Below are 72,089 nucleotides of genomic sequence, written 5' to 3'. Positions count from 1 at the left end.
ATACTAGTCTTTGCTGCACTTGCTTCCAAAACAAGCACCTTATCATTCTGTCTTATAAAGCTTCAAATGTATATAAATATGCCTGTCCAAATATAGTGTAGATTGTGGGTTTGACACATGCATTGGCATTTGAAGTTACAAGCTTTATCTTGGATCAAAGCCATGCAGAGGACACAGATTGGTATTTTGTTTGACAAAATTGTTCTGTGTAGAGCTTACATCTCAACAATCCAGAAGGCATAAATTAGAAATGAAACAATAGCATTTTAGTCTCATTTTATTTTGCCTGAATAGATCAGGACACATGTCTTGCCACAACAAAGATTTCATTGCCCTTTCATTTGCAGTGCTCAAGGAAAATGCCAGAAACGAATGTCAGGTGGGAGCACTAATTGTAATTGCTAGGCAACTAGGGATGAAGTGAATGAAAAGGATATGAACTAGAGAGAGAGAGACCTGCTATTCGGAAATGAATAAAAAAGGAACCGGGATGCAGTGCTCTCTCTCCCCTCAGACATTCTGTGATGTAGCAGTCAAATGATTTACTAAACCTGAGGATCAGAGTTTTCCCTTCTAAAAATGATGATCACTAATAATAAGCAGGCGAGTGAAGTATCTGAAATAAAACTTTAATTAAAAACCAAAGATTGCACTTTATGAACAATGTAGAGTAATGCCTCTCTCTCTCTAGACCAGTTCTAAACCAGCAGGCCAGGATCTTCAGAGTATTCAAAGGAGGGAACGCACATTTCTTTTACAGCAAGGACATTCTGGAGAGCAATACACGAGTAGTTGAAATGATTCAGGAATGGACTTACTCTCTGAATACGCGGTGTGGACAGCATGACTCCCATATGTCTTACAAAAGTGATAACACTGGATCTGTGAGCTTAAAGCCTAAGAGAAGCTATAAGAAGAATTGAATTTTTACCCGTACAGCCTTGGACATTGACCACAGAAATGAGCCATGCTTGCTGTTGGAGGCGCTCCTGAAAAGGACCATATGTCTCACATGCACTGCCATGAAAATGGAAATTTTTCCTGTTCCCAATTTCCTCTATTATTATTGATCTTTGACACTGAACATTTTCAGGTCTGCAACCAAAATATAGTATCAAATAAAGTGAACAAATAACACATTTTTAAAACCTCCTTAATGTTTGTAATGAACAAAGTTGTTCAACTGGTACTGTGTAAAACGTAATGACCCCCTTACACTTAACAACTGGTTGGACCACCTTTAGCTGCAATGACGGCAAACAGATGCCCCCTATGATTCAATTTTTCACATTGCTCTAGAGGAATTTTATTTCATTCTCCATTGGAGAAATGCTTTTTTCCCCCTTGTGATTTCCTATTAATCTGCATATACCACTTGTCCTTAAGGTCAAAAATGACCCATCTTCATAACATACCTTTTAGAAAAGCCCACTAATTTAATTTTAATGTTTAAATCAATTTCATATGAAAAATAAGATCAGCCATGCATTAAGACAATGCTGATAGGATTTTTGTTCCTAAGTACAGGGTAACTGTCCTATTACAGTGTACATTGCTCATTGGTACTACAGAACACAGAAATGTATTTTTTGCTGAAGTTTTGGTTTTGTGATTTTTCTTATTATTACTGAGATTTCTAAAGAAACCACAGGAGTAAAAATATAATTTGATCCCTTATGCAGAACATTGACGATTATGAACATCACACTGATGTTTATTGAAAGGAGATCCTTCAAGTTTATCATTTCCAGGATGAGTTTTTCAATGGATGGTGTAATGAAAAGGTAGAAGATTGAGGCAATGTACTTGGCATTGGAAATGGACAGTCTAGTCAGCCCTGGGGTCACCTTCATCACACTGTGTGCTGCCATCCTGCCCTGATTGTCAAGAGGGTAATGAGGACCATTCTGCTTTGTTTTTATATAAAAAATGTCTCTCTTCAGCTAGAAGGTCTTCACAGTTCCTTATTTTAAGTAGAACTTATTATCTGAGTTTTATTCTTCATCATTCTCTTCTTCAGAGATTCAGATTTTCCCCTTGTTCATCCTGTACATTTTCTGAAGAAAGCAGGTCAAGAATATTGTGCTGGCACTCATGCTTATAGCAAAGTGGGGTATAGGTATGTGCAGCAGCTTTTACAGCATTATGAACTCCATTACCCATAACCCATTCCATGCAAAAAGCAGTGCTCTTTTGTGAAAAATATTTGTAATTTGATACGCCATAAGAAAAAGTGTCTGTAACATTCTCCTTCTCTCTGTGTGCTATATGGGGGACATTATGAGTCTGAATGCACAGAAGGTGCATGCTTCACATGGAAAATCTAGGTCTTCCCACAAGATGCATGGTCAGGTTTGAGAGCTGAAGGATAGACAGCACTGTAGATTCATGAGAAAGCTGTTGAAACAAATACATATTCTCTCTTTCCCTGTTCCTATGTGTGTGTGTGATCAATAGAGAGAGTGTGGGAGACTAAAATACTGGAACTGTATATAAAGTTATGCTCATAAACTACAGTATATTTGCTCAGGTGGCGATCTGCGCCACCTCTACCTGATCAAGGCACCATGCAGCCCCCTGTGTTGATGGATTGAAGTTGGGGGTACCAGCTGTCCACTAGGCCAACATCATCAAATATTATCATGTGAATCCTGAAAACCAAGAGGACTGATTTACGACCATTTATGTTAGATGGGCTGCCCATTGGGGGCTGGGTGGCCCTTTTGGCCTTGGAACCCATGAAGATTTTTTTTTTCCTGGTCATCTGACCTTACCTTTTTCTTTTGTTACTTATTTTTTAATATTATTGCCTAATCTTTTTTTGTTTCATATAACTTTCTTTTTGTCATCTTGTAAAGCACTTTAACTCTTTGAGGGCTGAATATTTTTTCCAAAGAACTCAGTTTTCTGAAAAGCACACAAAGCAATGGTTTCACACATAAGTCAACATAAATTGTCAGTTGCTATGTCCTGTGGCTGCTGTTGGGCTCCTCTGGCGGTAGTGGCTTCATTGGGGGCACCTCGATGGTCAGCAGGAATGCCTGGTGGGCAGCTGCCTGTCTGTTTTCACACGGCAGGTGGGTGATGGTGGCGGCCACAGTCTGATGCACTCTGGTTTATATCTCTTGCCATCATAAGTGGTGGTCCTCACAGGCGAAAACTCCTGTAGGCACATCAGCTACAATAAAGTGTTCAGCACCACGATCACCTGGGGACTGATCAGATGATGCTGGTACCTTATTTTTGTTTTTGATCTCCATCTCCAGATAACTTGCATCAAACTCGGAGTCTGACAAGTCAGAGTCCTATTCAACAAAATTACGTAAAACGTCCACGGGATATTTTGCTTTGCACATTCGCTTTGGTCTCTCGCCAGATGTCGATGCCAGTTTAGAGGTTTTTTGCTCTTTGCTACTCATACACACGTAGGGAATCGAGGCTAAATCAATAAAGCTATGTAACTTTCCTTCTAGCAAAGAGAGTCGAACTAAATTGTAAGAGCGAGTTTGCGAGTTGCAGTTTACAGTCGATTACTGTCCTCTACTCCTGAATTTTGACAAAAGTTGACATCAGCTCTGAAAGTGTTAAGGTATATTGTATGTATAAGATGTGCTATATAAATAAACATTGTTGTATTATAAGTAGATGGGAGAGCATTGGGGTCAATAGGTCGCTGGAAAGGGGTGTGTGGTGCTCCCGATATCTATGCAAAAGGACAAAGATCCAAGTCTTTAGAGTTCTGGTGCTTCCTGTCTTACTATATGGTTTGCGAGACATGGACACTATCCAGTGACCTGAGACGAAGACTGGACTCCTTCAGTACTGTGTCTCTCCGGAGAATCCTTGGGTACCGTTGTGTGACTTTGTGTCGAATGAGAGGTTTCTCACAGAGTCCTGAATGAGGTACATTACCTGCATTGTGAGGGAGCATCAGTTACGGCACTACGGCCATGTGGCGCATTTCCCAGAGGGTGATCTGGCTCATAAGATCCTCATCGTTGAGGACCCAAGTGGCTGGGCCAGGCCAAGGGGTCGCCCATGTAACACCTGGCTGCGGCAGACAGAGGGTCATTTCCAGAGAGTGGGACTGGACTGCATGTCTGCCTGGTGGGTTGCTGTGTTGTTGTGTGGTGGGTGCGGCAACATGCTGTACCAGTGCATGCTCCTCAACCTGACCTGACCTGACCTGTTGTATTATCGGTGATTATCACCCCCCAATATCCAAATCTGTTTCAGTTTGCCCCTTACAATTTTGGTCTGGATCCGGGACTGTGGTCCACTATTTTCCTTTGGAAACTGCACTAAGGAGGTAAAAACTAAAAGTTCTTACACTAGGAACAATCACATAAAGCTTCTAGAAGAGCAGAGAGCAACCATTGAGCCACCTTAGTAGTTATAGGTGGGGATGTTCTGTCAAACTGTCAATCAAAATGATTAATGACCTTTAAGGCCTTTTGACTAGCTCAGACATGCCCGGGGGCTGCCTCGGCCCCGCCCTTCCTCTGGCACAAGCCCAGACAGGCCCGGGGCCTGTCCTGACCGGCTCAGACATGCCCCAAGTCACCCTGCACCAGTCCCAGCACGTTCACGAAATTAAAATCTCTATCTCATCTTGGCCTCTCTAAGTCAAGCTGCTTTTTTTGTCCCTCACACAGACAACAAACTGTCAGCTGGAAGACACGGTCTGAGTCAGTCCGCATTTAACCATAGGCACCCCACACTTCCCGGTCCCCCACACCTCCCAGTCCCCCACACTTTCCTGCCGAAAGCCTAAAAAGCTAAGCATTTTGTTCTCGGTTCTATCTATGATTTTAATATGAACACGCCATTAAAATATCTATCTCATCTTTGTTTTATCACTTACAGGTCCATCCTTTTCCATCTCACAGAAATTCCTCAACCAACATTGAATCAGGTTCCCAGTGACAGACTCTGCAGTAAAAAGATTCTTAGCAATGAAGCAGGTTTTCTCAGAAAGAAATCAAGCAGCCCAGCTTTTAGCCGACCCCCTTGCAAGCAGGCCTGTGTGCTCTGTCTCTCTCTCTACACACACACACACAAAGTAAAGTCAGGTATGGGAGGACTCTGTGAGTTCGCTGGCAAACAACTGAGCCCGCCCGCTTCGAGCACCCATCCCCCTTGAGACCAAAAAACTTCTCTTTTTTCAAGTGAAGTTTAGGTTCCGGCAGGGATGCTTGCATCCTTGAGCTGTGCAACTCATAGGATGACTCCCACGCCGCTGAGGAATTCTTTTGAGGTCCTTCTCGGGGACTAAAGAAAGGCCCTTTGAAAGCTGCTTATGTCATTTTTTCATCTCTTTTAAGGGAGTTTAGGATCATCCCTTATCTGGGCAACTCAAGGTCTGGCTGCAAAAATATTCGGATCTAAATAGAGAAAAGGACGCAGACCGGTGTGCTCTCGTCTCTCTCTCTCAGAGCGCAGACACAGGTTGAGACAGCCCCTGCTGCAGCGTGGAGCGCGATCGCCTTAGCAAAAATGTTCACCTATATACAGAGCTTAACCTTAGGGTTTATTTTTCCGGGGTCTGTCTAAAATCAGACAAAAGACACTTACTAAAAAAGAGCAAAACCCTAATTTCCTTAATTACATTGTCCTCCTGGCTGAGTAATGAACCATGTCCTGTACTTTCGAGAGGCCGGCCCATGCCTGTCATCCCTTACACTATATAGCATGTTTGGTTACTCTTTTGTAAGTATAATATAATGAAGTATCACTACACTGGTCAAGAGAGACGGATTCCACTTTTGTTTTTGCTTAGCTCATTTCTATCACCTAGGAGCCTTTTGACAAAAGAAACCTCTCTAAATACACTTGTGCATTTCAACGGATATTTATAAGAAAGCAGGTTTTCTACCTTATCCCAGTTTTGTACATGCATGTAAAAGCACAGAATTTTGATATTTTCTGTCTACTCAAAAAACTGAAAATATTTCTATTAACACAAATGATAATTAGAAATCATATTACTATTTTTAATTAAAAGTTAAAACAGAAAAGCCCAATTATGATTTTTGTTTTGTCATGGGAGGGCCCTAGGGTGACACTTTTCACCTTTATACTCTTACTTATGTAGACCTTAAAACATATTCTTACCAAAATAGTTCATCACTTCCCAATTCCTGTAACTTCAGGTAATTAGACAGAGCTCCATAACAGGCAAGAGATGATTATAGGTCAAATACACAGGGTCATAAAATAAAATAAAGTGTGAACACCGCGCAGACCTCTGCCCATGACGGATGGATCTTTTAAAGTTAAAGGATTTTAAAGATTAGCTTGTAAAGTTTGAGATAACTGCTAGTTCAGCCCTTTAAAAATCACACCTAGTTAAATAATAGGCAGTAGTTCCCTTTTAAATCACGTTTGAGACGTCTAACAAATCTAGCCTGGGCTGTATAATTTGTAATTATATTACTTAATATAATTTGTATAAAATCGATCTAAAACAAGCCCTTTTCTCTTCAAACTCACCCCACATTTTAAATACAGGTATCTTCAGCTGACCCTAAGGAAACATCTTGTGGAAGCAAGCGGCCCGCATGGCTCAGGGAGGGGCTGATGGTTCCAGCAGGGGCCGATTTCACACTTCAGCTAAATCAGGTTTCTCAGTGACAGACTCTGCAGTAAAAAACAGTTTTAGCAATGAAGCTGATTTCCCAGAGAGAAAGACCAAGCGGCAGACCCTGTCAGCTTTTAGCCGACCCCTGCAGCAGCCCCCGCTCTCTCTCTACACACAGAAACTAAAGTCAGGCTCTGCAAGCACCTCAATCGGAGGAAGGACTCTGTGAGTTCGCTTGCAAACAACTGAGCCCGCCCGTTTCGAGCACCCACCCCCCACTGGGTGACCCTCAGAGAGCTCACCGGCTGCTAGTCTCAGGAATTTGTTAGGATTATGTCATGTACAAACCTAAACTTTGATTTATCACCTTTAAAGACATGGAGCAGTCTCGTGCTACAAACGCCTTGTGTCTCTTTTTAACACTTCTGCCTGTAAAGCTCTCTATTCCTTCTGTGGCCTCAGGTTTAATAGGGGCTTGCACCCAGGCTAATGAACAAGGTCCTGTACATGTCGAGATGCCGGCCCATACCTGCCGTCCCTTACACTATATAACATGTTTGGTTATTCATTTTGTATGTATAATATAATGAAGTTATTTTTAAAAGTAACCCCACACCGCACAAGAGAGACAGATTCCACGTGTGTTTTAGGATTTGCTGCGATCAGTGATTTTTAGTGTTTTGCTGAGCTCGTTTCTATCACCTAGGAGCCTTTGGACAAAGGAAGACTCTGTAAATACACTTGTGAGTTTAAACGGAGATTTATAAGAATGCACAGGAGGCCGTAGTGAGGTGTGCTGGTTTAACTAGAGGCAGGGGATGTAAGTAGCCCTTTTTGCCCTCGAAGTTCATCGAACTAAAATCATGTTTTTAAAATCATCAGCTTTAGCTCATGCTAGTGACCTCGTAAATGGGAGCCAACCGCTCAGCACGCTTGTATAGCTCACAAAATAGCAGAGCTAATTACTCTTTCTTCTTAAACTAATGATCAGATATTCGGGTAATTCTTAATGAAACACTAAAGCATTAGTGAACAAAAATACATGTTCAGTAGCCAAGTAAAACGACCGGTTGCTTTAACATGAAAATTAAGCATCTTTAGAAAATAAAGGTCGATTGTAAAACGTTATAAGAAAAAGCCTTGTTTCCCAAAGAGTTCTTTGGAACCATCAGTGCCTTTCTGATCACATCCACCCCAAACATAGCATAGAACTTAATTTCTGTACTCCTTTTAAATGAGAATAGCCAGTATAAAGTCCCTAAAGGAACCGGAGACATCTGATATCTTTTACCCTATATGTTTTCTTGCCGCCCAAGTCATTCAGATTCTGCTTACAACACAAATGTACGATTATTTTTTCTCAAATGGCCAGTTCTTTGGCCTGCTAATCATGAAAAAAATCATATTTTATTCTCCTGACACTTTATTTGCATATTTTATTATACCTACTTGTATCGACATTTATCTATCTCTATATTTATTTTTCTGTATCAGAAGGTAGTTTAAGTCAATTTGTTTTGGGTTCAATAGATGTATTTTTCATATTTTCGATTCTTGTTTTCTTTTTTCACATCTTGAGTCCCCTTTTGTTACTTAGCCCTAGCGTGGTCAGCCCAGAGTTTGAGAGCCACTGTTGTAGGGTTTTATTGGTAAAACACTCTCGGCATTTCAAGCTAAGTTAGATTCCCTTGTTTATTCAGCCGTCCATCGGTGTTCCATTTTTGTTATAAATTGTATTTAGTCTCTCTTTATTTACTAAGCATTTTATATGATGATTAGAAAACAGTTATCTTGTTCAGGCTTTACTTTAAATCAGCATTTTCATCAACAGGTTATAAACACTTTGGTACTCAGGGGTCTTTGTATAATACAAAGTTTTAGAAATTCTGTGAAGGCTTGGTAATAGCCTTCCATTTTACAGCAGTTATGAGACCCTGAAAATAAGAACGGTTATAGGAGGTTATAGGAACCTGTACACTACAGGGCTGATGAGGATTAGGCTTTGGACACGTTAGGCCAATCAGGATGGAAAATGTTTTTAGTGAATAGTTACATCATATCTATTATAGGCGTTAGCACAAGGATTAAAATTTTACTAAAACTATGAGGATTTATTCTTTCTTTTAGGTAGTCCAGGTGACATAGGACGGCTGTTATGGAAAACTGCTTTTCCCTCTGTTTGTGAAAAAGCATCCTTGGTTTTACTAGCATTCAGGGTCAAGGGGCGTAAGTTTGAACTGTGATTCCAAGAGTCAACAAGTGTCTGCAATCTTCTTGAATACGAGTCACAGGACCTGGGTTTTGCAGGGATCATAGTCAGGGCAGAGTTACGCTAGACATTATTATTCCAAAATGAAACATTGACTGCCCCTATCACAAAGATAAGACAGTACAAACTAAAATGTACAAATACTAAGTGACAGAGGAGATTAAAAAACATCTTAAGACCGGATCACCCCAAGCTCACCACACTACAACAGAACCTACGTGTTCTGCGGTATATTATCAGCTAAATGGTCATCTATGTAGGCAGTTCCACGGGATGGCAAAGAGTTGGGAAAACATTATTGAACATGGCTAGTATGAGGCTGATTAACATGAGCCAGTTATTGTTAGAATCTTACCTGGCACTAAAAGTCAGGCTTGTGTTCCTCCTGATTCAGGAAGAACATTAAATATTGGAGTTTAGAATATGAACTAGACTGATAAGGACATGTGTGCCAAAATTAATAAATAAAGTAAATAACCACATGAAAAAGTGGAGTGATTACAATTTGAAAAACTGCCGTGATGTATCAAAACATTTGAAATAAATAATAAGCTTTTTTGACATGCGCAGTCGGAATAGTCTGAATGTGTCTTAAAGAGTTCATTTTTAAATAAAACTTAAAAAGGCAAATTAAAAATATTAAATCTGAATAAAACACAGAAGTATCATTTAATGATATCAATTAGGGTTAAGTATTATCAAGCACGGGATCTATTTATCAGGTTTATTTAATTTAGTTATAAACAAAATGATTGTTGGCATTTTGCTTTGAAATGAACAATAGTCTGATAGAGCTTTAAGAATTAGAATGTAAGACAAACCTCTACACTCTATAACAAAATGTTGCTGTTCCAATAGGAATATCTCGGATGTCTGTTTTATTTTAACCTTTTGACAAGAAACCCCTGGTCAGGGAAATATACCGCCTATGTTGAAAATGAACAGCGCCGACATGCTAACTAAATAGATATAATCTAAGATATTTTAGAATATGGCCCTGGGCGCTAACCCCATGATTCTGACCAACTAAAGGGTCTGCACTTCATTGTCCAACTTCCTGCGGGTGCTATGGATCTTGGACTGGAGACTGCAAAAGATTCTCTAATCTTTACTCTGTAATGGTCCACATGACGGAGATCTAGCGCCTGGGTCCGCAGGGTTAACCGGTCATAGGACATGATGTTCAAAATTCAACTCGGGTTTTCAAATGAGAGAGAACGAGTGCGGCGTGTGTTCTGTATTCTCTTTACTGTATTCACTATTCACAACGACCCACTATCCTCGAGACCTTAGGTTTTTTATACCGAAGTACCTTTCACTGACCCGAATAAGAGACATCCATCAAAAGACTCTTGACAGTTTCCTGAACCAATCAGACCGGTGGGGGAGTCGCTTTTCAAAGAGTATAAAAACGTTTTCAACGACCCACTATCCTCGCGATGAAAGAAATTAGGGTTTAAAAATCAACTGGTCCTTTATTGGTCATTTTCAAAAACAATCTAAAAATTCACAGAGGTTTTACCAACCACTTCAAAACATTACAACTAAACAGCGTGATTAAAAGCTGACAAAAAACATGTGATCTCACCGAAACATTCAGTTCAGACACTTCATCTGACTTTCCAGTTCGTATACCCCTAAGGTCCATCAAACCTATCAGGTCCAGAAAATGGCATTTAGAGAAAGCCTCGGCAATTTCACGTATTTTTGAATAAGAGTCGACGTCCGTGTGATAAAAGGCTTATACAATCGACTCCTGAATAGAATGTTCATTTTTCTGGTCAACAGCATTTTGTAAAAAGCTGGTGAAATGGCAGAAAGATGTGGAAACTGCCCAGAGTCTTGATGACCGGACTCCTGAGCCACGGTTTGTGGAAAACAGATAGTCGCTGTTGCTGCTGAGCCGAGCAGTCTCAAACAGACCCGTAGGCTGTGTCTGGCAGGGTCGGTCTGTACAACATCCCTGCCGGTACTTTTTAGGTTCCGCCATTCAACTCTTGCCCAGCTTCAGAGCCTTTCGAAATGTTTCACCCAGGGTCCTTCAGTTTGTTCAAGGGCCATGCCCGCATAATCCCATCCTTGGGTGATAGGTTCCAAACGGCCGGAGCCTCTGCCGGGTCGTCCACGACCTCTTCTTGTTGCAGGGCCTGAATGGCTATCTCCTCAGACCCTGCTAGGAACCCCGGAACATCATGAGCAGGTACAAAAATGTCAGGTACTTCGCGGTTCTCCAGGAAACTATCCGACCAATATAGATCACCAGAGGCAGATACCTGAGGCTCAGGCCCCTAGATCTGGGCAGTTGAAGGCATAAGATGGTCCGGCCGAAGGCTGGTCTGCAGGCTAGCTGTTAGGCGCAGAGTACTCGGAGTCGGGCACGATAGCCTCAGGTCAAAACAGGCCGTTGTAGGAGGCCGTCTGGTCCGTAGACCGTCGTGGCTGATCAGGAACATAGCCGGAGAGAGGCTGATTGTTAACCGTTCAATACACGTCGTTGAAAACGTTTTTTATACTCTTTGAAAAGCGACTCCCGCCCCACCGGTCTGATTGGTTCAGGAAACTGTCAAGAGTCTTTTGATGGATGTCTCTTATTCGGGTCAGTGAAAGGTACTTCGGTATAAAAAACCTAAGGTCTCGGGGTTATGGTCGTTGTGAATAGTGAATACAGTAAAGAGAATACAGAACACACGCCGCACTCGTCCTCTCTCATTTGAAAAACCCGAGTTGAATTTTGAACATCATGTCCGTGGACGACCCGGCAGAGGCTCCGGCCGTTTGGAACCTATCACCCAAGGATGGGATTATGCGGGCATGGCCCTTGAACAAACTGAAGGACCCTGGGTGAAACATTTCGAAAGGCTCTGAAGCTGGGCAAGAGTTGAATGGCGGAACCTAAAAAGTACCGGCAGGGATGTTGTACAGACCGACCCTGCCAGACACAGCCTACGGGTCTGTTTGAGACTGCTCGGCTCAGCAGCAACAGCGACTATCTGTTTTCCACAAACCGTGGCTCAGGAGTCCGGTCATCAAGACTCTGGGCAGTTTCCACATCTTTCTGCCATTTCACCAGCTTTTTACAAAATGCTGTTGACCAGAAAAATGAACATTCTATTCAGGAGTCGATTGTATAAGCCTTTTATCACACGGACGTCAACTATTATTCAAAAATACGTGAAATTGCCGAGGCTTTCTCTAAATGCCATTTTCTGGACCTGATAGGTTTGATGGACCTTAGGGGTGTACGAACTGGAAAGTCAGATGAAGTGTCTAAACTGAATGTTTCGGTGAGATCACATGTTTTTTGTCAGCTTTTAATCACGCTGTTTAGTTGTAATGTTTTGAAGTGGTTGGTAAAACCTCTGTGAATTTTTAGATTGTTTTTGAAAATGACCAATAAAGGACCAGTTGATTTTTAAACCCTAATTTCTTTCATCGTCGAGGACAGTGGGTCGTTGAAAACGTTTTTTATACTCTTTGAAAAGCGACTCCCGCCCCACCGGTCTGATTGGTTCAGGAAACTGTCGAGTCTTTTGATGGATGTCTCTTATTCGGGTCAGTGAAAGGTACTTCGGTATAAAAACCTAAGGTCTCGGGTTATGGTCGTTGTGAATAGTGAATACAGTAAAGAGAATACAGAACACACGCACTCGTCTCTCTCATTTGAAAACCCGAGTTGAATTTTGAACATCATGTCCTATGACCGTTAACCCTGCGGACCCAGGCGCTAGATCTCCGTCATATGGACCATTACAGAGTAAAGATTAGAGAATCTTTTGCAGTCTCCATTCCAAGATCCATAGCACCCGCAGGAAGTTGGACAATGGAGTGCAGACCCTTTAGTTGGTCAGAATCATGGGGTTAGCGCCCAGGGCCATATTCTAAAATATCTTAGATTATATCTATTTAGTTAGCATGTCGGCGCTGTTCATTTTCAACATAGGCGGTATATTTCCCTGACCAGGGGTTTCTTGTCAAAAGGTTAAAATAAAACAGACATCCGAGATATTCCTATTGGAACAGCAACATTTTGTTATAGAGTGTAGAGGTTTGTCTTACATTCTAATTCTTAAAGCTCTATCAGACTATTGTTCATTTCAAAGCAAAATGCCAACAATCATTTTGTTTATAACTAAATTAAATAAACCTGATAAATAGATCCCGGTGCTCGATAATACTTAACCCTAATTGATATCATTAAATGATACTTCTGTGTTTTATTCAGATTTAATATTTTTAATTTGCCTTTTAAGTTTTATTTAAAAATGAACTCTTTAAGACACATTCAGACTATTCCGACTGCATGTCAAAAAGCTTATTATTTATTTCAAATGTTTTGATACATCACGGCAGTTTTTCAAATTGTAATCACTCCACTTTTTCATGTGGTTATTTACTTTATTTATTAATTTTGGCACACATGTCCTTATCAGTCTAGTTCATATTCTAAACTCCAATATTTAATGTTCTTCCTGAATCAGGAGGAACACAAGCCTGACTTTTAGTGCCAGGTAAGATTCTAACAATAACTGGCTCATGTTAATCAGCCTCATACTAGCCAATGTTAAATAATGTTTTCCCCAACTCTTTGCCATCCCGTGGAACTGCCTACATAGATGACCATTTAGCTGATAATATACCGCAGAACACGTAGGTTCTGTTGTAGTGTGCGGTGAGCTTGGGGTGATCCGGTCTTAAGATGTTTTTTAATCTCCTCTGTCACTTAGTATTTGTACATTTTAGTTTGTACTGTCTTATCTTTGTGATAGGGGCGAGTCAATGTTTCATTTTGGAATAATAATGTCTAGCGTAACTCTGCCCGTGACTATGATCCCTGCAAACCCAGGTCCTGTGACTCGTATTCAAGAAGATTGCAGACACTTGTTGACTCTTGGAATCACAGTTCAAACTTACGTCCCTTGACCCTGAATGCTACTAAAACCAAGGATGCTTTTTCACAAACAGAGGGGAAAAGCAGTTTTCCATAACAGCCGTCCTATGTCACCTGGACTACCTAAAAGAAAGAATAAATCCTCATAGTTTTAGTAAAATTTTAATCCTTGTGCTAACGCCTATAATAGATATGATGTAACTATTCACTAAAAACATTTTCCATCCTGATTGTCCTAACGTGTCCAAAGCCTAATCCTCATCAGCCCTGTAGTGTACAGGTTCCTATAACCTCCTATAACCGTTCTTATTTTCAGGGTCTCATAACTGCTGTAAAATGGAAGGCTATTACCAAGCCTTCACAGAATTTCTAAAACTTTGTATTATACAAAGACCCCTGAGTACCAAAGTGTTTATAACCTGTTGATGAAAATGCTGATTTAAAGTAAAGCCTGAACAAGATAACTGTTTTCTAATCATCATATAAAATGCTTAGTAAATAAAGAGAGACTAAATACAATTTATAACAAAATGGAACACCGATGGACGGCTGAATAAACAAGGGAATCTAACTTAGCTTGAAATGCCGCAGAGTGTTTTACCAATAAAACCCTACAACAGTGGCTCTCAAACTCTGGGCTGACCACGCTAGGGCAAGTAACAAAAGGGGACTCAAGATGTGAAAAAAGAAAACAAGAATCGAAAATATGAAAAATACATCTATTGAACCCAAAACAAATTGACTTAAACTACCTTCTGATACAGAAAAATAAATATAGAGATAGATAAATGTCGATACAAGTAGGTATAATAAAATATGCAAATAAAGTGTCAGGAGAATAAAATATGATTTTTTCATGATTAGCAGGCCAAAGAACTGGCCATTTGAGAAAAATAATCGTACATTTGTGTTGTAAGCAGAATCTGAATGACTCGGGCCGGCAAGAAAACATATAGGGTAAAAGATATCAGATGTCTCCGGTTCCTTTAGGGACTTTATACTGGCTATTCTCATTTAAAAGGAGTACAGAAATTAAGTTCTATGCTATGTTTGGGGTGGATGTGATGAGAAAGGCACTGATGGTTCCAAAGAACTCTTTGGGAAACAAGGCTTTTTCTTATAACGCTTTACAATGCGACCTTTATTTTCTAAAGATGCTTTATTTTCATGTTAAAGCAACCGGTCGTTTTACTTGGCTACTGAACATGTATTTTGTTCACTAATGCTTTAGTGTTTCATTAAGAATCACCCGAATATCTGATCATTAGTTTAAGAAGAAAGAGTAATTAGCTCTGCTATTTTGTGAGCTATACAAGCGTGCTGAGCGGTTGGCTCCCATTTACGAGGTCACTAGCATGAGCTAAAGCTGATGATTTTAAAAACATGATTTTAGTTCGATGAACTTCGGAGGGACAAAAAGGGCTACTTACATCCCCTGCCTCTAGTTAAACCAGCACACCTCACTACGGCCTCCTGTGCATTCTTCTAAATCTCCGTTTAAACTCACAAGTGTATTTACAGAGTCTTCCTTTGTCCAAAGGCTCCTAGGTGATAGAAACAAGCTCAGCAAAACACTAAAATCACTGATCGCAGCAAATCCTAAAACACACGTGGAATCTGTCTCTCTTGTGCGGTGTGGGGTTACTTTTAAAAATAACTTCATTATATTATACATACAAAATGAATAACCAAACATGTTATATAGTGTAAGGGATGGCAGGTATGGGCCGGCATCTCGACATGTACAGGACCTTGTTCATTAGCCTGGGTGCAAGCCCCTATTAAACCCGAGGCCACAGAAGGAATAGAGAGCTTTTACAGGCAGAAGTGTTAAAAAGAGACACAAGGCGTTTGTAGCACGAGACTGCTCCATGTCTTTAAAGGTGATAAATCAAAAGTTAAGGTTTGTACATGACATAATCCTAACAAATTCCTGAGACTAGCAGCCGGTGAGCTCTCTGAGGGTCACCCAGTGGGGGGTGGGTGCTCGAAACGGGCGAGCTCAGTTGTTTGCAAGCGAACTCACAGAGTCCTTCCTCCGATTGAGGTGCTTGCAGAGCCTGACTTTAGTTTCTGTGTGTAGAGAGAGAGCGCAGGGGGCTGCTCGCAGGGGGGTCGGCTAAAAGCTGACAGGGTCTGCCGCTTGGTCTTTCTCTCTGGGAAATCAGCTTCATTGCTAAAACTGTTTTTTACTGCAGAGTCTGTCACTGAGAAACCTGATTTAGCTGAAGTGTGAAATCGGCCCCTGCTGGAACCATCAGCCCCTCCCTGAGCCATGCGGGCCGCTTGCTTCCACAAGATGTTTCCTTAGGGTCAGCTGAAGATGCCTGTATTTAAAATGTGGGGTGAGTTTGAAGAGAAAAAGGGCTTGTTTTAGATCGATTTTTATACAAATTATATTAAGTAATATAATTACAAATTATACAGCCCAGGCTAGATTTGTTAGACGTCTCAAACGTGATTTAAAAGGGAACTACTGCCTATTATTTAACTAGGTGTGATTTTTAAAGGGCTGAACTAGCAGTTATCTCAAACTTTACAAGCTAATCTTTAAAAATCCTTTAACTTTAAAAGATCCATCCGTCATGGGCAGAGGTCTGCGCGGTGTTCACACTTTATTTTATTTTATGACCCTGTGTATTTGACCTATAATCATCTCTTGCCTGTTATGGAGCTCTGTCTAATTACCTGAAGTTACAGGAATTGGGAAGTGATGAACTATTTTGGTAAGAATATGTTTTAAGGTCTACATAAGTAAGAGTATAAAGGGGAAAGTGTCACCCTAGGGCCCTCCCATGACAAAACAAAAATCATAATTGGGCTTTTCTGTTTTTAACTTTTAATTAAAAATAGTAATATGATTTCTAATTATCATTTGTGTTAATAGAAATATTTTCAGTTTTTTGAGTAGACAGAAAATATCAAAATTCTGTGCTTTTACATGCATGTACAAAACTGGGATAAGGTAGAAAACCTGCTTTCTTATAAATATCCGTTGAAATGCACAAGTGTATTTAGAGAGGTTTCTTTTGTCAAAAGGCTCCTAGGTGATAGAAATGAGCTAAGCAAAAACAAAAGTGGAATCCGTCTCTCTTGACCAGTGTAGTGATACTTCATTATATTATACTTACAAAAAGAGTAACCAAACATGCTATATAGTGTAAGGGATGACAGGCATGGGCCGGCCTCTCGAAAGTACAGGACATGGTTCATTACTCAGCCAGGAGGACAATGTAATTAAGGAAATTAGGGTTTTGCTCTTTTTTAGTAAGTGTCTTTTGTCTGATTTTAGACAGACCCCGGAAAAATAAACCCTAAGGTTAAGCTCTGTATATAGGTGAACATTTTTGCTAAGGCGATCGCGCTCCACGCTGCAGCAGGGGCTGTCTCAACCTGTGTCTGCGCTCTGAGAGAGAGAGAGACAGAGCACACCGGTCTGCGTCCTTTTCTCTATTTAGATCCGAATATTTTTGCAGCCAGACCTTGAGTTGCCCAGATAAGGGATGATCCTACACTCCCTTAAAAGAGATGAAAAAATGACATAAGCAACTTCAAAGTACTCCCCGAAGGACCTCAAAAGAATTCCTCAGCGGCGTGGGAGTCATCCTATGAGTTGCACAGCTCAAGGATGCAATCATCCCTGCCGGAACCTAAACTTCACTTGAAAAAAGAGAAGTTTTTTTGGTCTCAAGGTGGATGGGTGCTCGAAACGGCCAGAAAGAAAGCGTCTGGCTTGGGGGTTCTGAAAGCTTCAGGAGCCGGCACGCGCGCAGGCTTTCCTTTTTGTATTTTTAGAGAGAGCCGGGCCTGTTCGCAGGGGGTCTGTTAAAAGCTGATTGAGAAATGCTGACATTTGGTCATTCTCTCTGGGATTCTCTCTAGGATTTTCTGTGAGATGGAAAAGGCATCTTGACTTAGATGAACCAAAGATGAGATAGATATTTTAAATAATAGATACAGGGGTTCTTACCCAAAGCAGGAGAGGCAACGCTGGAATCTAGGGCCTGGATTCCATTTTCCCGGTCAGAGTCTTTACAAAATGCTTTATGGCATTATGCTTACAAAATGCTTGGCTGTTTTATTCCGCCCTTTCAGAAGCGGCTGGGAAGTGTGGGAAGGTCCGAAACAGGGTGCGATCGCGCTGGCTGGCTCAGACCGTGTCTTCCAGCTGACAGTTTGTTGTCTGTGTGAGGGACAAAAAAAAGCAGCTTGACTTAGAGAGGCCAAGATGAGATAGAGATTTTAATTTTGTGAACGTGCTGGGACTGGTGCAGGGTGACTTGGGGCATGTCTGAGCCGGTCAGGACAGGCCCCGGGCCTGTCTGGGCTTGTGCCAGAGGAAGGGCGGGGCCGAGGCAGCCCCCGGGCATGTCTGAGCTGGTCAGGACAGGCCCCGGGCATGTCTGAGCTTGTCGAGGTAAAGGCTGTCACTTGCCCGGGCTTGTCTTTCGGGAGAGGGGGGCCGGTGGAGAGTTCAAGGAGGGGGTAGACATCCATCAAACTGCCCTTGACAGTTTCCTGGGCAGACAGGTGGGTGGGGGCCGGTGGGGAGTTCAAGGAGGGGGTAGACATCCATCAAACTGCCCTTGACAGTTTCCTGGGCCGGCAGGTGGGTGTGGGGTGGGAGCGGGTTCAAACAGGGGGCAGACATCCATCAAACTGCCCTTGACAGTTTCCTGGGCCGGCAGGTGGGTGTGGGGTGGGTTCAAGGAGGGGGTAGACATCCATCAAAGCCCCCTTGACAGTTTCCTGAACCAATCAGGGGCCGGGGGAGGGTTCAAGGCGAAGTCGGGGTGGGGACTGGGGGCCCTTCACCCAACCGCCGCCAGGGGGCGGTGCCACAGGGGGAGGAGAGAGGTCACGTGAGGGCCGGGGTATTTCCAGAGTGACGTCATCAGGAGGCGACGGGGCGGGACTTCCGGTCTTGCGTCGGGGCGGGACTTCCGGTATGACGTCATAGGGGGCGGGGCTTAAATGTCATTAATCATTTTGATTGACAGTTTGACAGAACATCCCCACCTATAACTACTTACCTTTGAGCAAAATAGAGAGCAGTTTCAAAACTGTAAACTTAGGCAGCCCATGTCTACCATAATCTGTTCTTCCTTGTTCCTTTTATCATCTGCTACTTAATTGAGATGTACCTGACAATTCCAAATCCTTGAAGGTGTGCTAATTGCAACTTTAGGCCTGTTGCTAGTCATGATAAAGGTAAACTCATAAAAAAACTGAAAAATACTAATGTGAGGAGGCTGAAGTTGCAATATGTAGAAATCGAGTTGGTTTAACACATACTATAATGTGACTCAGAATGAGTGTATGGTAAAATAAATTGTATGAATAAATAAATAAAGAGATAGATAGATAGATAGATAGATAGATAGATAGATAGATAGATAGATAGATAGATAGATAGACCTTTATTTTGGCTTTTTACAGAATCTCTTTAAGTAAATACATAAATAGATTATACATGCACATACACACTTAATACAGTCTGAACACATACCAGAATAACTAAAAACAAAGGAATCTTCTAACTTGGCAGTCCCAGTCCCAGTCCCAGTGAGGCATTATGCAGACATATTGCTTTTGATATAAAGGAGCCCCAGTAGCTTTTCTTGACACATTTTGTCTGAATAAATCCTCAGACTTAGTGTGTCAGGGAGAGGATGTGCAGCATTGTTTATAATGACACTCAGTTTTGTTTGAATTCTCTCTTTTGCTATGGCTTTCAGGGGGTCCAGAGTGCATCCCATAACTGAACCTGCCCCTTTTAATTAGCTTGTTGATTAGGTGGGCCTTTTTTGAAGTGATGTTACTGGCCCAGCAAACTACAGTGTAGAAAATCACACTGGCCATCACACAGAGTTGTAGAAGATGTGAAGAAAGTCACTTATGTTAAATTAACAAAGTCTTCTAAGAAACAAGAGTCTACTCTGCCCTTTCTTATACAGTTCCTCAGTTTCATGAGACCATTTCAACCTGGCATTGATGTGGATCCATAAGTATTTGTAGGAGTGGACCACCTCTACATCCATTCACTCCTTGAATAATGAGTGGACACTGAGACTCTTTGGTGCGACTAAAGTCAATCACCATCATTTGGTTTGGCATTTACCTTAAATTTATTCTTTGATTGCTTTCCATTTTAGTTTTGATTCCTTAGACCTGGGCCCAACTCCGACCCTGGACTGCTACAGTGGCTACAGGTTTTCATTCTAACCATTTTCTTAATTAGTGAACAATTTTTGCTGCTAATTAACTTAATTTAATTGATTTACTATTTAAGACTCAGGCCCTTTAAATCGGGAATGAGCAACATTTGTCCTGGAGGACCGCAGTGACAGCAAGTTTTTGTTCCAACCCAGTTGCTTCATGAGAAGTCATTAATTGCTGATGAAGCCCTTATTGCTTAAGTGACATTCCTCTGCTTCATTTTAGTTATCTTGCTAAGATTTTGAACCCTTAATTGCTTATTGTAGTGCTAAAGAGCAGCATTCACTGTTTTAATTGCTCCTTATAAGCAATAAGATGCAAATGACAAAGAAACCAACACTTTTCCATCTAGCGTGTCTCCTTTTACACCTGTGTGTGTTCGTCATGCACTATTTGGTTTAATAAAGTACTTGGAAAGGAACTGAAGAGAAATGAAGAACTGAAAATGACTTGTCTGTTTAAGGCTTCAGATCATTTGGACAACACCATTAGAAAGGAAAAAAAATCTCCTTTTTAAGAATGACCTGACATTGTAGAGTAAAAACACTAACAGGTCATGATATTAAATAAGATCTGTTATCTGTTAGAACCTTGATCACCCTTACTTTAGGCTTTCCATTTGTATATGTAATTTATTCCCAAATTATTTATATTTATATATATATATATATATATATCAGCTAGATTCACAAAGTACAAAGGCTATAAAAAAATCACAACTTACATGTTATAGTTTAATATCGATTATATTTATAATTTAAACTGATCTCCCTTATTTTATTGCGTATTGAATGCTAATTCTCATTTATAAAAATAGGAATTATTTAGGGAAACATCACTACGTTGGATAAATTCACGTTTTCAATATTATATTCACGGTTTGTTTCAATTAGAGAGCCTGAAGTAGAACCGTCAAACTAATGCCGAACCTGAAGCTCTCACTTCACCTTTGGTGAAGCTTCACCACGAGGAGAGGCCAAAGTTGTCTACTTATTCGCAGCTCCTTACCCAACAGAAGCCAACTTCAACCTCGGCTCGTACTGCAAGGCGCACTTGCAGAGGGAAGCGCCCTGCCTTACAGCTCGGTGTGATTCAACGAGCTGACGTACAGCTGGGAGCTTTTTGTTCCAGTTTACGCCCAAACAGGTCATAGCGTAAACCGCCCTAATTCATGGAGTTCATAAGAGATGCAATTACGAATAGAATTAGTGTACATCATAGACAAAAATATCTGGGTCAGACGTATGAAATATTAAAATGTGTGCTTCAATTTAAATGTTTAAAATCTAAAATTCTCGATTATAATAGAAACATTTTTATTTTCACCCTCTGATACAGATTCATAGAGTAAAGGATCAAAAAGACCATCTTATTCGTAATCACTGACCTTGAAATAGTCTAAAACGATACTCCGCACGCTAATGTTTGAAATTTGTCATTTTTAACCTTTTGGGCGTGTCTCTTAAAGGGTTGGGATCACCGATAAAGAATTAAATAGCAAAAATACGATCAAATTCATGATGTACAACCTCGAAATATCATAAAAGGACACCCAAAATGGTCATATTACCAATCCTCATTTTTTGAAGTTTTGTAAACAGGAAAAACTTTGACCCCCGCCTTGTATTCCATTAGAGGATGAACCCCTGGGGTCGGTAAAAGTGACATGCAGAACTGCCGATCATTTTCTGTGGACTATATCTATTGTTTTACTCTTTATTGTAAAGTTGTATTTCCCTGCACAAAATATGGTGTAGAAATGTCGCTAAAAATGAGGGGATTTCGGCTTTAGAAGGCCAAAAATAGGGTGAACCCTGAAAAACTTGACGTCTTGCATAATAGGTATCAAGACCAATCGAACGGTATATCATGTGTGGGGGTTTTCTCTTATCCGTACGTCAGGAGGCATCGAACAATAAAGCCGAAGTTATTTTAAAGCGTTCATAAGCCATTCTTAGGAGTAGAACTATTACGAAAAACTTAGAGTAAATTTCAAAAACAGCAAACGTTATCGGGCTTTTTCTCTCCTATTCGAAGTGAAACCTCCCCTCCTTATCGGTTCTGTCAGACTTCTGATCCTCTCCATGACGTGTCCCTCACGTGTGCTGTATTTGATAACAAAGCAGCGTGCGCTCGTCGGTGACGTCACACGGGGCGTGGTATCATACGCTACCGTCAAAGATGGCGGCTTCCACTGAACTAAACCTGGAGATGTTGCCTTCAGATCCGCTGCTGCTCATCTTCTCGTTTCTAGATTACAAAGATTTATTCAGGTGAGAATGGGAAAACATACAGCTGCAACGATAGTGTCTCAGATCAACTTTTTTTAAATATTGCTGCGATGTGTAGGGCGCAGCTCGAGTAGTTGCTCTCCGGGTAGGCTCGAAGTATAAGCTTGGGAGCTGCAACAGTGAAGGAATGGAAACTCGTAGTTTACTGAAAAGAATCTTAGTAGAACACTTGCTTGACGAAATGAAGCGACAAATTTTTACAATTTAATGACTGAGGAAACAGATCAAAGCATTAGTGGAGATGGGAAATAAGCAAAAATAGGACCGACTTAGAGTAGGGTGGGGGTGAGCACAAGGAGATTTAGCTGTACGATCATGTAAACGGATACAGGTTGAGAAAACGGCCGATTAGCGAACAGTCAAGAGCCGGTTGTGTAATAATCCGAAAGACCAAAGAGAGAAACTTATTTTCACGTGTCTGGGATATACACTGCAAAATACCCGAGTGCCAGAACAGTAGGTATGCTGTAATACAAATGACCAAAAAAAAGAGAAGCTGATCACAGAGATAGATACGGTTATACAAAGACAAGGGGGTAGGAGGCAAAGTTCAAAGAGAACGTGTGACTGTTACAGCAGAGTAGGGATTTGGTAAAAGAATGTGAGTGACCATCTAGTGCACTTTTTTGTTATAACCCGGTATATGATGTACAGTACCTGGCAGCTGGAGACTGGCCCAGAATGAGTGAGCGTGAATCTGTGCATGGCAGTGCCCAGTGATGAACGGCATTCGTGGCACTTTGCTAGCGTGATACTAAACAGTAAATGGGTAAAATTGTAAAAGAAAATAATTAGTCTATTTCTTTACATTTTGTTATATACAGCATAACCGTAATTTTTTTTTCTACCATGATTTACTAAAAATTTTGAGTTGGCGTCATTAACATGAATTGTATTGTTATCTGTCTTTCTTGACTTTGAAAACGCAACACTGAGTTTGAAGGAGAAATTACATGTTAAATATGAAAAAATCCAATGTGTTCAAATGTTTGACCTTTAATTGATGCAACAATAATCAAAGAGCTGTTTAGCTTTAACTTAAGTGAATAGATGTAAGGCACCTGTAAAAATAAGTTAGAAGAAAAAAGCAACCTGGAGAGCCAGTGTCACTAAAGTTCTTGCCACATAACACAACTTTTCCACCAATTTTTCAGTCATAGCCTTTGTTTACACAGTCTTGGTGAATCAGATACAGTTGGCAATGTGCTTCCAGTAGCGTAATGTTACTCAATCCAACTAGCCATCAGTTCACTCTGGTAAAATCAAACAGGTTTGCTCTTGCCTTTAGTCATAGGGGTGGAGTGTGTTTTGCATGAGAGCTGAGAACTAATACATGCTCATGCCCATTTTGAATCACACACACAGAAGAGAGGCCAACCACAGTCTTTGATGTTGTCACCAGACCCTATCAGTTTATGTGACTGAAAAATCAATGCCCATGTCACATTTATCAACTGAATGCCTACCTTCCAGCACGGTCATGCTTGACCCTTTTTGTGACAGCCAATAATAGTGTGCTGCCTGGTGGAGCCAACGTTGTATGGTGGATTAACAGGCACAATGAGTTCAGCCACAGTTTTACCCATTTTTTTTCTCCATTCTTTTTTAATGCATAAAACACAAGGCATCAGAAAGATGAGCCTCTCTTCTGTATGTACAGTTCAAAACAAGCTTGTTCGTTATTCCTCGTTACTCCATTCAATGCATTGTACATCCAGATGACGGTTGCCAGCTCTCATGCACGCACACAGCCCACTCCCACTACTAAAGACAAAATAAAATCCATCTGATATTTATCAGAGCAAGGCACAGGCTAGGAATTTCGCATTATGTGAATGGCCTTCAGGGGAGCACACCACTGACTGTCTAGAACTGGAACAATTATATAAATGGAGGCTACGACTGCAAATAGCTGGAAAAGACGCACAATGTGCAGCTAAAGATAGTGAGGTTGTCAAAGTAATTTTGCGTGTGTGTGTTGAGAGAGGAGATGGCGTTACACTGAGACCTTAATAGGCGCCCAGTCATGATTGCTGCAAGACGGAGTGAGTGAGACATGTTTTTGGCTTGGTGTGTTTGTGTGTGTCCTGTGGTGGGATGGCACCCTGCCCAGGATTGGTTCCTGCCTTGTGCCCTGTGTTGGCTGGGATTGGCTCCAGCAGACCCCCGTGACCCTGTATTCGGATTCAGCGGGTTAGAAAATGGATGGATGGATGGAGTCCAGCTATAACATTACACTAATGAAAAAAAAAATGGTGTTTATCACAGAAGTGGTCTTTTGCCCATTTGTAGACAGTCACATTTCCCCACTGCTTTGTCAGAAATATTTTTTTCTGTTAATTTGGAATCAAAAAGTATTTTGTTTTATTTATTAATGTCAATGTGGCTACATTGCTAGTATTTGTTAAAATTTTCAAATTGCAACAGAAATGCAAACAAAGTGTTAAATGAAGGTTCATTTTTGTCATACTGGCATCCCTGATTATGCAGACCCTACAATATTCGTGGAACAAAACAAAAGCATGCCTGCATTTTTAGCTAGTTAACACATACTTGCCTTTTCTTTTATGAACAAACATTACATTGAGCTTTTATATGGGTGACCAACTGAATGTTGACTTTTCGTTGTTGTCAGAATCTGAACGGCAGCCAAAACATTTCCCATTATAGTCAACTGAAATTAAAGCCATAGTTAAAACTGAGACTTCATTTACAACCCCCAAAGGCAGATCATTGCATTTTTTGCAGTGTGGTGGGAAGTAGTAACTTAGTAGGAAGAAAGCCTCGAGTGTGTTTTGGTGCAAGAGCTGAATTTATTTTTCAATTTTAGTAAAAAGAAGATCAACAAGGGTTTTTTTTTGTTTTATTACTTCCTGTGTGCATTTTGAAATGGGAGTAAATAGATTTAAGTACTCCATCTTTCCCACCTATTTTTTTGTGTCTATCAAAGCTTTCAATAAGAAAATGTCATTTAAAAACTAAGAGTTTTTAATACATTTGAAGGAATTGAAAAATAATTTCTGAATAGAATGAGAGGTGATCAAAACATTTTAATTCCGAGCCAACAAGGGGTTTTGTAAGGTGCTGAATTTTTAAGTGGTTAGGAATTAGCTCTCCTGTACAAGAAAAGTGTACACTTCAAGTTTATAACATTTGTGGCTTATTGTTTTAGGGTTGTATAAACACAGATATTTGCTTCCCGGGTCCTCCCTGCATGGAGTTTGCATGTTCTCCCCGTGTCTGTGTGGGTTTCCTTCGGGTACTCCGGTTTCCTCCCACCTTCCAAAGATATGCAGGTTAGGTGGATTGGTGATTCTAAATTGTCCCTAATGTTTGCTTGGTGTGTGGGTGTCCTGCGGTGGGTTGGCGTCCTGCCCGGGATTGGTTCCTGCCTTGTGCCCTGTGTTGGCTGGGATTGGCTCCAGCAGACCCACATGACCATGTGTTCGGATTCAACGGGTTGGAAAATGGATGGATGGATGAACACAGATGCAAAAAACTGCAAAATCAAACATTGTGCTGTCATTAAGTTTTTAATGCCAGAGAAAAATTCAGCTTTTCAGATTTATACTAGCATGGTCAGTTCATACCAGGACCAATCTCCTTCATGTGGTACTGTCAAGAGATGGGTAGGACATCAACATCTAAAACAGAAGATAAATTTGCAACTGTGAAGCGAATTGTAATGGACGCATGAGATAGAAGATACTCTTTAGGAATTAGTTATGGGTCAGTTGAATTCATTTTTTGTGAACAATTTAACACGAGTAAGTTCTGTGTATGTTGAGTGCCCAGCGTTCTGACTTCTTAAATTAAGCATCACTCCATCCATTGTGTCCCACAGGGCATCTCAAGCCAGTCCTTTAGGGAAGCAAGAAATGTATCAATCATTTCATTACCAGGAATTTTATCACCATTGAATTTTATTATGGAAGGTACTATTGGCAAGATCATATGCACCATTTTTTACAATGCTGAGAGGGGTATTTCATATTGATCACCTGTGTCAACAGCCCAAATAATTGGTCAATATTGTACTGATTTTCTTTGGCAATAATTAGGAAAGCAGTGGGAAGAACTGCTGAGTATCTCCCTTCTGCATTATGGCAGTGCCCAGCTCACACTGCAAGGGTTGCAAGGGCTGCTGAAACTGGATTCCCAGAAATGGCAGAGCAGCATTGTCCTCCAATCCTGGTCTTCTTTAACTGCCATCTCTTCCTCAGACTGTAGAGCTACCACTGTGGGATGCACAAAGCCAATGAAGAAGTTGCTACAGATGAACAGTTGGAAAGTAAGACTTAATGTTTTAGTTAATGTGGTATAGGAAAGCCTCAAAAATGGTCAGTCAGTCAGTCAGTCATTCATTATCCAACCCACTATATCCTAACACAGGATATGGGGGTCTGCTGGAGCCAATCCCAGCCAACACGGCGCAAGGCAGGAACAAATCCCGGGCAGGGTGCCAACCCACTGCAGAGCACACACAAACACACCAGAACACCCGGAGGAAGCCCATGCAGACACGGGGAGAACATGCAAACTCCACGCAGGGAGGACACGGGAAGCAAACCCAGGTCTCCTTACACCGAGGCAGCAGCGCTACCACTGTGCCACTGTGCTGCCCCTCCTCACAAATGGTATTAGTGCATGCTAATACCAGGAATTATGGTGAAAAATGAAACTTGTTTGGTTTTGCTGGTCTCTTAATAGGTCATCTCACCTTTCAGCATGATCACATATCATACGTGAAAAGATAGCAAACATATAATTCTTAAAGTAAGGAAAAAGCAATTATTTTAGGAAAAAATAACTTGGAAATTATTTGCATTGGTTTGAAAAACGCAACTGTAAGTGATATTAAAACAAGGATATTTGTAATTAATTAAAAACACGTTCATAAGCCGTTCAGTTATTACCGCTTCTTATTGTAATTTTTACTTTGAATTCAATTTTGCATCGGCATCAGTAATGTCATAAGTGAAGATTTGTGTGGAAAGATTTATAGATCACAAACCTTTGGTTTAGAATTTAGAATTAAAAAATTTGTGTTTGAAGTTCTCCATGGACAGGCCCCTTATAAAGGTAAGGAACTGGATTACAATGAATGCAAAGGCAATGTGTTTCAAGAGATCACGCCTGAGACTGACTCTGTAATTTAGCTTTTTGAATGTGAAGCAGGTTTATTGATAATTCAGACATATCCTTGCTTAATTGCAAGTTAAGAGCATCACAATAGAGAATATAAACAAAATTCAAAACTGGGTGAAATTCCATTTTAATTAAAAGAAAGTTAAACACAACAACTAATGAACTGTGCACTGGTATTTTTTTTTTGTATGTTTGTTTAACCACTATATTTGTCTGTACTTTATAAATTGATACAGCCCTGTTTTAATGCAATGGAAATAATTTTGTCTTAAGTTAAAAACAAAAAAAAAATTGGGAATAGGTGGCCTTCATTGTAATGTATATTTAGTAGCACTCAGTAACAAGCACTACTGTAACATGAAATGGCATCCTGCAGATTTTTACAAACCGGAATATCAGAAGCACCCGGACAGTATCATTCCTAACCAGGTGTCTTTGCCTGACATACACACTCTCACTCTAATTTCCACTCATGTTAGAACTTAGGATAGTGATGACAAAATAGTTTTCTGCTTATTCCTGTAATAATACTTCACATGTTTCATTTAAACTAGGTTAAGTAGTGTGAAAATGGATAGATGGGAGTTATATCATCCACCAGAAAACTGAAGAATCACAGATGAAATCTGCTATGCATGGCCATGCGTCTGTTTTTACTAGACTTAAGACATAAGTGTCAATGTCAAGAGTTTCAATGCTGAAACCAGCTTTTAGTTATTCTCTAATACGAATGCAGCCTGCAAATAAATATTGTTTTACTACTTAGTTTTTTATTTGCAGAACATGCCATTGTTTTCGACTTTTAACTAGGACCTCTATGTAGTCTTGGTTTTAAGTATACGCAATGTGTCACTGATTATGTATAATCATTTATTATTTAATAAATTGATGGCTCCACTTAACAGCACTACTTTATGCCCACTCTATGAACTTTGAGAATAAATATAGTAAAGAATTTGGATAAATGTTAGTTTTGTTATTCATCCGTCATCTTGGAACCATAATTCTATCAAAATGGAACGATCTTGATTTCTGGTATCTGCATGAGTTTTCCTTCTGTAACTCTGGTTTCCTACTTATTATGCCAGAGGCAGGTGCCTGTGAAATGGCCTGATGTTAGTGTGTGCAGGTTCCATCTGCAGTGTGTTCTACTGGCTTCGTGTTTTTGACTTCTTCACGGTAATGCTGGAATAGGCCCATATGACCTTGAGTTCGATTAAGTGAGTTTCAAAATGTTTGCGTAGGCTGTTTTATGTATTTGGTATTGCATACTTTCACATTTTAGTGCCAAATGCAGAAGATCTATTAGTCTCTAAAATTTTATTTTTCCCCCTCTTGTAGATGACTGATTTTTTTTGGATTTACTATCATTTCTGATACTTCAATTTTTTTATGCTAATGTGCCAGAGGAAAGTTTACTGTATGTTCTTAACAGTTTAGGCTGTCTCCATAGTTGTATGGATCTCATTGACTTCCTTTTTATGCTCTGTGTTTCCTGCTAAATGTAGTTGCTGCATGGTCAATCGTCGATTTCGAGAGGTCTCAACCCATGACCCATTGTGGAAACGCCAGTGTCAGAAGTATTGGCTGCTGACAGAGTAAGTAAAAGTCTTGTGGATTTTTCCAATTGCTGGGTGGGACTGTATTAGTACCAGTTTTATCAGGGCAGGTTAAGCTGGGGTGGAATGTATTGTGCCGAGATTTAACATATTATAATGGGGTGTAGCATGTGGAGTACCATTTCAGGGAAAGTATTCTGTAATGTAGCAGTAGTATTGTCAAGTTTAAAGAGACCAGCCAAACTTTTACTGATATCTAAAACTAACATGTAGCACATCACTACTTTCTGGTCCTATGATAAGGAATCTCTTAAAATACCATTAAAAAACAAATCAGCTTCCCTAATGTAGTACAATGTGAATTTGTGAATTTCCCCTTGGGATTAATAAAGTATCTATCCTGTCCTGTCCTAATCTGTTCTGTCTACAGAAGACTGCCACAGTGAAATGTGATGTAGTACTGTATTTTGTAGCTGGCTCTTTGTTTTTTAGTATAACGAAAATACTGAGTATGCAAACGTAAATACTGAGCATATGTTTGTTCACTCTATGCTGTCAGAGCAACGCTTACATAATTCCTTTATTCTTAGTACTGGCAGCATGCACATGTTTGCTTCCCCTGGCGTTTTGGCTAACTTGAATTGGGAATTGTTTTGCTGTTAGGAGTGGCTATTGGATGAGTAAAAAAGAAAATACTGTATACATAATATACAAGATGAAGTGACCTCCTCAAGGTGAATTTGAAACAGCATATTAATCCATGGGGCGGCACGGTGGCGCAGTGGTAGCGCTGCTGCCTCGCAGTTAGGAGACCCGGGTTCGCTTCCCGGGTCCTCCCTGCGTGGAGTTTGCATGTTCTCCCCGTGTCTGCGTGGGTTTCCTCTGGGCGCTCCAGTTTCCTCCCACAGTCCAAAGACATGCAGGTTAGGTGGATTGGCGATTCTAAATTGGCCCTAGTGTGTGGGTGTGTTTGTGTGTGTCCTGCGCTGGGTTGGCACCCTGCCCAGGATTGGTTCCTGCCTTGTGCCCTGTGTTGGCTGGGATTGGCTCCAGCAGACCCCCGTGAACCTGTATTCGGATTCAGCGGGTTAGAAAATGGATGGATGGATGGATATTAATCCATAATCGAAGTCACACAGAATGTGTTTCTGTTTTAAGATAGACAGCTTCATAAATTTGACAGATGGACATGCCAACTAGTGTAGGTGCTTCTTGCACTATACAACAGTGAACCTAAAAATTAGGTACATTTGTATAATGTTGGATCTGAATTAAACGCTACAGAAACAGAAAAGTTGGGTTTTCACTACAACCTGAACTTCATGGCCCAGGAGCAGGCCTGAGATGTTTGCATGTGCACTAAATAAATATTTGCTTCAGTATTTCAGGAGAAATAAAGAAAACACTAAATGGGTTCAAAAGCATAATGATGATACATCTTGATCTACGAATAATGTTATCAAACCTAAACTAGACCCAATATGCAAACTTAATGCAGAAGTCTAAAGCTTAAAGAAAATGATGCTAGTGTACCCATACTGTATGTACATGTAATTTGTATTTTGCATATTCAATGCACTTCATCATGCTGTTTCTTTTACCTGAACGAGGCTCTGCCAACTTCTCAGTAAGCAAACAGCAAGCTATTATGTAACAAAGCTAAGGGAACTTTTATTTTTCTGATTCTTTAGCATCTTTTCAGTTTTTTGACTCCTTGTGCGTATGAGGTTGAAAGCACTGTGAGCTGAAAACAAACCAAGCATTCTGCAAAGTTCATATGAAAGAGAATTAGTTTTTATAAGAAATGTCGACTTTAAAATAAATCCTGTCTTTTTGTTAAGTCATTAGCCTGTGTTTATTCTCTAGCAAGTTTAGAAATATGCCACTGCTATGTGGATGTAGAGAGCATTTACTTTGCTGTCTCTGGATAGCTGAATTTACCATAGGAGACTGATCCAAATCTGTTCTACCTAATCCAGAACACACAGTATGATATTTACATTATAATTCTTTTGGGTCTGTCAGTTCCAGTAGTTTTCTTAGTCTAGATTAGATTTTATATCCTTCACCTCGGCACATTGCACTCTGGAGTAATCAATTTCTAAATATTATGGTTTAAAGCAGTGCCCAAATTATGTGGACTTTTTTAGACCTGTAACAATATTGATACATGGCAACAAAGATAGCCAATTATCAGAATGTATTTTGCCAATATTGCTGGTATGTTTAAGTTTTTGGATTTCAAAAAAAAAAAATTAAATGAAAAGATTAAGCATATGATGTTTTATCATGCACATGTTTTAATGCAGTGTTTCTTAAATTCTTGGGTGTTGTGACCCATTTTTTTCGTATGTAATCAACTTTTTGCTTTGGAGACGCTGAAGGTGCACTCATTTTTAAATTGAGACCCATCATGATAGTAATATGGCCTCTGTTGACTTAAATCTAAAGGATAAACTCCACTGACAGAAAACTTGCCACATTATGTGGCATCTGAAAATTGTATGATGCAAGAATTTTTTTTTCCAAAGGATTAAGGCAGAGGGGTGGCTCTCAAGCTCAGGATCTGCTGTGATATCTGGAAGGTTGCCGATTGCTGTTACTGCCAGAAGGGATCCTACTCCGTTGGGCCCTTAACCATAAAATTCCTCCAGGGGTGCTGTGCAATGGCTGACTCTGTGCTCTGACCTCCAAAGGTCACTTGAAAAGACTATTTCCCCTCTGGGATTAATAAAGTGTGCATGCATTAACTATCTGTGTGTATTTTGTATTATTTAATGAATATTGTTATACAGTAAGTAATGTGCTTGCCATAGGGTCATACAGTTTTATGCATTTATTTTTTTCTTTAAAAGGTTTATTACTTTAGCACATATTACAGTTACTAAAAAGAGTGTGATTCTGCGGTGGGCTGTCGCCCTGCCTGGGGTTTGTTTCCTGCCTTGCGCCCTGTGTTGGCTGGGATTGGCTCCAGCAGACCCCCGTGACCCTGTAGTTAGGATATAGCGGGTTGGGTAATGGATGGATGGAAAAGAGTGTGTTTATTAGACTTTGTAGCTTACCGGAATGTTACATTTGCATATCTGCCACCTCTCGCATTAGGGACATACCGCTGCTCTGGGGCTTCTAAAGACAAACAAAAAAGAGTAGGGATGAGAATAAGCTAAGACAGTAGACTTAAAAACAAGCAGCATTTGAATGCATTTTAGTAACATTAACAACATAGGGCACCTCATTGATGAAAATATTTTAGAATTTAATTGAAATTTAATCATGATGCAAGTCCTAAATAAAAAGCTGTTTCCAAGCCTAGATTCGGCTTTTGCCTATGAGCTGAGTCAAGCAGTCTTGTTTCACTGTAAAGAATCTGAACTGACAGCCTAAATGTTCTTTTTCCTTCCAAAGTTTCTACATAAACTTTCTGAACTATATCAGATAACTTGCATAACTGGTTTAACAGTTTTTCTCACAGCTTACACAGAGCCAGTTAGGAACACGCAGTACACAAAAGGTGTGATTTATAAAATAAAAACAAAAAAACATAAAAATAAAAAAATGGCTTTTTTTAATTTGTGTAAAATTAAAGTATCTTTGCTTGTTAAAAATGTGTAACATATCAAGACTTAGTGCACATGAAAAAACACCCAGTAGGAAAGCCTATTTAAATGAAAAGTGTTCAATTTACTCCATAGTGATATGTGAAAGATATTTCAAGAGCAGAGGATTTCAGTTACCTTACCAGAGAAATAACTGCCAGTTTCATTTGAAAACATGTAGTTAACTATACAATCTTCGTTACTGTATGAAAACCTTGTGTACAGTTGGAGTAGGCTTTGCAGCAGCCATTTTGGGAGGTGTTGAAGACAATGGAGAATAAAAGAAAAACACAAATTTTACCAGGAAATTTGTGAACTTCAATTATAACAGTAAGTAAGCCAATAACTTTATGTATCCTCTGCAAAGATCTTGCCTTATTGTCAATCCTAAGACAATGCAGTAAGTCCCCTACATACCAACCTTCAAGTTACGATCTTTCCAAAGATGTGAACGTGCATGTCCAATAAATAAAAAAATATTTAAATAAGTGAAAAATGAAAAGTTGCAGCATAAATACAAATTCTGCGGTAGCGTGTAAATTAGTTTGTGTGTGTGTCGCTAGGCGGAACACAAAACTCTTGCTATTATTGTTTACATTCTCATGCATCTTCTACAAGTGGTTGGGCTTTTGGCTGTATGTATGTTGACGCTGAGTTAACAAGCTTTATTTCAAGCCTATGATGTCCGGAATTAAGCATGTTCAACAAGAAAACAGTAACACAGTTGGAATCTGGGTAAGTTGTTCTTCACTCATTAACATGCCATACAAACCAAGTAGTGTTGGAGTGCAGGGGCAATAGGGACCTTCTTTCGGATCACGTGAACAGTTTGTTCTTGTCAACTTGTCCTAATCGACTCTAATGTATCAACCAAGGGCACTGGCATTTCAAGCTGAGGCTGTTTAATCTAGAAAGATAACCTAATAAACATGGTTTGCTTTGAAGAGTTTCAACATTATCATTGGGGGTTGAACTGATACCGATGCATATGTACAGGCCAAATAACGTCCTAATATATCAGTGGCCAACATTATTATTCAGAACCAAGTTTAAAACAATATCAACCCAAAACATAATTTGAACACATTAGGGGAAATGTTCTAGATAGGGTAGTTAATCCCCAATTCCTGCACTTCCAGGTTGGCTGCATTCTGATAGTGGTTTATTGTCAGTCAGTCATATTCTAACCCGCTTAGACCTGAACATTGTCATGGGGGACCTATTCCAGCTGGCATAGAGCTCAAGGCAGGGACACCCCCTGGACAGGACACCAGTTCATTACAGGTCCAACACACACACCACATCCTAGGGCCAATTTAGTATCTATTTAGTGTCTTTGGACTGTGGGAGGAAACCAGAGCACTAGAAGGAAACCCACTCAGACACGGGGAGAACATGCAAACTCCACACAGGGTGGACCCAGGATGCAAACCTTGGTCTCCTTACTGCGAGGCCACCGCCTCCATACACCCCCATGGTTTATTGTAAAGCTGATTTAATTTGGAAAATAAGATGACCATTGCACTGGTTTGGTAATTGTTATTTCTTTTGACATATATTAACATTTCTCAATATAAATACAGTATGGATTATTTATGATGCCATTATAAGTACATACTATAACTTTACACTTAACAGACCTCAAATAAAAATTATTTTAATAATTTTTTTTTTATGCCGCTAACTTTGACTAATATAGTGTCTGAGTTCTTTAATGTTATAAATGAAATTTAAAGTGGTCACATTTTCATCCATCCCTCCATCCATCCATCCTCTAAAACTGCATTACTCTGAACAGGGTCATGGAGGAGCTGGAGCCTATCCCAGCAAGCATCAAGCTTAAGGCAGGAACAAAGCCTAGACAGGACACTAGTCCATCTCAGGGTGAACACACAGATGCGCACACACACACAGATTGATGTAAATTAACTTTTTAATATTGTATATCTATTAGCACCTGTGTTCAGAAGTATGAAACTTTGTACTTTATGTCCTAGATTTAGACACATTTGTTTATGGCAAGCAAAATCATATTATTATTAAACGGTATAGGTTAGTATTGTCAGTTTTTTAAAATAATGAGGTAAATGTGCAGAAACTTTGACAGTGTTTATCATTATTAAAAACAGAACAACAACATTATGTATTAGAAGTATTTCAAATGGAAATTATTTTTTAGAATTTTGATTATTTTGAATTAAGTGGTTCAGCAAAGTACCAGCACTTTATCTGTTTTTTTAACTTTATTTGATTTAAAACCTTAAATGTGAATTGTGTTTTTTGTATATATAAAATCACCTTCATGCAAACTTGTATGTTCCTTTGCCATTCCTCTTTTCTTTGCCATTCTTCCCAGTTTATAGTGGTAGTGATCCTGGCTCCCACCGCACATTCTCAGCTAAGCTGAAAAAGTCCCATCTGATTAACAAGTAGCTTACTGATAAATAGCTTAGTTTATGTGTGCCTGCTATTGTTAAAGTGTTTTAGAGTGATACAGTGGAACTAAAATGTCTAAAGAACCACAACTGCTGTGTCGTTAAAATTAAATTTGATAAATTCATCTGTTCTTGGAAACACTGAATTAAACACATACTGTATTTTCTGAAATGCAAAATAAATGTCTGAAAAACATAGCAGGAAAAGTATGCGTTTTCCTGAGTGGAAAATAAGTAGTAAAGAAAAAGTACATACTGCATCTCTCTGTCATTGAAATATTTGTGGAGTAGATGTCACTTACCCAAATACTTGCACAGTTGTATCAGTTTATTTTCATATTGTTTCCCGCAGATCATTTAGTGTAACATTATACAACCTTATGTATATTTCTGTTTGATTACAACTCACAGTCCACACAGCAATTAATAATGTCCAGCCTGAAGCAATAAAATGTATGCAGTAATAAAAAATAAAAGCTTCATGCTGCTTATGCATAATATAAAGAGAGGTATGTTTCTTAATTTCTTTTATAGTAAACAAGAGCCATTGTTAACTGTTTTAAAAAAACTGCATGTGAAATGATCAAAATGCAAAAAATTGTTGCATTTTAATCATTCTACCACTTGACTGCGATTGTACATTTTAATTTTCTTTTGAAAACTCATTCACATCTTGAATAGCATTTTTAATTAGCTGATTTGGTATCCGATAGTGTGTTTATTGATGTGTTTTTGGGGTAATCTTTCAGAATTAGTGGTTTGTCAAGGAGAGATGTTTACCAGCTTGGCATTAGGGCACCCCTGTTAAAGCTAAACAGCATTGGTAAGGTAGTTTGTACTCACATCAGATATTTATTTGTAATCATAGTAGTGCTGTAGGACTAGTAAAAGAAACTGATGAGGTGGGGATTTTTTCACTTGTGGTTTAGACTGGGCTGCCATGAAAGGTATGTACATTGTCAGGCATGAAATACATTGAATTCTGATCAGTGCTGTCTTTTAGAACTGATAAGGCGACACACAAGAGGAGCTGGAAGCATTTATTCCTCAACAATTATGTTGATCTGGGACGCTATATCGACCACTATGCAACCCTAAAGAAAGCCTGGGATGACCTCAAGGAATACCTCAACCAGAAGTGCCCACGCATGATTATCTCCTTGAAAGGTAGAATAGGCCATTGCTGTTTATGTTCCCTAAACGGGCCTTTTGACCTATTTTGTCTAATGCAGCTATCCCTTTTGAACTGGTGCCTCAGTTAATCATTAAACTGAATGAATCTGAATACAGACACTAACAATTACATTGTATTTACTAAGAAAGCCAATAAGTAGTGGACAACTTAAATTGTACAATAGACACAAATTTGTTCCCTTGGTTGTGCCTTGTGCTTCATGTCTTGTGCTCTGGAGTGAAGAACAGGCTTGCTGTTTCCTTTAATTTAGGCAAAGGGTGTGGAATAACAGTTAGATCTTTGGACTTCAGACCCTGAAGTTGTGGGTTCAAATCCCACTACTGACACTGTGTAATCATGAGCAAATCACTTCACCCGGCTGTGTGCTATTTGGAAAAAAAAAACAAAAGAAATACTGTATAACCAATTTTATCTCTCAAATACTGTAAGTGACCTTGGGTAAAGGCATCTGCCAAAAAATAAATGAAGAGTTTTAAATGGCTGGTCAAGTTATCATGATAAAAAGAGCCCCAAATGCAATTTTGTATGATCATTTGTATTACTGTATGGGAAGGATTGTCACTTTTAATATTGACATAAGCCATCTTACCCAGCCAATTCCTCCTTTTTGTGCCCCTCTTGTAGAAGGTGTGAAGGATGATGATCTGGATGCAGTTGAAACTCAGATTGGCTGCAAACTCCCAAATGATTATCGCTGTTCATTTCGAATTCACAACGGGCAGAAGCTGGTAGTACCAGGGTAAGATCAGTAGACTGCAGTGCTCAAGAGAACTTTGGGCAGCCCCATTGTTGAATATTAGTAAGAAGTGTAGTCGTTTGACCATTATGAATTATTACTGATCAGTAATGAATGACTTTGTAATTGCTACAGTCTAATGGGAAGCATGGCCTTGTCCAACCACTACCGCTCAGAGGATCTGCTGGATATCGAGACAGCGGCAGGCGGATTCCAGCAGAGGAAAGGACTCCAGCAGTGTTTACCACTAACGTTTTGCTTTCACACTGGCCTCAGCCAATACATGGCCCTGGAGAGTGTTGAAGGACGTCATCAGTATGAGATTTTCTACCACTGCCCAGTAAGAGTTGCACTAAAGCTTTAAAATCTTGCACTTTGAACGTTGGAATTGATCGAGTAAAAGAAAGTTACATACAGGTTATTCCTATGTAAACGACTAGTTTGAATATGAAAAATGAATTTCCAAAACATTGTTCCATAATATCCACTTTTCAAATGATGCTGAATCAGCGTCAACCCTTCCTTTATGAGATTATTATTGGATTAGTTCAGGCAAACTAACACAGTGATATATTACATCACTTATGCAATATAATCACACCTTTTTATTTTTATTTGTTAATTTTCTTCTCTTTTTTTGGTATAAAACAGACAAATTACAGTTTCTAATATTCTTGAGTTGGTGAGCTTTACTGGAAGCAAATCTTTTTTTTTAAAATATTGAGACTCGTGCCATTTCATGACACTTTATGTTCCACTGAACTCCGAAGTCTTGTTGTTGATGATGCTACCAAAAATTGTGTTTTATTTCTCTGACAATCATCTTTCATCTTTCTGCAGGACCAGATGGCCCGCGATCCGTCAGCTATTGATATGTTCATCACCGGTAGGTCATACAAGACTGCTCTCTGTTATTTATCTGTATGTCTGTAAGTGTAGATTTTGTTGAAAGAGGTGCATAAGACAGGGTGGCTTTATCAGTTTCTATTTATGATTGTGGCGCATAATAAGAGCATTTGAGGAAAAGACTGAGGGAGATAGGACAAAAGAATGTCCTGTTGTCTCATTTATTCTTCAAGGAGATCAAAACAGACAGGCAGAGTCCGCTTCACTGAAAAGAAGAAACCATAAACTTTTAAGAGACATAGTCAAAAAGAAAAGGAGCCAGTCAACCTTACTGATATCTATCTGGAAAAACAAACACTCATTTTACATGACATCACCAACATGATGATAAAAAGGAAATAAATAAAAAGTAAGATAGAATTACTTGAGGCTAGACAAAAACTAATAGAAAACAGGACATTACTTGATACTTAATAAAGCATGACCCTCTCATAAAAAAGTTACCTGCAGAAATAAATTCATAAATTATGTCATAGTTATTAAAGATGTTTAGGTGTTAAAAATCTTAAGGAATCTACAATATATTATTTGTTTTAATTTTTTAAAGAAAAAATTGTCTAGAAAAAAAATCAAGAGTTAAGTATAAACCTGCACACTATTAATCTAAAATTTGCAGATTTCTTCTTCTACTGATTTAAAATGGATAGGAAGTGAATCTGAAACTCTAAATTAATCACACTCCATAACATAATGGTTATATGAGTATAGCTAAAATATGTATCACTTCTTGCACTGGCTTAAAACTTTAATACAGACTGGCCATGATACTTGGTGCAGTGGACGTACAATAAAGTTTGGCAACTCTGTCTTAGTGACCAAGCAGCTATTTGCTTGATATGGGATGTACTAGCTAATTGAATAGAACTGAAGAGGAATTTTTATTGTAGTTATTGTCACAATTTGCAATGATTAAGGCATATGCTCTATTACATATATGCATTATGTTAGCTGTGTTGCAATAATAAGACTCATTTGTGTTATATTTTAAAATATCACAGTTTCTTGTGTGAGAATCAGTATATGCTAATCACTAGTATTTGATAACCCCACATTCTCCATGGATCACGTACTGTCATAGCGAAGAAGTGTAATATGTTTCAGCCGTGCGGCGAAGAAGTAGTCTGTAATCTGAAAAATATTTCTAGCTAATAGCATTTGTCTTTATTCCTCTGTATTTATTTGATTCATGGCAGCCAAACACAAGTGTTCCTGAACATTGTAGAGCCTATTCCTTGTTAGTGTGGCCTGACAGATACATGTTGTCTAAAATGTCTTTCCAGGCTCCAGCTTCACAGAATGGTTCACCACCTATGTCGAAAATGTTATAAATGGCGGGTATCCCATCATCCGGGACCAGATATTTAGGTGAGTGCTCTGCTTCTTTCCTTTCATGCTGTCTCCATGCTGAGTAGCTTCTAATGAGGGAGACTTAGAATTATTTGTGTGAATTCTCTTTGGACTCTAAAAAGTATTTCTTACACCATTATTATCTTGGTCTCGCACTTAGCCGTAGCTAAATAAGCAGTGAATCTTACTTATTCTGCCTAATATTCTTCATAAGAGACACTTGTGGAACACTAGAATTGTTGAATTACAGTTTAGGATTTGAATTGGTGTTGATTTCTTTGTAGGTATGTTCATGATAAGTCATGTGTGGCAAAGACCGGAGATATTTCTGTGTCTGTGTCAACCGCTTTCCTGCCAGAGCTCAGCTCTGTGCATCCACCTCACTTTTTCTTCACCTACAGGATCAGGTAAGATCACTGCCTATAGTTGCGTTTTTTTTTTTTTTTTTTTTTGTCAGCAGCTAATATTTAATGAAGTTCTTGTGTCATCTCTTGGAATATTTCTTGAATGACACCTACCCACACTATAGCTTTTTGTGAGTACTCTGTGTCTCTCTGATAGTTTATTTTCCCCATTAAATCTGGGTCACTGGCAGGCCCATGTGTGTACTGGAAGGCATACTGACATGTGTCTTTCATTGATTTGACATGTAAAATCACTTCTCTCTTCCTAGAATTGAGATGTCTAAAGATGCATTGCCAGAAAATGCCTGCAAACTAGAGAGCAGATACTGGAAGATAACCAATGGAAATGGAAATGTAGAAGAGGTTCAAGGGCCAGGAGTTGTTGGTATGTGTTGTCTCAACTTTTGCACATCTTACTATGTTACAGTTTAAAACAAAACAGATATTGCAACAAGAAAAAGTAGAGTGTTCATTTACTGTTTCTAGTGTCATCCCATGTTGGTCTTTGCTGTCTTCAATTTTTGTCATTTTGACCACCGCCTGGAAATGACATCTATATGATTTCTGTAAATTGCATGGCCAACATATTCTCTGTCTTTCTCTGTTTTGTTCTCCCTGAATCCTTTCCTGCTTTATCGTTTGGAGTGTACAGTATCTCTCACTCCTTTTAATGACAGAAATATTTCAGCTCCTTGCTCTGAAAGGTAAAAGATACCTCTCTTTCCTTCTTCCATTAATGTAGAACTGTTATATTTATGGCTTTATGCATTCAAAATATCTGTATTCTTTATTTGCCGACTCGCATCCAAAGAGGTTCAGCTTCTTTAATATGTTTTTATTTCAGGTCCACAGTTCTATTCCATATGTAAATAATGAGAATACTGTATGTAAAATCTTAGCATCTTCAGTCTCATTTGGAAATGAATCAATGGGCTGCATAAAGGTCTTCATACACTGCTCAAAGATTAAAGGACCACTTTTTAATCAGAGCATAGCATCAAGTCAGTGAAACCTCTGGGATATTGATCTGGTCAGTTAAGTAGCAGAGGGGGTTGTTAATCAGTTTCAGCTGCTGTGGTGTTAATGAAATTAACAACAGATGCACTAGAGGGGCAACAATGAGATGACCCCCAAAACAGGAATGGTTTAACAGGTGGAGGCCACTGACATTTTTCCCTCCTCATCTTTTCTGACTGTTTTTTCACTTGTTTTGCATTTGTCTACAGTCAGTGTCACTACTGGTAGCATGAGGCGATACCTGGACCCCACAGAGGTTGCACAGGTAGTCAAACTTCTCCAGGATGGCACATCAATACGTGCCATTGCCAGAAGGTCTGCTGTGTCCCCCAGCACAGTCTCAAGGGCATGGAGGAGATTCTAAGAGACAAGCAGTTACTCTAGGAGAGCTGGACAGGGCTGTAGAGGGTCCTTAACACATCAGCAGGACCGGTATCTGCTCCTTTGGGCAAGGAGGAACAGGATGAGCATTGCCAGAGCCCTACAAAATGACCTCCAGCAGGCCACTGGTGTGAATGCTTCTGACCAAACAATCAGAAACAGGCTTCATAAGGGTGGCCTGAGGGTCCAATGTCCTCTAGTGGGCCTTATGCTCACTGCCCGGCACCGTAGTGCTCAACTGGTATTTGCCATAGAATACTAGAATTGGCAGGTCCACCACTGGTGCCCTGTGCTTTTCACAGATGAGAGCAGGTTCACCCTGAACACATGTGACAGACGTGAAAGGGTCTGGAGAAGCCGTGGAGAGCGTTATGCTGCCTGTAACATCGTTCAGCATGACCGGTTTGTTTGTGGGTTAGTGATGGTCTGAGGAGGCATATTCATGGAGGGACGCACAGACCTCTACAGGCTAGACAACGACACATTGACTGCCATTAGGTATTGGTATGAAATCCTTGGATGCAATGTCAGACCCTATGCTGGTGCAGTGGGTCCTGGGTTCCTCCTGGTGCATGACAATGCCCGGCCTCACGTGGCGAGAATATGCAGGCAGTTCTTGGAGGATGAAGGAGTTGATACCATTGAATGGCCCTCACACTCAGCTGACCTCAATCCAATAGAACACCTCTGGGACATCCGACAGCGCCAGGTTGCACCTCAGACTGTCCAGGAGCTCAGTGATGCCCTGGTCCAGATCTGGGAGGAGATCCTCCAGGACACCATCCTTCATCTCATTAGGAGCATGCCCAGATGTTGTCAGGCATGCATACAAGCATGTGGGGTACAAACAAACTACCGAATACGATTTTGAGATACTGCAATGATATTTCGGCAAAATGGACTAGCCTGCAGCATCATTTTTTCACTTTGATTTCCAGGGTGTCTTTGAATTCCGCCCTCTGTAGGTTGATAATTTTCATTTCCATCAAACAATGCATCATCCTTTCGTTCCTAACACATTACCTAGTCCATATAAGTATAGATATCCAGCAGGATTTTTTTCCAATTGAGATCTGATGTGTTTTCAAAGTGTTCCTTTAATTTTTTTGAGCAGTTTATTTTAGAAAAATAAATTCTTATCATTTCAATGCTGACAGATTTCTTTTTGATCACTGTGCTTTGATTTGTTACTCTAGTGACCTCCATATGATTCACTTTCGAACTGCTTTTATTGATTGGAATATTCAGGGTTACCATGAATTTTGTTTTGTTTAGATTCATTTGTAATTCAGACTCCTGGCATGCCTTATCGTTTTTGCACCCTTTCCATTAATAAGGGGTTTTTCTTGAGTAAACCGATTTTGATATTTACTGTTTACCTCTAGTTAAATAAAAGAATAAAAATAACAAAATGTAAGTATGCCTCATGTTTGCTTTACAGCATGTAGATAGAGTGAAGAGTTGCATTAGGCTCTCGCATCTTTGGTTAACTGCATCTGTGTAAAATGAAATGATTTTTTGCTGATGGTAAATTAGGAAGGCAGTGTGGTGTAGTGGCTACAATGAAAATTAACCTACAAGGTCTGAGAATTTCATGTTCACTTTTACATCGGTTTTTGTTTTTGAGTACATCAGATAATTTTGATATTAAATGAAAAATGTGGGTAGATAAATTATGTATATAGCATATCCTCACAAGAGTGCATTGCCTTGTTCTACTGTACTATGTTTTTTGTTACTTTATGTTCTTTGTTGTTGTTATCCTGTGTCAACACTTGATTATTTTTCCCCCCTTCAATATTGAATCTGAGGAAACTTATTTCTGCTCTGCTGTTATAGGAGAATTTCCAGAGTTAAGACCTGGGAAAGTCCATGAGTATGCAAGCTGCACCACATTTTCAACCACTTCCGGGTATATGGAGGGTCATTACACCTTCCACCGACTCAAAAACAGAGAAGTCTTCAATGTGACTATTCCCCGCTTCCACATGGTCTGCCCTCCTTTTCGCAAGTCAGTGGTGCGAACGGTGAGTTGTTCTTTTGGACAAGTGTCCAGTTGGGCATGAGCAGACAATTCTAGATATTTTTTTTGTCTTGTTTCTTTTGAGTCATTTGAGTCAAGTGGTGCATTTCCAGGCACACCCAAACATGCCTTTCAACTATAGGATTCTCACTGCAATCTGGTGAGCATATAAATCTGAAAAAAGAAAACAAACCTCTACTATTATTTTCATTTTGTCAGGGCTCTACAGGTGATGTCTCTGTGCCCTGGAATGATGAGGACAATTCTACAGACACAGATGAATATGAAGACACAGATAGGGGAGGCCTGGAGATCCCTCCACCCAGTGGTCGCTGCCCACGCCATACTTGATAATTCTCTGTATAGCAGTGAGTGCCCTGGTACCCCAGCTGTGTACCCATCCCACTTTTTGCCCACTTTCTTTCGTTTTTTTGCTTCCCAAATCATTTTCTGTTGTGGGCATATTGTGCTGTGTAGCCCTTCCAGATGGGCATGGGTGCTGCGCCAGCTGTGTTGAACGGATTTGAGCTGTTGCAGTCCAAATCTCTTTTATGACAGTTTCCTTGTGAATCTAAAGAGTTTTCCATGATGTCCACTCTTAATTACCATTGGACCACTTCTGTCTGAGATGGAGGAAATACTCATTCTGTCACTTATGAGTAACCATTGTCCACTCTGTGTGTGTGTGTGCGTGTGTGCGTGCGCGTGTGCGGCTGCGTGTGAGTGTGTAAATGAACTGTGCTGTGATTTTCAGTTGCTTGCTGACATAGAGAGGACTGTAAAGCTGTGTCCAGCAGCAGGCATACCACTTGGCATGCTTCTCCTCATACCGGACAATAATTGAAATTCGAACTCATTATCTTCCCACTTTGTACATTTGTAAAGACTATCGTGTTGTTCTTCCACTGGAGAGCACTTGCTTAAATGAGTCAGTAGTTGGCTGCAAGGAGCAGCAATCGCAGAAGACTTTGCTGGGTGAAGCTCTTATTTCTGGATGGTGGCCAGTGTGCTGCCACTGACTCCCACATGCCAGGAAAGCAGAAAGCAGGCACTGGGTTTAGAAACAGGGCGGTGACCTGTAAGGATTTACTTACCTTGTATGATTTAAAGACATTTTCTTCTCTGAATGCTTTGTGTTTTGGGAGCCTGAATAAATCTTCCACCTTTGACTCTCTTTTTGTTTGACTCTTCATTGCTCCACAACTTCTTAAAACATGGATCTGAAGAATGGTCATCCTGAGACATGTATGATCAAAATTGTGCTGCTCTGAGAGGGGCTGTTTAATGCCACATGGACTAGTGGATTGTTAAACCCTTTAATTGAGTAGAGGCTAGAGACTGAACTGTATGGAATGCCGCCGACTAGTTTGCTACTAGCTGTGGTTTTTACACCCTTAGTTTAATCTGCTTTAAGGACAACTTGCAGAATTCGTCTTCATTCTCTCTTACAGATATGTTAAATGCAGGACATTATTTGCCATCTAGTGATTGTGTTCAGACAAACAGTATTCTGGTTTTTTAGCTACACCTCCATTGAAAACTCCGTCATTACAAGATTTAAAATATCGGTAGAAAAGCTTATTTGTCTTATTTTAGAAAAAAAAACCTGGATGTTAATTGAGAAAGCTTGACTGTATTCCAAATATAGACTTATCCTCTAGGGTGTTATATAACAGAAATAAGCACCCAAAGTGATTTGATGCTTGATTGGGTCTGTTTACCATGCAACTAGAATATAATCTTGAAATATACCCTATCTATCTGCTGTTTCCCCTCTCACAGATTTTGAAGTGTAATTGAATGTTTTTTTCCAGTTTCCTCGGTTAACTGGGTGTCTGTGGTGTGAATTGGGAAGTGGTCACTACCACCACCCAGGAGGCATCATGGAAGCATTTTCTGTTTCCAGAGAGCACAGAAGAGGAGTTCTTTTATCCAGGACTTAAGTGCAGAAATGTGACTTCCTACTGGCCTTTGATGTAATTAGGAGTGTTTCAAGTTTCTCATTTGTCTGGGAACTCAAGATGTAAATAGGAAGTGTTTTCTGTTTCCACAGGAACTGAGGCTTCGACATGAACCTGAGAAATGTTTCATGTTTCCAAAGGAGCTGATGGTATAGAAGATATATATTTAGGGGTTAATGTGCTCCCAATCATTTAGTCTTAGAATTATTTAAAACATATGCTCATTTTTATGTTTAAATAGCTTAAAAGTTGCTGGCTTTTTGTTTGCAGACAGGCCTGCCTTTTTTTCCTGCTGCTCAGTTTAAAACATCAGTCAAGGACACTGTGTATACTTTTTGAGGGAGAAAAACAGGCCATTGTTCTAAGAAATGCAGCTGTTGAGATTTTAACCTAGAGAGAGAGAGAGTGCTAAATAGACCATTAGTTTAGAAAATATATATATGGAAAATCTGAATATACAAATTAATTGTGTTCTGTGTTAAAATGTTTGATTAGTCAATCAGTCAGTCATTTTCCAACCCACTACATCCTAACACAGGGTCCACTGGAGCCAATCCCAGCCAGCACAGGATGCAAGACAGGAACAAACCCTGGGCAGGGCGCCAGCCCACCGCAGGACACACACTAAAGACAATTTAGGATCGCCAATGCACCTAACCTGCATGTCTTTGAACTGTGGGAGGAAACCCATGCAGACATGGGGAGAACATGCAAACTCCATGCAGGGAGGACCTGGGAAGTGAATCCAAGGTCTCCTTACTGCGAGGCAGCAGCGCTACCACTGTGCCACCGTGCTGTCTATTAGGTAATAATTAATACCAATTAATAACAATTATTACTAATACTAGAGGGCTACACCCCATTGTGAAGAGGGGGGCTAAGTTAACATAAAATGTGCTATATAACCTAGAGTTTACTAATAATAAGAGTTTAATAAAGTTAAAAGCTTGTGTCTGCATTTTATTTCTTCCCTAAAACAGCTGGAAAGCTGTCTGTGCTTATCATCTCAAGGCCACTTGCAGCTTGGTACAGGCCTGTGTCTGCTCGGTGATGACAAGCCATGGATAGTGTGAACTATAAGAAAACTTAGTGCTATTGTCTCAAGAGTTTCAGCTGCCTAAATAAATCTGTAGAAGTATCAATGTGTGGATCCTCCCTATTCCAGTTTAATGATGGGAAATGGTCGATAAGCAAGTTTCAGTCGCTGGGCAAGTTTCGTTCAGATGATGGACATTAGGTTGTGACTGAGTGAACTGAGTCAGCTTTGTGCATTTGGCAATAAAAACTTATTCGGATTGGGCATCCAGAGGCTCTGTGTGCGTTTTTTCTGAAAAAGGTTTTCTCCACAACAAAACTGTTGACTCTAAAGTGATTAGAAGAAGGCTGAAGCTGATCCAGAGGCTAGGACGGAGCTCCGGGAGACAGACACAAATGGTGAGGTGTGCAAAATTGGAAACTCGGCTTGTCTGCTCTGGATGGATCACGCTTTGGGTAGTTAGACAGTGGGCTGAGAGAACCTGAAAGTCTTAAGATATCGCCCAGCCGTGACAACGGTGAAAGGTTGCATCAGGTGAGGCCAGAAATCCTGTGTATCGCTCTCACTGAATTTAGGGTCATTGTTCTGCTCAAGGCTTAGAGGACAGTCGTGCAGGAGGCTGCAAGGAGTTGTATGAGGAGAATGAGTCAGTAGAAGAGGTGTTCTTCTAGTGTTGAAGCAGGCAGGCAGGCATTGGCACCCTCAGCCCCAAAGAAGGCACTTGGAGTCTCAGGACAGGCAGCAGAATCAAGCTTTATTACGTGATGCACACACGGTCCCAGTTCAGATGATCTGAGCCCTGGGCATTCCATGACCTTCAGATTTATTACAGTACTTCTCACGATTTCCCATCATATGCTTTACAGGGTTTCTAATAATTATGACCTCGCTCAGCACCTTTTCTCTGAACAATCAAAAGGTGTTGCAGACTTTTTCGAAATCTATATCCTGTCATCATAAACTTTTTCATAACAATTTACCCGTCATTATTTGTTTCTTCATTAAAATCCCTTTGGCTCAAAGGACGTATTTGAGCATCACCTTATCACTCCTTCCTAATCCTGAGCTGTTGAAGATTGAGGGCCTTTGCTTAATTAGTTCTCACCACTACTTTGGACTTGGTAGAACCAACCTGTTAAAAACTGGACTGCTTAATTAATAATTTAATGTTTACTTGTTGCACTAGCATCTCTCAGAGCTGACATAATAGGCAGGCGTACCAGTTAGGTGGCAGCATGCAGCTTCACTGATAAGGGCTAAGCTGCAGACCACTTGGCATGGTGCCTCTTCACTACTTGAAATAAATGTACAGGCCCATAACAATGAATTCTTACACAGTTTAAAGCTGGTTTAATATACCCTTCTGTAACTTTATTAGTAGTATTATTCATAAAGAGGCACAGACATATAAACTTAACCTGTATGTATATGCACTAATATGAACGCTTGCCTATAGTGTTCCCATAATTAAGCCTTGAATGCTTACAGAAACTTGTTTGATCTCTGTCAGGCAGAAGAGCCAGCACCTGTGTTCCTGGAACAAAATCTAGCTGCTTGTTAGCTCACCTACTTGAAAGAGCACCATGTCCGTAATTCACTGAAATTCAAAACAATGCAAGTAAAAGGGCAGGCAAGCTGGTCTTTTATGCTAAAATCAGTTGTGGCCGATCGTAATCAACTCATTCTTGGTCTAAGACAGGGGTGTCGAACTCCAGGCCTGGAGGGCTGCAGTGGCTACAGGTTTTCATTCTAACCATTTTCCTAATCAGTGACCAGTTTTCACTGCTAATTAACTTTTTCCCCATCACTTTAATAGCCCTGTTTATAAGAGTTCAGCCCTCTGAATTGATTCCTTTCTTCATTAAATGACAGCAAAGCAGAAATGAGATGTGAAATTAGCTAACAGATGACCAGCTAAACTGGGGCTTCAAACTCCAACCTATTCCATCCCAATCACAAGCCATTTTTTGCTGTTAATTCCATGGCTTGTTGCGGCTGTCATTCTGCCACAGCACACATTTTGAAAACCTATTGTTTTTCTGTTCTTTCTAAGAGCACTGTCAAAATGTTTTGGTGACCTGAGAGATCAACCTTACCAAGACCATCACCTCTCTTTAATTTCAGAAATTGTGTAATGGGCACAGGGGAGCTGGTTATGTGGTGGCGTGTTTTGTGTCTCATTATTGTTTGGCTGCTAATTAAAGAAAAAGAAACAACTATGGGGTCTAAGTCAAGTTAATTAAAAGAAGTAATCCGCAACAAAAACTAGTCACTAATTAAGAAGAAGGTAAGAATGAAAACCTGCAGCCACTGCGGCACTAGAGGCCTGGAGTTCACCATCCCTTGTCTAAGACCACCTGTAACCCTTACTAAACTAATGTGCACCAGGATATAATGCTTATTTTCATATATACTCATGATTCTATTTGAATAAATGCAAATCATCAACTTTAAGAATATGCTTTTCTATACCAGCTGCATCCCAAAAAGTCTGTGGTAATAAATCCATAGAAGTAGTGCCAGAGTCAAACAATGGCCTATTTACTGTGTCCCAAATAGTCAGAGGTGGGGAGGTCAAGTCCTACAGATACCGCCTTGAATTAAAGACAGGGTGCTGCTTAATTAGGTGAAATAGCTTGTGGTATCCACTCTACCTAGTTGTGGAATGTTAGATGAGAGGGCTGAGGAACTAGGAACAGGTGGGAAAGTGTGAGTGGGCCAGCATTAGGGCAGTTATCCTATAATAGCTTAATGCAAGGAAACATAGGCAAGAATAGGGTATAGTGGTAGTATAGGGTTAGTATAGTGCCTCACAATTAGGGGACCTGGGTTTTCTTCCCGGGTCCTCCCTGCATGGAGTTTGCATGTTCTCCCCGTGTCTGCATGGGTTTCCTCTGGGTACTCCGGTTTCCTCCCACGGTCCAAAGACTTGCAGGTTAGGTGCATTGGTGATTGTCCCTAGTGCGTGGGTGTGTGACCTGTGGTGGGCTGGCGTCCTGCCTTCCACCCTGTGTTGGCTGGGATTGGCTCCAGCAGACCCCCGTGACCCTGTACTTAGGACGATAGATGTATGTATATAGATATATATATACACAGTTATAATCATCAAAATTAAAAGAAATAAACATTTGAAATATATCAGTCTGTGTGTAACAAATCTAATATACAAGTTTCACTTTTTGAATGGAATTACTGAAATAAATCAACTTTGTCATATTCTAATGTTATGACTGGCACCTGTGTGTATATATATATATATATATATATATATATATATATACACACGTGGACAAAATTGTTGGTACCCTTCAGTCAATGAAAGAAAAACTCAAAATGGTCACAGAAATAACTTTAATCTGACAAAAGTAATAATAAATAAAAATTCTATGAAATTTAACCAATGAAAGTCAGACATTGATTTTCAACCATGCTTCAACAGAATTATTTAAAAAAATAAACTCATGAAACAGGCCTGGACAAAAATGATGGTACCCCTAGAAAAGACTGAAAATAATGTGACCAAAGGGACATGTTAATCCAAGGTGTGTCCACTAATTAGCATCACAGATGTCTACAATCTTGTAATCAGTCAGTGGACCTATATATAGGGCTCCAGGTAGTCACTGTGTTGTTTGGTGACATGGTGTGTACCACACTCAACATGGACCAGAGGAAGCGAAGGAAAGAGTTGTCTCAGGAGATTAGAAAGAAAATTATAGACAAGCATGTCAAAGGTAAAGGCTATAAGACCATCTCGAAGCAGCTTGATGTTCCTGTGACTACAGTTGCACATATTATTCAGAAATTTAAGATCCATGGGACTGTAGCCAACCTCCTGGACGTGGCGCAGGAGGAAAATTGATGACAAATCAAAGAGACGGATAATACGAATGGTAACAAAAGAGCCCAGAAAAACTTCTAAAGAGATCCAAGGTGAACTTCAAGCTCAAGGAACATCAGTGTCAGATCGCACCATCCGTCGTTGTTTGAGCCAATGTGGACTTCATGGGAGACGACCAAGGAGGACACCATTGTTGAAAACAAATCATAAAAAAGCCAGACTGGAATTTGCCAAACTACATGTGGACAAGCCACAAAGATTCTGGGAGAATGTCCTATGGACAGATGAGACAAAAATTGAACTTTTTGCCAAGGCACATCAGCTCTATGTTCACAGATGGAAAAATGAAGCATATCAAGAAAAGAACACTGTCCCTTCTGTGAAACATGGAGGAGGCTCTGTTATGTTCTGGGGCTGCTTTGCTGCATCTGGCACAGGGTGTCTTGAATCTGTGCAGGGTACAATGAAATCTCAAGACTATCAAGGGATTCTAGAGAGAAATGTGCTGGTCAGTGTCAGAAAGCTTGGTCTCAGTCGCAGGTCATGGGTCTTGCAACAGGACAATGACCCAAAACACACAGCTAAAAACACCCAAGAATGGCTAAGAGGAAAACATTGGACTATTCTAAAGTGGCCTTCTATGAGCCCTGACCTCAATCCTATTGAGCATCTTTGGAAAGAGCTGAAACATGCCATCTGGAAAAGGCACCCTTCAAACCTGAGACAACTGGAGCAGTTTGCTCATGAGGAGTGGGCCAAAATACCTGCTGAGAAGTGCAGAAGTCTCATTGACAGTTACAGGAATCGTTTGATTGCAGTGATTGCCTCAAAAGGTTGTGCAACAAAATATTAAGTTAGGGGTACCATCATTTTTGTCCAGGCCTGTTTCATGAGTTTATTTTTTTAAATAATTCTGTTGAAGCATGGTTGAAAATCAATGTCTGACTTTCATTGGTTAAATTTAATAGAATTTTTATTTGTTATTACTTTTGTCAGATTAAAGTTATTTCTGTGACCATTTTGAGTTTTTCTTTCATTGACTGAAGGGTACCAACAATTTTGTCCACGTGTGTGTATATATATATATGTGTGTGTGCGTGCGTGTGTGTGTGTGTGTGTATGTATGTATGTATCCCCCTTGTGGATTAGACTCCGCCATAAGTGTTACTATCAGTGGGGTGAGGGAGTTGATAGCTGGAGGGTAAAGCTGTTTCCATGTATTCCCTTTCTGTTTGATATTTTGGTACAGACTGTTTTTGCTGTTTATCTTCTCCTAAGATACACCTCTTGTATCAGCTGCACTACGTATGGAACAATTCAGTGTGTCATTTGTAGGGCTGGAAAGAGCACTGTGTCACCACACGCCTGTCATACCGGAGCTGAGGGAGTGGAAGGAGCACGTTGTGCAAGTGTCCACATTCCTGTCCCAGGCAAGAGCGCTCAGGAGGTTTGGATAATCAGAAGAAATACGAGATGGGAAAGCAGGGTTCAGATTAGCATAGTGAAACTCAGAAAAATACACTGTCATCTATAGAAACTAAAGTGTGTTCTCCTGGTTTTGTTTATTTATTTATTTTTTTGCTTCTTTACCTTCACTAACTGGTTGTGATTAATGTTTCATTACTACTGTCACTGCTGTTCAGGTATGCAGGGCGCAGGACAAAAGTGACGCCTTTTGACGTAAGGGAACCTCCTGGCGCCCTCAGGCCAATTAATGCAACCATATAAAATCTTCAAGCCTGCAAAGCTGCAGAGCAGTTGAAGAACAAGCAAGTGGGACAACATTGCAGAGCCATGAGTCCTGTGATCACAGCACTGGTGTGTGTGGCCCTAATGGTCAGCGCAGTGACAGCTTATGACTTAGGTGAGGCTTCTTTGTGGTCGAGTGTATTATTTTGCACTATAAACATGTACTTCATTGTTTGTCACTACCAGGCTGCCTGTCTGTTTTCTACTGTATGTGTGTGTGCAGCTCGCTGTTAAATTAGCTGCTGTTGGTCCCATTGATTGAGGTGTCTTGCTGCTCACTGCCTCATCCTTCTGTTGTAGTTGTGTCAGGAGTCTTTCAGTCCAGTGGCTTAAAGCTGAACTACACTCAAGCAAAAGAATACTGCCATTCCCAGAATGCAGAAATGGCAACGCTGGAAAACGTAACCACTGCCTATAAAGGCGGCTTTCAGACTTGCAGGTAAGAGCACCACTGGGCACAATGCCACTTTCTGAATGGTTAAGGACAGCTTATGTACTTTGCTGAGAACATCATGACTCTGAAATGATGTACCTGGTGATGCTAAAAGATCACGGTGGGGGTCACTTATTTATGGATTTTGTGATAAAAAATCTGACGAACATAACGGTGACTATTAAATGAAGAAAAAGGGTGACAATAAGGTGGTGCTGTGTCTGCCTTTGTAAAAACTGGTCTACTTACTAAAAAATGGGAAAAGCTAACTAAGACTCTTTTTATGTGAATTAATTTTCATGTGATGGTATCTTCTTTTTCTTCATGACAAAGTCGTTCAAAGGGGGAATCAAATGAGCAAAAGAAAGGTTTAGCAGATATTTTTGAAGTGGGTCACATTTATATTTAAAAGTTAAATGATGTTGCTATGACATAACAAAGACATCACTTCTCTTATACATGTACTTAATGTGGGCGGCAGTGTTGGGAATTGGTCAGCTCTGCTTATGCCTGGGGACTTGGGTTTGAACCCCGGCCTGGTCACTCCTCTGTGGAGTTGGCACGTTCTCTTCAAACCGATCCTAAAGATATACAGAAGTGAGAGCGCTCTGCCACGGCATCCAGGGTGGGGTCCGACATTGGGCAAGGATGGGCTCTGTCTCAATTTTCTAAGTGTGTTTAGACGATGAATGGATGTATGCCATTAGTATTATTAGTACATCGTGTAGCAGACAGTATGTTATGGTAGAATTATTATGAAAATACTATTGTTCATTTTCATTATTCTTGTTAGAATTATTTTTTCAGCACTTAACTGATAGTTATTAAGTAATATCCATCCATCCATTTTACAAGCCGCTATATCCTAACAACAGTGTCACGGGGGTCTGTTGAAGCCAATCCTAGCCAACACAGGGCGCAAGGGAGGAAACAAACCCCAGGCAGGGTGCCAGCCCACCACAGGGCACACGGACACACACACACAGCAAGCACACACTAGGGACAATTTTGAATCGCCAGTCCACCTAACCTGCATGTCTTTGGACTGTGGGAGGAAACCGGAGCACCCGGTGGAAACCCATGCAGACACGGGGAGAAAATGCAAACTCCATGCAGGGAGGACCCGGGAAGCGAACCCGGGTCTCCTAACTGCGAGGCAGTAGCGCTACTCACTGCGCCACTGTGCTGTCTATTAGGTAATAATTAATACCAATTAATAACAATTATTACTAATACTAGAGGGCTACACCCCATTGTGAAGAGGGGGGCTGAACGCACCCCAAGGAGACGTGGCCGCTCCTCCGAAACCCCTCTTAAACGGTAATACAATGGGAAACAAGCCAAGCAACAGGTGTTTAATTTTACCTCCTCTTTTCTCGATCAGCTGCTGTCTTGCTGCTGCTCCTGCTGTGCCATATGATCTGAATGTCGTGCGGCGCTGCAATCGTTTAAAAACCTGTTTCACCCCCAGACATCCTCAAACACTATGCAATCTCTTTTCGCTGTTCCATTATTTCACCAAGTAATATGTTCAGTTTTTTTGTGCTAATATTTCTGTCATTTTTTTGAGACTTTTAAATTTTCCTATTTCCATTATCTCTAACCTGCTCTGCATGTCTATCGCGGGACTTGCTTCCAAAGGTTATAAGTATGACGTGACTTGTGACATGAAAGTGTCTCTTTGTCTCTCTTCCAAAGATCATGTTTTGTTGCAAGATTTTTTTTTTATAACAGCGAGATTATTTAATGAATAAACAAATATCAATCAATATATATCTACCCATTCATCTATCCATTTTGTAACCCACTTATCCAGTTCCACATCGGTGGGAGTCGGGCCACATTCTGGCAGCCAAAACTGGATGATGTGTCACTTAAGGTTTAATGTTAACGTAACATACAGTAACTCACTTAATCCATTGTATGATTACAGATGGGCTGGCAGCATTTGACACAAGTTAGAACCCCAGTTCTAGTCAAAGTGCTATTTACTATTAAAATTGTTTTATTGATGTACTTTTTACTACAAATGGTTTAAATAAATGAGTAGAGTTAGAACAACAGGAGTGGCCACAGACCCAAGGATGTAAGTGGCACCTCCAAACAGGACTGTCCTTCCCTAGGAGTACACGGTAGCTTCCACTGATTAACCAGAGCCACACTCCCGGTTTGCAACTATTTCTTCTTCTTTTGGCTGCTCCCGTTATGGGTCGCCACAGCAGATCATCTTCTTCCATATCTTTCTGTCCTCTGCATCTTGTTCTGTTACACCCATCACCTGCATGTCCTCTCTCACCACATCCATAAACCTCCTCTTAGGCCTTCCTCTTTTCCTCTTCCCTGGCAGCTCTATCCTTACCATCCTTCTCCCAATATACTCAGCATCTCTCCTCTGCACATGTCCAAACCAACGCAATCTCGCCTCTCTGACTTTGTCTCCCAACCATCCAACTTGAGCTGACCCTCTAATGTACTAATTTCTAATCTTGTCCATCCTCGTCACACCCAGTGCAAATCTCAGCATCTTTAACTCTGCCACCTCCACCTCTGTCTCCTGCTTTCTGGTCAGTGCCACCGTCTCCAACCCATATAACATAGCTGGTCTCACTACTGTCCTGTAGATCTTCCCTTTTACTCTTGCTGATACCCGTCTGTCACAAATTACTCCTGACACTCTTCTCCACCCATTCCACCCTGCCTGCACTCTCTTTTTCACCTCTCTTCCACAATCCTCATTACTCTGTACTGTTGATAAGTATTTAAACTCATCCACCTTTACTCCCTGCATCCTCACCATTCCACTGACCTCCCTCTCATTTACACACATGTACTCTGTCTTGTTCCTACTGACCTTCACTCCTCTCCTCTCTAGAGCATATCTCCACCTCTCCTCAACCTACTCCCTACTATCGCTACAGATCACAATGTCATCAGCAAACGTCATAGTCCACGGGGACTCCTGTCTAATCTCGTCTGTCAACCTGTCCATTACTATTGCAAATAAGAAAGAGCTCAGAGCTGATCCCTGATGTAATCCCACCTCCACGCTGAATGCATCCGTCGCTCCTACCGCAGACCTCACCACTGTCACACTTCCCGGTTTGCAACAAACGACTAAATTATCTGTAAGCCACAGAGTGTCCTAAAGTGATTGGGAAAGCTAACCGATCCAAAGAAATTTCAGTATGTTGATTTTGTGTTTTTTGTAGCCATTCCTGGGTATCATTTGAGATTTTGAAAATCTAAGGGAGGGAGAGGACGCTGGCGCTTGCTGTTCGCCGCTTCTCCTGCTGCTGCTGCTGTTTTTATTTTTATACGGACTGTTTTAGTAACGCTGTTTTTTAAACTTTAGTTTAGTTTTTTACCTTTTGTTTGGTTTTTTTTTTGGCGTTTTTTCAGCGCTGCTAAGACGTTGAGTGCTTTCTTGGACGTCTGCTCTGTGGTCTCGATACATTGGAGTTTTTGAGCCTGGTTTCGCGGCCTCTGCAGTTATTTTTTGTATCTCGGCGTTTGGTGCGTGGCTAGCTTGTTTTTGCTAGTTTTCCGGCGACCGGCATGAAGCTAAAATACACCATCCCGCAGTTAAGTCATAACAATTATTCCATTCCAACGTGCATTGCAGCCTTAAAAGAATTCGGACTTCTGCGTCGACCGCGCTATATCCACAGAAGTTCTCGGCGAAAGTTTGTTTACCATCAACCTAGCTGTTCTGCTTCATCAATTCCTTTGTATGGACCGCTGTCGCTCATCAAACACGTCATCAGAGCGATGTTACTCCAGGTGTTTGTAGCATGAGAAACACCACGAGATTTCTGTCGGTCAGCTTCGGAAATTTTCCGAGGACGGAATCCATCAAGCAGGACAGAAAACGCGGAGTGGATCTCACTGTGTTACGGCCATTACAGAAATTTACTACACCAAAAATGCTCAAAATAGAACTTTTTAATTCACAATCTCTCACAAATAAATCAGTCCTTATACAAGATCATATTATGGACAAAGGCTTGGAATTTATGTGCATAACGGAAACATGGCATCAGCCAGAGGTTTTTTTTAGCACTAAATGAAGCTTGTCCCTCTGGTTATAGCTACCCGGAGAAAGCCCACAGTACTGGACGTGGTGGTGGCTTAGCTGTATTATTTCGACAGCAACGGGATCTGTCTCCCCTCACTGTGCCTACACTGTCTTCATTTGAATGCCTTGCATTTAAGTGTAAAGTCCCTTTCCACATGACGATGTTGCTTATTTATCGACCCCATAAACCAAATTCAATGTTTATCTCTGAGTAGCATGATTTTCTTACATCCATCTGTACCACTTCTGCCGACATTATTATACTCGGTGACTTTAATGTTCATGTAGACACTCCCTCCTGCCATTTGGCAGTTGAGTTTTTACAACTACTGGACTGCCTTAATCTTCAACAGCATGTTGATGTTCCCACACATTCCAGAGGGCATATCTTGGATCTGGTTATTACAAACTCTGTACCTATTAGCAACCTTTTTGTGTATGATCTGGGGGTGTCTGACCACAAGGTCATTTCGATGGAGCTGTCACTCCCTTGTTCCCCCACAAAAGCAAAGTGACAAATATGTTACAGAAACTTGAAAAAGATCAACCCAGATACTATGAGCAAAGATCTTCAGAATCTCTCCTCTGTTGAATGTTCCTCAGTCACTGAGTCAGTTGACTTCTACAACCAATCCCTCAGTAGTCTACTTGACTTCCATGCCCCTGTCAGATATAGAACTGTCTGCTTCTCACGTTCAGCCCCCTGGTATACATGTGAGCTGCGGAAGATGAAGACAACTTGGCGTGTTCTTGAGCGACGTCTACAGGCCTCAGGACTCACTGTTCATAATTTTACAGAGAACATCAGAAGGCATATGCAAGAGAATTGAGAGCTGCAAGATCACAGTTTTATTCGAATATCATTAAAAATAGCTCTGGAAATTCAAAGTCCCTTAAGTTGTATATTTCTAAAACCTTTCTGCTTGACGAAGAAGTACAAGTAGTGCTGTGTGAAGTGGTTAACCTGCTCCTAGCAGACCACCTGGCTGTCCTGTTAACTATTTGTTTATTTCTTCTTTAATGCTCTTAAAGGGCAGCGCAAAGAACCTGCCTGCCTTTGATTTTAGGTTGTCCAACATCGTTTTGTCAAAACGGTTCAGCTCTGTGCTCTCTTCCACAGATGGGGATGGCTGGATGACCAGCAAGTTGTTATGTCTCGTACAAGTTTGTCAGATAAATGTGCAAATAACACTGGTATCATCATCAAGCGACCCTGCAACTACACCAGCGCAATGGGTGCCTATTGCTACAGACCTGTCGGTGAGTTTGGCTAACAGTTATTAACTGAAGAGTGCCGAGCGATCACAGGTTAGCTCTGAAGGTCCCAGCACTGTAAGTGAGGAATCGATGGTTTAATCTGTCCTTTTGCTCATATTAGGTGTTTAACTTCATTTAGGACGCAAGCTGTCGACAGACAGTCAATGTGCTCTGCTTTCCCCACAGCTTTACATGAGGTGTATCAGATTCTATCTCCTGAGGTGAATACAGGTTTCACATTTAAAGATGCCAAGTCCATCTGTGAGTTTCAGGGAACAACCATGGCAACTAAGGAGCAGCTGATGACGGCCTTACACAATGGGTACGAGACATGTAGGTAAGTATCCTGGAGCTGCAGCCGTGCCAACTTACTGCCATCTACTGCTAAGCAGCACCGCTTTATCCTAGCTTACGTCTGTTTTTCAGAGCTGGATGGGTAAATGAAAGCAACATAATGATGCCCCGGATACAAAGTGTACTCAGCTGTGCAAAAGGAAATATAGGACTTCTAGTACTCCCTGCATCCAATACCACCTCATCTGTATTCTGCTTTCAAAAAGGATGTAAGTGGCACCTCTGAACAGGACTGTCCTTCCCGTGAAGTGCGCTGTGGTTTCCACTGATTAACTAGATAACTAAATGATTCTTTTGTAAGTTGCTTTAGATTAAAATAAATGTAAATGCAAATTAATGTAAAAGAGTGTCTCAAAGTGATGATGAGAACAAAGGCTTGCTGTTCTGAGTAAAAATCATATGAAGTTATCCTTCAGCTTTGCAACATATTCATAAGGCTTCTTCTGGAGTATTGTGCATGGATTTTGGTCTCGGTAATAAATGGGGAAAAATCCACTGAGGGGTGACTAGTCTTATTATCTGCGGTGGGCTGGCGCCTTGCCCAGGGTTTGTTTCCTGCCTTTAGCCCTGTGTTGGCTGAGATTGGCTCCAGCAGACCCCCGTGACCCTGTAGTTAGGATATAGCGGGTTGGATAATGAATGGATGGATGGATAGTCTTGTTATAGAACTGCTGGGAATGACTTAAGAGGAGAAATTGAAGGAGTTGGATCTTTTCAGGAGATTGAGAAGTGACACAACTGAAATGTATGAAGGGATTTAGCAGGGTGGATACCTGCTGTTACTCTAAAATAATTTGTTTGACAAGAACACCAGAGGCACAGATGGTAGCTGGTTAAAGGTAAACTTCACACCAAACTGAGGAAATTATTTCTTTATGCAGAGGACCATGATGTAGTGTAGTATTGTGTACAGTTGATCAAAACAATCTGAGTCCACGCAGTATTTTGCAGAATGTAAAGCGAATGGAGTTTGGAGAAGTATTTTAAGGGCCTGTTCTCTTTAAACCTTTCTTCTGTTCCAATGCATTGATAGTCGTGCACTCTGAGTGATATCCCAACAGGCTGCACCAATCTGCAATTCAGTAACATTTCAGTGTCCACAGCAGTAGCAGGGTGTTGTGCCATGTTAGCCATTATGGATGCAATAAGAAGTCAAGCAGAATGACACCTTTTATGGGCTAACTGAACAGATTACAACCTACCTGAGAAAGGGGCCCGAGTTGTCTCGAAAGCTTGCATATTGTAATCTCTTCAGTTAGCCAATAAAAGGAGTCATTTTGCTTGACTTCTCAGTGTTGATGGTTTCATTGCTGCATTTGTCAGTTCCATGCCAGCACTTTAATGATTGTTTCATTTCTTTTAAACCCACTTAGTGATTCGTCCAAACTTTCAGTTGTTTCCCAGCAATCAGAGCTTGAACTACACTGATGCCCAGCTCCTTTGTTCTTCAAATGGATATCAACTAGCAACAGAAGAGCAGGTCCAAATCTTCAACGTCTCAGTTATCAGGTGAATAATGCAGTTCTACTCTTCGCAGCCCCTGAGATGTATTCTGAAACGTCTTGCAAACCCCATTCCCTTAACCCTCAGTGCCAGTGCTAGGTGATTTTGTGCCCGTGGCCAAGCCCATGCAGCTGGGTCCCCCCACCCCTTATGATCGGTGCCCTATGTGAATACCTAATTTGCCTTAATGGTGGTTCCAGGCCCTTCCAGACCACAAAAAAACCAAGTACAGTTTATCAGTCCAATGGGACATCAGATAAATTATGAGGCTCACCAGAGTTGCCTGCCCAAACTCAAAAGCAGCACACTCTCCCAGAGACTGCAGCCAACCATTTTTTGAATAACTTCTAACATCTTCCTTCTCACAGCCCGGGCTGGACCAAAAACCAGACTGTTGTGTCATTTTCTGGCGGAAGCTTGAGACTGGCCCCGTGCATTCGGGAGAGCAGTGACACTGCTGAGGCGTACTGCTACAACCAAACAGGTACACCGAAGTGAACATTCAACAGTGAAGTGGGGTGTGACGTGTGTGGCACAGAGGAATGCAGAGAGACCCGTATTGTAGGTTGTTAGTGTGACGTGTGGTTGGTGGAGAAATGGAAGGGCTGGGATGTGAAGGTGTTGAATGTGACGTTTAGAGGTGTGAAGGTGAGAGTGTGACTCAGACTGGGCAGAGAAGTAAAGATGTGAACAGTGCCGCAAGGCGGAGTCTTTAGTGTCACACTCTGTGGGAGGAGGAAAGTTTACGTGTTAAAGAACTTTACGCTGTGGAAATTGTTTAATGGGACACTTACTGCTGTGTTGAAATATGTAGTGTGATTCAGAGGGGCAAAATGTGCAACAACATCATGGTATGGCCACCGACGCAGTGTTATTTAGCCAGGTGTATAGTAGGTGTGGGATGTGACAGACCCAGGGAGCTAAGTAAGGCACTCATTGGAGTGAACATCACTAATGTGTGCTCCCCTCTTTGCATTTCAGTGCCTGATTTCACCCAAGTGCCTGACAACAAGTGTAAGTATTTGTTTAAATACCTTAGTGGCATGTTTGTGTTCACTGAATAAGTTGTTGCCCAGTGAATGGATTTCCAGCTCGTCTGCCTCGGCTGATTTGATTTTTTATCTCTTATTTCAGTGTGGCTCAAGATCACAATGGGTTGCATTCTCACCACTATCTTCCTTACTCTGATACTGACAGCCATCTTCATGAAAGGGTGAGAAAAACGCACCATGAAAGCAGCAGAAGTACTCCTGCTTCTGGTGTCCATTAGCAAGATGGATCTAATTTCCATACTTCTCTTTGCTTTTTCCAGGAATCAGTGCATTTGCTGCCAGAATCACAAGACTCTAGCAAAAGACTCAACCCTGCAAAGGAATGAAGGCTTTGCTTCCGTCCCAGGAATGTACCTCCCTAACTGGAATACGGGTGCTTATAGACCCCAAGAGGAGGTTATCTACCACAGGCCGCTACAGTCACCAATCATAAAGCCGTCTATGCTCGACTACCACACTCACTTTTTCAGTATTCCACCTAGAAGCCAGGAGGAAGTGGGTCTACCACTCAATACCCTTGTGGATTTGAACCGCATGCATGGGCCTAAAAGACACGTGGCTGAATCGCAACATCAGTATGACAACCTAGCCCTGGACATGGACTCTTAAACACAAGCAGACTGTGCGGAAGACTTGTTTATGAGTCAAGGAGCCATTGAAGTGGTTCGGGGTGCCAGCCTTTGCTGTCATCTCCGGGAAAATGTAGGCGTCCCATTTAGTCACTAATCGGCACTGGCCGCGACTGTCATTTGTGGTTATTTGTCACAAGGGACGAATGCCACGCCAGTTGCTAATCAGATGATACCCAATTGTTAAATGTTCCACCGGCACAGAGGCAAGATGCACTGCCCTGTGCTATTTGTGCAGAAAATTTGTGCAGAAAATTGAAGATTCCTGCTGGAAGTTTTCTTGCGAGATGACATGTCATGTAAATATTGTCACAAAAGGCTTGGCACCATCTATGTGAAGATATTTATTTATTTATTTTATTGGCTTAAGTCACTGCAGCCTTTCTTCTTAAATGTTGCAGCAGCTACCTTTCTTATGCAATCAAGAGTAAAATGGAAGTGAATATCATGAAGGATAAAAAATAAAGATCACATTGTTTAATTGACATTAAAGTATTTATTGTAATGCTATGCTTTTTTAAAACCCAATAAAGAATTTATATGGAAACAAAAACTCAGACTTCCAGTATTTTAGCCAACATTAGTGTGAAAGGTCAGCCTTGGCTTCCTACTGATCTTATCTTATCTGGTCTAATGTGCAGCAGGCAGTGTGGTGTAGCACAGGGATGTCGAACTCCGGGCCGCAGTGGCTGCAGGTTTTCATTCTAACCCTTTTTATTTTAATAGATGTGTTTTTAAGGATTCAGTTCTCTCAATTGATTCTTTTCTTCATTAAATGACAGCCAAACAGACATGAGACATGAAACAAGCCAACAGATGACCAGCTAAATGGGGGCTGCAAACTCCAACCAATTTCACTCCAATCACTTTCTTAATGAGAAGCCCATTCTTGCTGTTAATTACACTCATTATTTAATTCCATGGCTTGCTGCTGCTCTCATTCTGCCATAGCACCATCAAAATGTTTTGGTGACCTGAGAGATTAGCCTTACTGAGACCTTCACCTTTCTTTATTTTCAGATATTCTGTGATGGGCACGGGTGAGCTGGTCATGTGGTGGCTTGTTTTGTTTCTTATTATTATTTGGCTGCTAATAAAGGAAAAAAGAAACAACAGAGGAGTCAAGTTAATTAAAATTAAGGCAAAAGAAGTTAATTAGCAGCAAAAACTGTTCGCTAATGAAGAAGATGGTTAGAATGAAATCCTGCAGCCACTGCGGCACTCTAGGACCAGAGTTCGACACCCATGGTGTAGCAGATGCTGTATCCAACAGGGGGTGCTAGCTCCCTGGGAATGAGCTATTATGTGATTGTGGCGTGTTACATAACCCCAATCTATATAGATATGATATAAAAAGGCGATACCCCTCTCTTAGTGATACGGCGTTAAGAAATCACGTAGGAGAAATAACTTAGCTTTCTTTAATGACGGTTTACGCGGCATAACAGATGAAGGAAGCCAATGGGAAGAACCCCGTTCAGGAGTGGGGGCCCAATGTGTAGAGTTTGACATTTTCGCCGTGTAGTGGAAGGATTTTCCGGATCGGATGACGTTATCTCCCAGCCATCTGTCGGCTTCAAAGGTGTGTCAGGCAATGTTCCAAGGCTTTATACTTTTTTTCACGTGTAGACTCCCACTTAGGTAAATGAGGCCATTCAAAGGCAAAAAGAGGATACAATTTCATGCTGAGTTTGATACACAGAAATAGTATACAATGGTCCTCAGTAGTTGTGGCCTAGTAGTTCTATATGGTGAACCCCTGTGCTAAATCTGGCTCTGTGTCAACTGTGCATGTGAGTAGAAAAAGTCAGATTTATGAAATATATTGTCACAGAGCACAGTGACATATTAAATTTATACACTTATTACAGATGTAAATCTGAATTGTAATTCACAGAGTTGCTGGTTCAGTCCACGTCTCCAAAGTAGTGTGTGACGCTGAGCTTGTCGCTAAACCTGCCTGTGCTCCATCTGGAGAAAATAATTAAATAAATAAAATCAACTGGTCTCTGCGGCTCTAACTGTAAAGTTCCTTAGGTTCCAAACAATAACGGGGATGCGTGGATGAAATTAAATTTGGAGATATATTAAGAGAAGAAATCTAATTAGAACATTTTACTATTAGAAACCAGGCAGGAGTAGAAAATGTCTTTAGTACGACTGAATGAAGACGGAGCATTCCCAGTATTAAGGGTGCAGATCTCTTTTATAAGCAAATCAATTTACATAACAGTGTCAATCGAAGCTTACCTTACTCTAGATGGCTCACCAGCTTATACCCAAATGACTTGCATGAAATAAACGTCCATTTTATTATATTTTGGTTCTTCTTATACCTTTGGGTTGAGCCACCATCCTTGAAATTTTTGTGTATGTAACAAATGTCCATTTTAGTTGTTTACAGGACCTCTGCTGACTTCTTAGTCATCTGTTCAGTACATTTTATGTATTACATCAACCTTTCTTCTATTTACTTGACTATTTTCCAAAACCAATTGTTATATATTTCAGTGTACACACTGCAAACCAAAATACTTTTTGTTACATTTAAATTATCAAGTCAAGTCAAGTTGGGGAGCATGCACTGGTACAGTGCATTGCTGCACCCACCACATGACAAAACAGCTTGGGATCCCCCTACCCCGCAGGCAGACCAGTCCAGTCCCACCCTCTGGAAATGACCCTCTATCTCTATCTAAGCCAGGTGTTACGTGGGCGACCCCTTGGCCTGATCCAGCCACTCAGTTTCCCAACAATGAGGATCTTATGAGCCGGATCACCCTCGGGGAAACACACCACATGGCCGCTCCCTCACAATGCAGGTAATGTGCCTCATTCGGGACTTCATGAGAGACCGCTCATTCGACATAAAGTCAAACCAGCGGTACCCAAGGATTCTCCAAAGAGACCCAGTACCAAAGGAGTCCAGTCTTCATCTCAGGTTACTGGATAGCATCCATGTCTCGCAGCCATATAGCAAGACATGAAGCACCAGGACTCTAAAGACTTGGGCCTTCGTCCTTTTGCAGAGATATCGGGAGCGCCACACATCCCTTTCCAGCGACCTCATGACCCCCTCATGCTCTCCCAATCCATCTACTGACGTCATAGGAAGAGTCACCAGAGACATGAATGTCACTGCCAAAGTAAGTAAACCTCTCAACAAGGTCAAAACTCTACGCAAACAGACACCATGCTGATGGCTGCGCCCAAGAGGTCATTAAAGGCCTGGATCTTGGTTTTTATCAAGGATACTCGCTCAGTCCCTCGAGTGCCCTGATCAGAGCCTCCATTGACTCCGCGAAGATCACAACATCGTCATTATATTACCTCTAAATTACTCTTTTCCGGAAGTTACACAAAAATTACACAAAATTAAAACTGAAATAAGCATGGCTGGTGGAACAGTAGGATCAGTCTACAGAGACAGTGGAAGTTGATTTCTTCATGGAAACCACAACATTATGAAATCACTTGTTAGGAAGAAGAAAAGGAATTCTTAAGAGTAAGTGACACAGTGTCCATTGACTTCAATCTCATGCTCTCCTATAGGCAAAATAAAAGGAGAAAGTCCAGACAAACTTTTAACCCATGGAGTTACTACTACTTCCTTGTTGTTATTATTGCCTTACTACTTGTACGTGGTGGACATCTAACAGGAAGATTCAGGAAACAAGTGTTATTCCCTCACTGAAACAAATAACTGTAAGCTAGCCGAAGTGACAAAAAAGTCTGTATTAGCATCAGCGATTGGAATTAAACTTAAAAAGTAACTATCCAAACCCAATATGAAAAGCGACTAAGTCAGCAGTAACATAACACAAAAATGTCATCATTCGCATGCTAAAAGAATCGGCGTTCTCTCTCTAACAATACTGTGAATACGTTAAAGCCAAGTCTATGAGAAACTCCAAAGGTTGTGCAGTCAGCATGTTGGTGATGACAAATACTTAAATGGGGAGTCAAACTCCAATCCTGGAGGTCCGCACTGGCTGCCAGTTTTCTCACTTGCCTCTTTGTTCATTACTTGTCAATTACTATTGATAAACTATATATAGATATAGTCACACTTTTTTAAGTTCATTTTTTTTAAACTTAGTCGGCAACCAAACAATAATGAAATGTAAAAGCGAGCTGACAAGCCAAAGCTACCCTGACCTGATCTGCACCACTCAGGAGACAGTTAGAGAAACATCCATCTGGTTTGGTCCACAAATCAATTTTATGGTGCCCTCAGAAAAGAGAAAATCAACCCTTTTGAAAATGTCTGGTGTGGCAAAATAAGAGCAACCAACAAGCCATGGAATTGAGAAGCAGGTTTCACTGACTACAAGAAATGGTCTACTGATTATGAAACTGGTTGGATTTTGAGGTCCTCGTCTGAAGTGGTCATATGTTGGCTGGCTTTGCATCTCATTTCGGTTTAGTTGTTAGTCAATTAAAAAAAGAAACAAAAGAAACAATTAAGCGGTCCAAGTAAGTCTTAACAAGCGATTCAATTAAAATGAACCCAAAAGCAGTGTGTTCAATTATCAGCATTAACTAGTCACTAATGGAGAATGTGGCAGGAACAAAAACTTAGTCACTGCAGCCCCCAGTACCAGAGGTGGAGCCCCCTTTGCCAAATGTAAGTGCTTACAAACGCATATATGTACTGTATATTGTGCCTTATAAATATATATACTGTATATATAGTGCCTTGCAGAAGTAGTCAGTCTCTTGACTAAGTCTTTAATTTTACTGAATAACAACTCAAATACTGAAATTGTGTTCTTTGTGATATGTTTAAAATGTATTTCAAATTGCTGAAGCTCTTTTGTTTTTAAATGTGACATTGTTTGATGTTAGAAAAATATCTTTAGAAGAAATGATGTTGCCATGTTTACAAACGTATTCTCTAGTAGCTTTGTATTATTTTATAGAGCCATGTTCTGCAGCCATACCAGCTCTGTTTTATGTAGAATTTGTGAAACTTGTGTGTTTATGAGGTTCGCCTGCTCTCACTGCTTAGGATTAACACACACACACACACACACATACTGTGCACATAGAGACCCTATCCAGACAAAGTCTCAGGTGGTGGCAATTCCCAGTCACCCAGCAACATTCTGCATAGGACCCACCTCCGGTAAGAGTGACGCCAAATGCCTGCCCCTCTTAGTACTCCACGTAGGAAGTCGCTGTCGATAGCACTAACAAACATACAAGCATTATAGAATTTGAATCAAATATTGTTAATTAATTCATGATCATTTTTACAATTTAATAAAAGTATACAGTATCCTTCTATATAAAAGCGGTCGGGTATCCTTCCGCCCCGTGAGTGCTACGCAGGAACGGAATTTCACACACGCCCCGTCCATTTTGCAATGCACGATGGGATTTGTAGTTTCGTTTTTCCAGGTAAAGATGATTTTCTACTCCGGACTATGCGATATCTTCTTCTTCTTTCTTACCATATAAAATGTCCTTCCGTCCCGTGAGTGGAAAGCGTAGCGGTATTCCGCTTATCACAGACTTACTACTTGCAGCTTGAGGTACGAAGCGACATGATGTGAGCAGAGTTCTGGCGCTCCCATCGTTCCCTTGCTTTTGTGCGCGATGCGCTGGAAAAATAGACAAAATTATGTCTCTGAAAATAATTAATGTTGATGGACTAGAAATGCCTCACCCCGTAGTAAATATCAGGGGGATTCAAAAGGGCGACCTCAATATAGAAAAAAAGTTTAAATTTCATCACAAAAATAACAGAAACTACGAGTATTAAAGTAATACCGCTCAAATGCAATATAACCAAATTAATGAGTTTGTACAGTATAAAATATCAAATTGATCTACATATTGATTTGCCTTAAGAAGTGGTCAACTTAAAAGTCGGTCGCCTTAAAAGGCGGGTGAGCCTAATACTTAAATAAAGTTGTGTCAATGGATTATTAAAAGCATAAGGAAAAGGACTAAAGGCAAATAAATGGTTAGTTAAACGCAGCTTAAAACTTGAGCATGTGAGGGTTACCTCCTCTTAAGAGGAACCATCAAGGTAATCAATAAGGTTAAAATGAAGTAAATGAGTAATAAACAGCCCCTTAAATAGTGAGAACACACTAGTGAGAAAACCCAAACAGCCCTTTTATGAAGTGGTGATAAGATCAATGGGAAAACCCATACGACACCCCTATTAATGAAGCGGTATTTAGAATAACGAAAGAATCGACATGTATACAAGGTTAAAGTGGAAGTCCAAGATAAGACATATCTTGCTCAACTGGAAGAATCCTAACTCTCCTATTCTAAGTCAGTGGATAACTGATGTTATATACCATTGTCGGGCAACCGGTGCGCCACCGTGGAATTTTCTAGGTGCACCGCGAAAACTTTTGTAAAATATTCAAAATTGCTAGTGTTTTTGAACTTTTGGTTGATTAAAAAGATAATGTTTAAAAATATATATTTTATATTGGAAAAACAGATAACGGCACACTTACGGAAATGAAGTCTAAGAAACGCGAGAGACTTCAAATGATCGACAAGTAAATGCGCGTCTGTCTTTCGAAAATTGATCCTCGCATCAATCTCATATGTGCTGAAAAACAATCTCAACGTTCACAATGATTAAATTTAAGATTTATCCTTTGATTCCTTTATTAATAAAATGTCTTTCAAACTTGTAAAATTAACTGTTTTTATTGGCGATTGTCCATAGATTGTGTCGTCACGACTTTATTTATGGGCACTCCCTCAGGTGCGCTGCAAAAGAAAATTTTTGGACTTAGTGCGCCGCAACTCAAAAAAGGTTGCCTTTCACTGTTATATACGATTTGAAACTGGAAAAAATCAAATTCACACTTAGAGGATCTGTACAAATCTTTTTCAAAAACTGGCAGGATCTAATCAATAACATCTTAGAATAAGCATTTAAATTGAGAAAGCAGGTTCTCTCCCATCTTTTACTTCACTTATCTTTATTCATTTATTAATTTATCTATTCACTTATTTTTACTAGCTTAAAGTTTTACTCTCTTTCTCAGGGGTGGAGGTTGATTTGGTTTGAACCTATTTTTGTAAAACTTGATTTATTTATATGGAATGTTATGTGATTTTAATAAAATCAAATAAATAAATAAATAAATAAATAAATAAAGTGGAAGTCCACCAATTATTTAAAAAGATGAAGTCTGAGCTTTGACTGGGCCATTCCAGGTGATTTATCTTCTTTGTTTCAAGACATTCCTTGGTTGTGTACTTCAGAAGGTTGTTGTGCTGAAAGATGAATGACAGCTTTGTGACAAAATGTCTTGATCTTTGGAGTTATTTTTGGTTTCTCCTGAAAAATAAGCAGCCCCACAGCATGATGTGCCACCCTCTAGCCTGAAAAAAAGATCATTTAAAGTTAAGGCCAGGAACTTCTAACTTTGACTCATCAGTCCATTTTGCTACAGTGTTTTTGGGAGATTACATTTTTCTGATGTGAATGTTATACAGTAGGTGTTTGAACATTCTTTTTGAAGACATGACTTCTATCTTGCCAACCTACCCTAGCAATGACTGTGGAAAATATTAGAGACAGCTGTAACATGCAGGGAGTGCCCTGGTGCTGCCATACACTCCTGGCGCCTCTTAGTAGTCTTTGTAGTGGCGGCCGGTCATCGGTTTTGAAGAGGTGACCTAATATTTGTAATTTCCTGAGGGTGACATATTTACTTCACATCCTAGTGATGAACATGGAAATAACAAACAGGCTGGCAGGTGAATAACAAAGTGCTTGCATTAATTGTGCTAATATGGTGTTTTGTCATGTAGGAGTGTTCATGAATGACACTTTAACCTCTAAGATACTTTTTATATTGGTGGACTAGTTAATACTGAAAAGCCTAAATTATTAGCCTTGATTTACATGAATACCCTGCAGTATATATCTACAATGTGTGACATTCACTCATGTTTGAAACACAATGGTGGCCAAGGGACTGCAAATCCAGACCAAATCTGCTTCAAGAGCTGCACTCCTGCTTTGACTTCCTAGATCCTTACCTTTGACAGCACTGCACAAATCAAACAATATGGCTCAATTTTTAAACCCTAGCAATGGTCTAAAGTTGCTGTGCTGTCAGGCCGCACACCTGTCAGGACTTCCTGAGTCACTGCACCTGAAAGGGCTTCACTTCAGACCACAGTATCTTAGCAAAGACCAAGAGCTGTGCTCCTGCCAGTAACGAATCACTCAAATGAGCACACCGGGGCAGATGATATCAATAAACTAGGCAAGGGTCAGTGAGGAAATATTTAAACGTTAATTTGATCATTACTTATGTTTATTTGCAGAGAAACCAGGCGTTACATGCTAGTGGTCAAAAGCAGAAGAAAACAAGCAAACTGAATGATTCAAATCAGTGACTGTGTAATTGAGCTCAGCTCCAGTATAACCAGGAGAGAGCTCTCCGAGTAACTTAAAGAGTCCATTCCCCTTAATTCAGCTAGAGCATTCTTTAAAAGTGTCTGTCACCTTCATGGTACAGCCTTCGTCTGCCTTGTTATCGTGGCTCTGAACTTTTGTAGCAACTTAGTTCAGTGCAGCTTCAATCTCTTTCATATCGACGCTGTGGTGTCTTCCCTCCATTTCATCTGCCGTATGTTTGCCTCACTCAAAAGCTGTTGTGTCTGCCTCTGTCGAGGACTGTATGCCGCTTTTTATACCATGGCTTGATGGCTACTTTTCATAAATTATATCAGTCAAAACTGGACAACTGATCATTTACTTTTTGCCTTTGCTACCTGTCAATATGAAGTTCTTTTAAGCTAATTATGAGATACTAGTTAAACAAAAAAGTCCAATTTCAAATCTTCTTACAGACATCTACACACTGGTTAGTTTATCTGAACTTAAACATAGAGATAACAACACTTTTCCTAACATTTGCTTTATACTTGCAAGTCCTTCTTACACCATTTGCATATCCCAGAATTCTGTGCTCTGTTATAATATAGGCTACCAGCTCTGCTCCCCGTCCAAAATGAGATGAAACCTAAATAATCAATGTAGACCTCAGTGTTAACGTTTGTGGTGCACCATGTAATGCATAGGTCTCTGTTATATGCCATCTGGAATGGGATTTGTAAAAGCAGTATTCATGTTTGTGTATTGAAATGATTAAGGCAATGCATTTTATTACTGAAATTGTTTGTAATGTGCCATCTTTTTGAATAATGGAGACATAGCAACCAGAGGGATGCAAAGACAGACTAACAGACACTTATCCTTTTATTAAGGTGGACAGTTTATCCCCATCAATTTGTTTAAGTGATGGTTCAAAAGCAAAGCAGATCTAATGCACTCCTTTTCTTTAGTGGTCTCAAACGTAGGCCACAATGCCTTCCAAAATGTATTTCTCTTCTTAACCCTTCAAATACTTGTTTTCATTCAGCTACTTCCGTCTGCCCGGCTGTCACATTTCCTGACATCTTGCCTTTCAACTAATTGTTATGTCTCTATATTCGCTTTTTTTGCTAAAACTTGTTGGTAAACGTCTGGTTAAATGCACACAATTAAAAGTAATTATTTATAGTATACAGTAGCTATTGTGTTGATCACTCAGTTTATTCACTTAAAAGCTACATCTTAATCTAAATTTGTATTATTATTATTAATACTAAGTACTAGTGGGCTTCCCCCCCTGCTCGCTTCGCTCACCAACCCCTCCGGCCTGCGTTACGCACCTGCCACTTCACATCTCTGCCGCTCACGTATGTGGATTTCACTTTCACCAAACAACCAATCTTTTAATTGTCGTGGATATGCCTGTTCATTGGGAAGGAACACTACTTTTCCCTGATGGCAACATGAATTAGACGATCTACAAGTCTCCGACTTAAAGTTTAAATCTGAACAATATAGTCAATCTCTTTTCGCTGTTCTGTTATTTCACCAAGTAATAATTTCTGTTTGTTTGTGCTAATGCAATCTTTACTATAATTTTTTTAAGACTTTCAAATTTTAGTACTTTCATTATCTCTAACCCGTTCTGCATGTGTATCGCACCAATGTTTTTGAATTCTTTACGACATTCTACTTTGTCATCTACTCTTTGTCTTTTATTTCCAGCCCCAAGCATGGTTAAATGTCTTGGCACAAAGTCTCGTCTCGCGGGATGTGAAAGTGTTTCTCAGAGAAAGTCTTGTCTCGTCCCAGAATTTTTTTATATAATAGAGAGATTACGAGTCTTACTTAATAAACTGAAAAATCTCAAATGTTAATCCCCTTTACACATGGCGAGCAGGATAACAAGATGTCAGCTAGTCGAGACAATCCAGAGATTACGTTTTACAGCCATAGTAATATTCAAAGTAAATGTTCTAAGTTATAACCAATCAACATTTGACAGACTCGTAACTGTTAAGAATGCAAAATGGTAAGACAAAAAAACAAAATCAGCACTCTTATTTGAAACACGCGGCTTGTCCTACACACAGAAAATAACTAAACAGGAGTGCGGTCATTAAATCTGCAGATTCTGCAGCAGAGGCCAGCATCTCGCTGTACGGGTTTTCAAATGGTTTTCAATCTTACCCCACATTTACGTAATCTTAGTGAGCCATGGACAATTACAGTGTGTGGCTGTGACGGCCAGTCATGTAGTGTGACCTCCTCCGCTACTCAGCTGTACCATTCTGTGTTGAGACACAATCAACCCATTTAAATTGTGTCCTAAGTCATAGGGGTGGGCATGTGTGTGTGTGTGCAAGAGCAGACCACCAATGAGCTCCCAGCCACAGTTACAATGAATACAGAGCAAGTGTGATGCCAGCCTAATGTAAACACCACATGCAAAACAGAGATGAAACAGAAACAAGCAGATCAAAGTTCCCCGAAAGGAAAGGTGTCTCTGGTTTTTCAAAGTTTGTGTTGTTGCTTCAGGTAGAGAAAAATCCATGACAGGCATCCATTTTAGGGCCTTGTTATTCTTCTGCTACCACATTGTGACCTGTGGCTTATGAAATTACTTAGAAAGTTTCAGCAAGATCCCACAGGAACACTCATTAGAATCACTCATTTTCAGATAAGGATGCATTACTTTTGTATGTAATTTGGAATGTCAAAGGTTAAATTTGAACAATCAAAAACAGCCACTATTATAATTTTATTATATTACTAGGGGCTTCACCCCCTGCTCGCTTTGCTCGCCAACCCCCCTGGCCTATGCTACGCGCCAG

General features: G+C 40.4%; 2 protein-coding genes across 4 annotated transcripts; both read left to right on the top strand.

Moving 5' to 3' along the window:
• The first annotated feature begins 22,099 nt into the window (after positions 1 to 22,099).
• Positions 22,100 to 44,168, top strand: fbxo3 (F-box protein 3). 3 transcript variants are annotated; one of them, XM_039754494.1, is made up of 11 exons: positions 22,100 to 22,229; positions 28,904 to 28,993; positions 35,989 to 36,152; positions 36,805 to 36,919; positions 37,052 to 37,256; positions 37,757 to 37,802; positions 39,103 to 39,187; positions 39,454 to 39,576; positions 39,843 to 39,958; positions 42,811 to 42,998; positions 43,214 to 44,168. In XM_039754494.1, exons 1-11 carry the CDS (start codon positions 22,138 to 22,140, stop codon positions 43,343 to 43,345), a joined length of 1,356 nt encoding a protein of 451 aa, XP_039610428.1. In that variant the 5' UTR covers positions 22,100 to 22,137; the 3' UTR covers positions 43,346 to 44,168. The 3 variants fall into 3 exon arrangements, with proteins under 3 accessions (XP_039610428.1, XP_039610433.1, XP_039610440.1); XM_039754499.1 differs by lacking the exon at positions 39,454 to 39,576; XM_039754506.1 differs by lacking the exon at positions 22,100 to 22,229 and having other exon boundaries at positions 28,905 to 28,993; positions 35,976 to 36,152.
• A 6,928-nt stretch (positions 44,169 to 51,096) lies between these two features.
• On the top strand, positions 51,097 to 61,379 carry LOC120530201. Its single transcript, XM_039754480.1, has 10 exons — positions 51,097 to 51,696; positions 51,882 to 52,020; positions 57,210 to 57,349; positions 57,533 to 57,683; positions 57,773 to 57,909; positions 59,074 to 59,209; positions 59,572 to 59,687; positions 60,185 to 60,217; positions 60,338 to 60,416; positions 60,516 to 61,379. Exons 1-10 carry the CDS (start codon positions 51,627 to 51,629, stop codon positions 60,862 to 60,864), a joined length of 1,350 nt encoding a protein of 449 aa, XP_039610414.1. The 5' UTR covers positions 51,097 to 51,626; the 3' UTR covers positions 60,865 to 61,379.
• Positions 61,380 to 72,089: the final 10,710 nt, after the last annotated feature.

This window comes from Polypterus senegalus, chromosome 1 (assembly GCF_016835505.1).
Source record: "Polypterus senegalus isolate Bchr_013 chromosome 1, ASM1683550v1, whole genome shotgun sequence".
Lineage (NCBI taxonomy): Eukaryota > Metazoa > Chordata > Cladistia > Polypteriformes > Polypteridae > Polypterus > Polypterus senegalus.
The sequence above is the reverse complement of the archived record's forward strand: the minus strand, read 5'-3'. Positions and strand labels throughout refer to the sequence as shown.

What these genes read in the sequence shown, in the direction of transcription:
- fbxo3 (XM_039754494.1), top strand. Translation starts at nt 22,138, where the DNA reads ATGGCGGCTTCCACTGAACTAAACCTGGAGATGTTGCCTTCAGATCCG. An exon ending in AAGTATTGGCTGCTGACAGA is followed by an intron (nt 28,994 to 35,988) that starts GTAAGTAAAAGT and finishes GCTGTCTTTTAG; the next exon opens with AACTGATAAGGCGACACACA. An exon ending in AGATTTTCTACCACTGCCCA is followed by an intron (nt 37,257 to 37,756) that starts GTAAGAGTTGCA and finishes ATCTTTCTGCAG; the next exon opens with GACCAGATGGCCCGCGATCC.
- LOC120530201 (XM_039754480.1), top strand. Translation starts at nt 51,627, where the DNA reads ATGAGTCCTGTGATCACAGCACTGGTGTGTGTGGCCCTAATGGTCAGC. An exon ending in GGCGGCTTTCAGACTTGCAG is followed by an intron (nt 52,021 to 57,209) that starts GTAAGAGCACCA and finishes TCTCTTCCACAG; the next exon opens with ATGGGGATGGCTGGATGACC. An exon ending in CCAAGTGCCTGACAACAAGT is followed by an intron (nt 60,218 to 60,337) that starts GTAAGTATTTGT and finishes CTCTTATTTCAG; the next exon opens with TGTGGCTCAAGATCACAATG.